At 37.2% G+C, this 67,373-nt stretch overlaps 1 protein-coding gene across 1 annotated transcript; it reads right to left on the bottom strand.

The window, feature by feature from the left end:
- Positions 1-37,889: 37,889 nt before the first annotated feature.
- Positions 37,890-42,595, bottom strand: SKIDA1 (SKI/DACH domain containing 1). The gene is made up of 2 exons (XM_044064572.1): positions 42,037-42,595; positions 37,890-41,904 (listed from the first exon to the last, which is right to left on the bottom strand). Exon 2 carries the CDS (start codon positions 41,834-41,836, stop codon positions 39,338-39,340), a length of 2,499 nt encoding a protein of 832 aa, XP_043920507.1. The 5' UTR covers positions 41,837-41,904; positions 42,037-42,595; the 3' UTR covers positions 37,890-39,337.
- Positions 42,596-67,373: the final 24,778 nt, after the last annotated feature.

The raw sequence follows: 67,373 nt of genomic DNA on the forward strand, positions 1-67,373 counted from the left end.
TAAACTAATTTACAAATAAGGACAACTTATATAATTTACAACAGGGCACGCCCGTATCCCCATGCTCTTGCCCGTAAACAACATTTTACCCTACACCAACGGGGCTTTCCAGCCCAAATGAAACCATAATGCATGGTTATAACGTTTCCAAGTAACAAAAGAAATACTAAACTGGGGGCGTACTCCAAAGTCCAAACATCAAATGAAGTGAGCTTCTGTAGAAACCTTAAAACATACAATCTCGTCTTATTTCACTCATGGCATTTTTCCATAGAACCTCAAACCTTTAGTAGAAACCCTTACCTCTGGGGAAACAGGTGGGGGCAGTATGGCACTGATTAAGGGCAGGCATTCCAATATTCTCACATTCAAAGCCAGTCCAAATACCTTTAAAATTCTATTTGGAACCAGTTTGCTCTACATATTGTTGGGTCTTGTAAAATTAGACTGTTAAAATTTCATATGTACTTTCATACGTGGTTATTATATATTCCCTTTCATTCTTAAGCCCAAACAATTGCATTTGAATTTGTTGCTTATGCGCAAATAGTTTGCAAATTAAAAAAAATGTCTTTCCAGCAAAGTCTTCAGCTGCCGAACAATATACGCAGCTTTGGATTTTTGCCACAGTCGTCTAAACGAAGTTAGTACTATAGGGTTAAAGCGGTCGTTTTAAACTAAAGTCGAATGCCGGGCAGTGGTGATCGTTGTCGCCTTATAACAAAAGATACGTCAGTTCGATTCTCCGCTGAGATGCTGAGTCTGCACGTCCTCCAAACGTTTGCTTTGTGTGTTTCGGTTTTCTCCCACATTCTAAAGGCATGCTTCTTCTGGAGCGTTTTTCCTCTAAAAATGGGTTTCGTTACAGTCTTGATTTCCCGAAATGTTAAATAAAAAGGCAGTATATATATATATATATATATATATATATATATATATATATATATATATATATATATATATATCCATAAAAAGATTGGTGTCTGCATACAGAGAAGGCATTCAAATACTATTTCCAAAAACGAGGATGCAATTTTTTATAAAATAAAAATAATATATCAAACGCTGTAAGAAAATGTACAAGAGTTTCTAGAAAAGTATGGAAAATCCAATTAAACTAATGCTTCCAGATGTTGTGATAAGCAATGGCCCTGCCCCCTTCTAAATATTTTACTTGTTTCTTGACCCGTCGTAGAATCGTTTTTCACTGAACCCCATCTTCTTGAAATTAACTCATCAAATCTACATTTCGCTACATCACAAAAGAAAGAAAGAATAGTCTAACACTCTTGTTGCATTTTTAAAAGGGCAAGCCCCTCTGCATCGCATTTGAGACCTAATCAGGTAACCTTAGTAAAGAGACACCATATTGGGAAAATGTGGTTTCCTTCTTTCTGAAAGTTCCAAGGCCTTGGCATGTTAATGTTTAAGTAAAGGTGGTGTGAGGAGGTGGGCAAAGCCCCATATGTTGTATGTTGGGGAGCGGTTTGTCCCCTGCAATACAGATTCATTCGTTCATAGGTTTATAGACTACTAGGCTAACGGCTTAAGAGTCTTTACAAGCCTAGCCAATATAATCCGATTTTACCCAATATATGGTCCCTATGGGCAAGGGGGTGACATGCGTTTGTTCCTATGTCTTGAATATGTTACATATTGCACTGTCCATAAGGGACATAGGCACTACCCTAGATGTGAATTTGCGATTCCCCATCCGTTGATCCGAATTGCGTTTGAAGAGGACTAGGGCAGGGCTCTGCTTAATGTGAATAGGAAGTCTGTTCCAAGGGGCAATCTCTGAGACACATATTTGCCGCTCCAGCATGGTTTGTTTGAGTCGTTGACTAAGTTTAGTCTGAAACAGTATTTGATTATTTGAAATGCAAACTCAGTGAGTTGTTTCATAAAGTTGTTTTTCAACAAAACTGATTCCACGATGATGTCGCCCTGGCTTTGTTACACTAGTGATTCGGAAAAGTTTGGTATGAGCTGTGAAAATGGTCTCTCTGCCTGTACTGGGGGGAACCCTCTTCATACACAAATGACAGAACAACACCTATCTGAGCCCATGCCAGAGCTGTAATTGTGCTTATCCTTACTCCTGTTCATCATACGTGTCAAATCTCCAGATTTTCACAGAATGTTCAGATTTTTTGCCTCATGTTTTTGGTCTGTTCATCATAAAATGCGTGTTAAATCAGAGCGGACTGAATTCGCTAAATGACAGACATTTGAGTTTTTGACTTCATATCGCTCAGAAAGTGTATGGTAACACAAAAACGTTTATCCTAGCAACTTTCTACGTTTAGGAGCAATTGTTAAAATGTGTCCCTATTTTGGGATCTTTGCCCCACCCCCATTATTTCTTGTGTTGAGAGGTTAAAAGATATGAGAGTCGGTTTTACGCCTCAGGCAGAACCACTTCAGTCTTCATTTTCCTTACAGTACTTTGGAAAGCATAGTTTTGTCCCTAATCTACTGTGTAATTCCCATGTAAATATTACATAATAAGATTCTGATTTCTTCATGTCTTGTCCTTATAAAGAATCATAAGTATTTAACTCTGCCATTGTGTTGCTACTTGTACTTAATAGGACGTTTTGTATGACTGAGATGGTGGTTACTTTTCTCACTGCGTCCTTTTCTTTTGGTGTGTTACTCTCTCACTTCCATCCATCCTCAATCCCTTTTCCCATTTTTACACATGGGGTCAGGGTGTCATTCCACAGAGACAATCATCTCGAGCCAAGGTTTACACTGCCGAGTGGCTAGCCCTGTCGCAGTACGCCATTTGCACCACCCACGCACACACTCTCACCTACGGCCAGTTTAGAATGTCCAATACACCTACTGCATGTCTTTGGAATATGGGGGGAAGTCAGAGCACCCGGAGGAAGCCCACGTAACCACGGGGAGGACATGCAGACTCCACCCAGCCGAGAATAAAACCAGAGAACCACCTGCTATGAGGCGACAACGCTAACCACTGCACCACCGTGGCACCACTTATCTTGATTATTATTCTGCCACCAAAGAAATTAATTTATAAAAAAACAGGAAATTATACATTCAACCAAATGCAGGGCTAATAGCAACCAGTTGCTGATACTCTAATAGCATAACAAAATGATGGCATTTGAAATGAAATGGCAGTCATAGCGACAGAAATTTGTTAGCTGCTTACTTTCTTAATATTCTTCTAAAATGAAAAAAAATCGTAACCATTTCTTGTTTCCTATGCACTTATGTCAGATGATTTATGTCAGAAGCTTTAGCGACGTGATGATCGGTTACTATTTCTATGGTACGTTGCTACTACTGAGATATTCATTTTTTTTTAAAAAGGAGATGTTAAATAATGGCTAATCATTAGTATTGTAATCTAATGGCTTTGTTAGTGGGTGAAAAAAAGGTTCAGCGGCCACCGCAAGAATGGCTCAACTGGTAGGTAGCTAATACACTTTTGGTGCAAGGAAGTTACAAAAGCTGGGAGTTCTAACTCGACACCAGCCGCTTGGGTTCATGTTCTTACAATGAAATGCAGCATAAATGGATTATGGCACTCCCCAGGAGGTCAACCTTTGGAGGAAACATTAAACATAGGTTACTTCTACCTAGGCTGGTGGTAGCTCCCACGACAGTGTAGCTCTCAACTGTCCAGATTTTCGCAGAATGTCCAGATGTTTGCCTCACTTTTTTGGCTTGTTCCAATAATTAATGCTATTGTTTGGTCGCTTTAGACATCATGGACTTGTGACCTTAACTCCGGTTTGTCTTTAATAGCCCGAGTCTGCTTTGATTTGTTTGCTGCCTCACCTAACTGTAACTGCATTTCCTTTTGCTTTTTTACATTTTATACATGTCAAGAGCCACACAAATCACCATCTCATCATGCTTCACCCCTTCCAACAGTCGCTGTCGGTGCTTTCTGACCTGTGGCATAGTTGACGTTGTGTGTTCAGAACAGAGTAACTGTGGATCCAAATCAGGGTAACCTGGGTAAAATATCGTTAGCGCTGTTGTTTGTAAGGCGAGTAAATGCCTAGCAGTTCATTTTTGTGTTTTTTTAATATTTAGTAATTTAACAAACCCACTAGACCTGGAGCCATGCCAAGAAAAGTTTCGACGTATATCAGAAATAAGACGAATGCGCTGCATCAGAGCCACTAAAAAGTAAATGAAATCTACGTTAGAGCACTGAAAGGGGTAACTCGCATCACTGTCACACTGACAAGAAGACAGAATGAAAACACGTATACACCTAGGTTTTAAATCTTACGGGTATATCCATTTAGCTATTTGCCTGTGGTGTACTAGAATAGGAAATGTTTCTCCAGGAAGGCACAAAATTGCGATCAGAATATCGCAGACATTTGCTTCAAATACAGGCATACACAATATAGTCAACTACAGACCCAAACACAGTATTCGCCTTCCTGGTCCGAATTCGGATTTGGAAAGTCTGCCATTTCTGAACTAAAGTTTGTTTCAAGATGAGAGAAAAGCAGGACAATCCCCATGGGTGCTGGGGTAACAGCTGCGCTGCCCCTAAGGGCAGCAGGAGCAGAGCTCTCTGAAGAATGTGAGGGGGCTTTTTCAAGTTTTGTCCTGGGAGTGAATTTGTTTAGATATGTCATTAAACACTGTCGTCGAAGATCTTTAGCTGGATCACAGTGTTTTAGCTTTTCTTCGTATAGTGCTAAGATTTCTGTAAGGTGGAGATGCAACATGTCAGATGGGAACGTATTGTTTGTCAGCGGCCAAATGACAGACACTCTAGAATGTCCTCACCAAGAGATTCACCAGTGTCTTATCAGCAGGGGTGTAGCCAAAAAAGGTTTTATTTTGTTCTCAGAATCATATTATTGCTCCAACTAATTTTCAAAATATGTACACTTCTCTAAATTCTTCTCCTTACACACACTGAAGAAATGAGGGCCCATTTTCAAATGTTAACCCACAGCAATTCAAATAAATTATAAAAAATAAGCAGACTTATCTAAGCTTATGTTCCCTCAGAATACCTACCCTGTAATGCAAGTCTATGTTTTCTTCTGAACAACTTCTTTGAATGCATAAAACATTACTCTTTTAACTTATTCTCCTGACATTTAATCCACATCAGATTGTGTTGTTTTGAATGCTTCTTGAATTTTTGAGCCTAAATGTGTTAAATGTTTTATATTTTAATCTGTATAAGTATTATTGTAATTTTTGCATGTACCTGTTTTTGTCTGTATTGGAGCTTTTCTCCCCAGGACTCCATTGAAAACGGGTTCTTTTGGCCCAATGGACTATCCTGGTAAACCAACTGCAAATAAATAAATAAATATATGTGTTAGATTACATTAAGCATTTTCTACACGTTTATTGTTTGTCTTTTCCCGGTTAGGGGTCACCACAGCGGAATGCCAGTCCGCTAATGATTGGCAGTAGATTTTTTATGGTGCCGAGTTGCCAGCCCGACACCCAATCTTCAGTGAAGGCACGCCCATTCACGCATGTCTTTCAGAGGCCAATCACCCACGGGGAGGACATGCAGACTCTACACAGAAGGCACTCCAGCCGTGATTCGAACAGGAGAACCTCTTGCTGTTAGGCAACAATGCTACCGCTCTACCACCACTGCTTCTGTCTGCACAAGTTTATTAAATTTCCTAAATCTAAAATAGACACACTATACACCCCCATGTTTTTAGTTTTGGAGAACAATTTATTTCATTTTAACCAAAATATATATAAACAGGTTAGAGGAGTGGCCATGGGCATGAAAATGGCCCCAGCATTTGTTAACATAGTTCTGAGCGAATGGGAGTTAGATACTGTAGTACATCTCCCAGGATTTGAACTCACAGAGCATTATTGCTGTTTTATTGACAACATTTTTTTGTGTGGAAAGGAACAGACAGACAACTGAATATTTTTGTTGGATCTTTGTCTAATAGTATTGGATGCCTCCAGTTTGTTATAGCAGGGAAAGGATCTTGGGTGTCATTTTTAGACACCACCTTATCCATTAACAAATCATCCGGTAACCTCTCCTCAAACATTTTCAGGAAAGAGACATACAGAAACAGTTTTTTTAGACTTCAACAGTCAGCACCCTTGGTTTATAAAAAGAAATGCGAAAGGCCAATTTGTTACATTGTCCAGACTGATTAGTAATGACAACACCTTTGAAATTGAATGTGATTTTTTTATCTAATCTATTTTTACAGAAGAATTATCCAGCCACGCTAGTTAATCAAGTTAGGAATGACATTATAATTAACAGATCCAGTAAGTTTAAACCTATTTTAAAATGTGGTTTTATTCTTGCCAAAAACTTGTCTGTTAATGATGACAATTGGTCTTTAAGTTTTTCTCTACCCATTAGCAGAGATATGAGATCTATTAGAGACATTGTTAAAAACAACTGGAGGATTTTGTCCAGTGACAACACCATTAAAGATCTAGTGGGACATTGTCCTAAGTTTTCTTTCAAGAAAACTAAAACTTTTAAATAATTTTTTGAAAGACTTGACCAGTAAAACATGCCATTATTAACAGTTCTAAAGGAATGTTCACATGTGGTAAATGTGTAGCGTGTAGTTTTATTTTGAAAGGTGACTATTATTGCTTTCCACATTGTAATGTGTCTGTTAATTTTAAGAAAAGCTTTAATCGTAAAAGTACAATGGTGGTGTATGCAGCTATTTGTGCAGCCTGTAAATGTTTTTACATTGGAAAAACTGCCAGGAAATGAAGTGACAGAATTAAAGAGCATAATGCTGCAATTTGATATAGGGATTTATCTAATGCCTTAGGAAAACACAATGTCTCGTGTCCTAATTATTCTGTTTTACAGTTCCTTGTTTTACAACAAGTAGAACATTTATTTGGAGACTCTGATGGTCTTTTGCAAGTTTTGGAACTGAAGTGGCAGTTACATTTAAAAGCAGACTGTCATCCTGGATTAAATGAAGCCATGAACATGAAATGTGTTTTAAAGTGGTTGCAATAATACTGATAGTGTAATTCATTAATTATTCATTATTTAGAATATGTTGTATTTAATGACTACATACATTCTTTTCTTATGGTCCCACCTGTTAAATATCCAGCTTTCAACATGTTGTTTATAGATTCTCATTGGTTGATCATTAATTATTCTATATCTAGAGAAGTTGTGCAGTAAGTGGACTGCATAATGTATTCTGAAGAAGTTCCTACACAATAAAGGACGAAAGATCGATCCACTATGAGGGTTTCCTTGTTTTTATTTTAAACCAATTCATAAGTTCTAAACAAGTTTGTTATAATATATTTATTATTTTACTTCTGATATTGTGCGGTTTTTATGTATATATATATATATATATATATATATATATATATATATATATATATATTGCAGACATTAGTTTAGAGAGTTGTAGACATAATTTTGGTCTCTATGAGCCAAGCCATAGTTTTCCCGAGATCTTCTTAGAAAGATGTCTATATACAGTGAGCATGCATAGCTGCACTTTTGTATAATGGCGGTTAGATTCTGAGAACAAGGACCATGTTCGGGGTGTGGTGTTTGTCTTCGTATGGGGATACAAACGTTCTTGCCTCCTCCGCAAAAAAAAAAAAAGAGTTTATGTCCGTGTGTTGGCGACGTTAGAAATGTCGCTGTTTTATAAGTGACGTCCCAAGGCTTCAATGTTTGAGGGTCAAATAAAGCAGAGCATATAAACATTGGAACGAGTTTCGTTTTGCTTAACATTGTCCAAAATGTTATAACATTAAAATGCATAACCCTTCACGGCACAGGTGCAGCCAGGAGTTTATATTTTGTACTCAAACCTCATGTTGCCGCCCCCACCTATCGTTTACAAATGCCGTCAAAATGTTGGCCCTATACACTGTGGAAAAGGACACGTAATTTTCACCTGTCGTCACTACAACAGTTTTAGAGATGCATTCATATGATGTAAGCATGTGTTATGTAGACTAAACCAGCAGACACTACTACAGTTTAAAACATTGTTAGGAAAAATGTGCCCATTTGAGTAGTCTGGGTCATACCTCACAACCGTATAGATTTTTACAGAATGTCCACATTTTTGCCTCATACTTTGACTGTTGCTCATTAAATATGAGGTTTTCAGACAAATTATAGAGGAATAAAGTTATACACAATGACATACATTTGACTTCCAGACTTTCTATCCTTCAATGCATGCCAACGCAAAACCTGTCATTCTAGCAACTTTCTAAATTTATAAGAACAATATATAGATGCTGTCCCTATTTTGAAGCTTTGTTCTCCTATTAGTTTTGGCTTTCTCCAAATTTCTTGCACTTGGAGATTGAGAGGTATTGTGAGTATGCCTGCCAGCACCCCTGCTTCACAAAGTTTGTCTACCATTAATAAAGTGCAATTTTTAAGAGTAATCGTGTAACAAACGATATGATTGTTCGTAGTAAGGTCACTGACTTTTCCAATGACAGCCACCCCGTTTCCTTCATGCAACTGTCTCTTTAAGAAGAGTGCTTTGCTTTATTTCGAACCGGTACCAAAATCAGACTCTGCATTCCCTGAGACTTATTTAATTTGAAGATGATAAACTTACAATTAAGAGAGACTATCAGGAAAGTCATCTCCACTTGAAACAGTACCAAGACATAGTAACAAACGTAAAGTCCATTCTGTGCCATGTACTCCACTGAAATACATTGTATAGTGTGTGTGTTGCGACGTTAGAAGTGTCGCTGTTTTATAAGCATAACATCGTTTTTTTCCTCCCTAGCGCTGAAGTGAAGTTGAGCAGCAGTAGTTTTATACATGAGTGCTGTCGCCTTCCCTGAACTACCATGGCAGAGGAAAATGAGTTTGTGGTTCAGGTGACTGCAGTGCCACAAGTACACATACGTTACATTACTGTTGGTGCAAGCCTCATTAATGTATAACGGATGTACCTCTGTCATTTTAGTGTCGTTGAGAACAGACAGGGGCTTTGCATTTGGCCTTGGGCAAAGCGTCAGTTCATGCTGTTGTAATAACTGGCAAGTGGACGCACCCCCCCCCCCCCCAGAAGATGCGCGTGTGCGATCTTATTCTGAGTATATATGGGGGGGGGGTGTCTTCCATGGAGTGCAGAGGAATTACATTTACCTTTATGATACATATCTAAATTCAGCATTACTAAATGAATCTGTTTAAAACACGTGTATAATATGTCCGCATAGTGTGTGTGTGGGGGGGGGGGCGGGGGTGTTAACCGGATAAACTGACTGGACACCGGTGCCCCTTTACAGGGGCGACCAGGAGCGATGTTAGGTTAAGCGACGTGCTCAGTGTCATACAGTAATATGCAAATTGGCACTAAGGGAACCAAGCCCTGCAATACAGGAAACAGCTTGTTAACAGTTCACAGCCTCAATCATCTGCACTAACTGCCAGACTATAAATAGACACGCATACACACACTCCAACAAGCCGATGAGAACAGAGGAAGTGCAACTACTGACTTATTCACTTGCTTGTTTGCTTATTTTAACTATATTAATCTTTAACTGTTATTTTATTTCATCAGGTAAATGGTGTGGTCCGCAGATCCATTTTCACCCAAGACTCAGAGGGTTCTCTAAAGTGCTGGAGAGCCTTCCTCTCTCTCCAACACAATAAAATAGTTTAGACGCTGGAGTCTTAAAGTTTAGTACATCTTCTTAACTGGCACACTGAAAGGGTGACGCAATTGCATCATTTCTTTATAAATTGATTTTTATTAAGCTACGTTTAAGTGAAATCATTTTACATAAACACAATACTGGTCTCTTCATGTGATACGTTTACCTGGCATATTTACCACTTGTATAAAACGCAGTATATGTATTATATGCAATTGATAAAATGCCTTAACTTCAAACTGCGATACTCCTCTCACCTCCCTACCCTGCTTACGTTTTTTATCGACGTACAAGGTTCATTGCTTTTCACCATTGTCCCGACCCATGTTTGTAGTATGTTTTAACTGACGTAACGGTATTTAACTTCTTCTCTTTCCTGCCCTTAGCAATTTCTTTCTTCAGCAACTAATAAAATGTCTCTTCTTCCTGTATAGAGTACAGTTCTGTCTCCATCCCATTCACACGTATATGTAAGGATCAATTATATTCCACCTCTTCTACGTTCACCCCTTTCCAGACCTGTCTTCTTTTTTAATAAACGTTTTTTTTTATTGAAGTTATATGTATTGCTACAAATTACTCCATATGAAGACATCAGCCTCTGCATCTTTACAACTCCCAACATGTTGTCTTTAACCGCTATCCTTTCGACTCGAAAATCTTGGGGGGGGGGGGGTCTAACACCGTCTGTACAACGATCTCCATTGCCAATCCTATATCACTTCTACATTTCTTAGATTTGTTCCTTTACTCTAAATCTCTTCCAGTATCACTACTCCATTATTGCTTTCATTATTTTTTTTTATTTCTATTTTGCATATTCTTTCCCCTAAATGTCTATAAATATTACTCATGCCAGTTTTTATTTCTTTACTCAGTTCTTATTTTAAATCACAATCACACTAGTTTCTCTTCCCTTCTCTTCTTGTCTTCTCATATCTCATAATTCACTGTTATATACAAACAACTCCCACATCAATTGTTTTTTTTTTTTTTTTTTGGCAATAACATTTGGGTCCCTCTTACAATTCCCCTTTCTCTATTTTCCATAATTTTTCTATATGTCTTAACCGACCTCCCCCAACACACACACACATGTCCTACTTATTTCTTCAAACACTCGTTTGTGTTCTTCGTCTTTTCCTCCCTAAAGTACCATTTTGGTGCATACCTCTCAATTGTACAGATTTTCGCAGAAAGTCCAGATTTTTGTCTCATATTTTTGGTCTGTTCCTCATAAAATCAGTGATTTTTTGGCAATTTTGTGACAAATCAGCGAGGGCTGAATTAACTATATAATGACAGTCACGTGAGTTTCAGACTTCATACTATTCAGAAAATGCACGTAACACAAGACCTTTTATTGTAGCAACTTTCTAAGTTTATAAGAACAATATTTAAAATGCGTCCCTATTTTTGGGGCTTTGCCGCCCCCATTACTTTTGGCTTTTGTCCAGATATGTTGTGCTAAGAGTTTGAGAACTATGCTTTTTTTACCTTTTCCATATATTTTATCTGTTGTCTTGCAGACATAACTACTTCCATAATTCCTTCATCAAGCACGCTACTTGACGCCCATCCATGCTAATAAGGGAATATCCTAAATTATGTGAAAAGAGTCAGAAAAGGCTTTGTTACCGACAGGTAAATATATACAGAAGACAGTGGAATTGCGTAATTTAGTCTGTAGTTATGAGACCCCAATAATGCCTTTTGCATCATTTAATATGAGCACAGGAACCTCTAAAATGCATGCTCCTCTGTATTTTTTAAAGCGACTCCATATAAGTATTTTCTAATTTAATATAAGTTTCATTGTTTATATTCCTATTATAGGATTTATGTTTTAAAACTGTTTTTTGTTCTTAATAGAATGCCCTTAATTATTATTGTTTGATTTCAGTATTTCATGTTGTATTTTTTCAATGGTATATTATTTAATAAACACGTGGATTAATCCATTTCTGATCCATCGATGTAATTTATGGTATGTCAATGATGCCCTGGAGTAATGCTGGTAAAAGGTTGACTGTTTATTTATATTGACAGAATTGGAGCATTACACTTTTGCTGAATAGAATTTCACAGAATATGGTGTTATTCTAATGTGTTAGTGTTACCGTTTTCTGTATTGTTATATGTTTCATTTTTCGTTTTACATCCAAATACTTTATTTTCATTAAAAATGACTGACAAACAATAGCACCACTGGCAAAATTAAGAATTATTGCAGGGATTTATAGTTGTGACATATCTCATGTTCTTTCTTGTGGTGTTACTTCGTTTTAATCTATAAAAGGTGTACGTGCGTACTGTGCGTCAGTTGCCCAAATCAGAGAACACCGGGTGTTGAGGCATGGGGTGCAGAGGGCTCCCATCTCATAAAAAATCTTGTATTTTGAGTTTTCACTCTTTTGGTACTTCGGACTTTCATATTTGACGAGGCAGTTCTTCGGCGTTCCGGTGGTGGTCTTCCATGTGCAGAGGTGCTTGCCCCCTGCTCCTGCAAATAAGTAAATAATAAAAAACTAACATTTTGAGTTTACAAAAATAAATGTAGCTATTTACATAAACAGTGAAGTATATAAACGATCACAATTTATTGCCCATCTCCATATTTAGCTTACAAGTGCTTCAATTTCAAATTCAAATCATAAGTGTCCATACTGTAGGCAGAATTTGGGGCGAAATATGGCCACAATCAATGGAAGTCTTGGCGTGTTGTACTAAATAACATTATATTACGGAAGCTGACACTCTGGAAAAGTTTAAAAAAGACAACTGTGCTGACAGTGAGAGGCATGACTTGTTCTGGCTCGCAATGCTCTTCGTTGTCAACTAATTACATAAGCAACTATGAAGTGACCCCGACTCCAAGTGCAAAATGTGAAAAAGGAGTTGTGGATTGATGGATGGAACTATCACATCTAAGTTTAAATGAACGGATATTTGTATGTAGAAAAAAAGCTAAACCTATTTATTGCAATGAATAAACTCGTGAAGCTACTGAAGAACATGAATGAACATGACTCATGCAAACACGGCTTAATACCACTGTTACAGCACTGTTGCAGATTAATAAAGCGAAGAAATCCTGTTTTGCTTCCTTCATCTACATGCTTTTCAAAAGCTACTCACATTCTCAAAAAGAAAAAAAAAACAGCGATTAGAATAGCAATTAAATAATGAGCCGTGATTTCTTCTTATTATTATTCAAAATAAATAAAAAGTGCATGTATTCATAATTGCTATAGCCTGATAAACAAAAGTGTGTGTGGGGGGGGGGGGGTGTCACGCCCGCCTAAAGTAGAGGGAGATCTGGTGCAAGACCCCCTACCGCCAGTGCTCAGATGATTTAAGTGTGGTGTTCAAATCTAGGTTTGATAAGATTCTAATTTACGTATTTTGAAAAGCTGGTTAAGCCTTGAGAATGCAGATGTTGTACTTTTGTCACTCATGCTATCGGAACATCAGTGTCACTCGCTAGCTGGACGGTTAAAACTACACCTGAATGTGAAACTGTCGTAACAAACCAGCAATTCTTACATAGCAAAGGTTGCGCTGAACAGCCACAAATGTGCTGAAAAGAACTACAGCTACTCGTTTCTTACTAAAGCATGTCATTTGTAGGACAATCCAGACCTCGTCCAATAAAATGAATAATTCCCATTCCCTTTCGATAGTTCCAGACTCGATTATGCGAATCCCTAAATAAAAAAAAATGTACTTGCAATTTCACAAAGTAACTGAATTTTGAAAGTCGCTGATACATATTTAAATCGTTTTTCCAGGTGCCTGCACCCCGGATGGGGTGTCTGGTTGCACACCCACCCCTCATCTACTTATTTACGATAAGGTAGATCGCTGTACCTCGGGAAAGAAGAAACACTCCGAGCTAAATCAATGTCTGAGTCTATCTATCTGTCTGAATATCCATCCATCTATATCGCATGTAAATTCTTGCAGTCCCGAGAATCACAGTTAGGGTCTTCGAACATATAACAGGAGCATATCTTTAAGTTGTCCCCAATATTACTGGACGTTCCAGAGTTTGTCTCACATTTTTTGCCCTGTCCCTCCGTTGTTTTCGTTTTATATCTTTATTATTATGATGACAGTGATGATGATTATTGTTGTTTTGAGGATTGCAAGTCAGTAATGTCAGGCTATTAGAGTTTCATACTTCTTCAGAAACACGTTTTTAATGCAAAACCGGTTGTTCTATTCAGTAATATTTTAAAACAATGTTACTGATTTGAAACATTTGTCCCATAGTAATTATTTTTGGCTTTGTCCAAGATTTTTGAGCAAAAAAGTTGAAAGTTATTGACATAATTTTTGCTTATTGTGAAAAATAGAGACACTCTCACCTTCTGTTACTAAGTGACAACAGAACTTTCTGTTTCATTATAATATCTAAATAAATAAGTATTGCTTATGAAACTGATGTGGCAGTTGTATCTGTGTTTCCTTCAATATTTAGAACAGATATATTTTAATACTAAAATATCGAGATCCTTGACATTTCATCCTTTTCGCAGGACGTGGTTACTCAAATCGGAACTGTCCTGCTGTTTTTTAGACCACTTCACAAAGTTTGTCTATTAAATGGACGAGCAGTAATCATCGCTCCAGCGTATATCATGCAGGCGTGCTTTTGTAATGTATATCATGCCTGTGCGTCTTTATAGTGCATTTCATTGTATTTTCTATCAGCATTTTATTATTTTTTGCAGGCATAGTTTTTAACGTTTTTTTTTCCACACCTTATAAACGGGCTTCGTCTCTGAAGCACAAAAGTGTGTGTGTGTGTGTGTGTGTGTGTGTGTGTGTGTGTCTGAGAGAGAGAGAGATAGATGTGTGTGTGTGTGTGTGTGAGAGAGAGAGAGAGAGAGAGAGAGAGAAACGATGTCTGGCTGTGCAGCACATAACGGAATTTTTCTAACAACAGAAAAAAGTTTCCAAATATTTATTTGCTGCAAACAGTATCTATTGTTTATTTTAGTACAGAAACGTTGACGAGAAAGTGTGTAGTTCTTTGGTGCAGACATCTCCGAATTTTTGTCATTGCGACAATGGCGCAACTAAAACGGTCACATTATAATTGTATAATGAATGTCGAGGGTTTGTTATGCAACAAAACAATCCGATTATAATCTTGGTATGCAAGTTGTTTTAACGACCTCATAAAAAAACTGCCATGGAGATGAGAAGGAAACCAAAGCAAGGTAGCAACGCTGAAAACATTATAGCTATCAACTGTCCAATGATTCGCTGTGTCCAGATTTTTGCATTTTATTTTTTGGTCTGCCCCTCATAAAATGTGTGCTTTTCTAGCAAATACTTAATTGAGAACTGGTGTCATTAAATGATGACATACATTTAAGTTTCAGACTTCATGTCCTTCAGAAAAAATGCTAATGCAAAACAGGTTATTATAGCAAAGTTCTTAGTTTATAAGAGCAATATTTAAAATATGTCCCTGATTTGGGGGCTTTGACCACCGATTATTTTTCGCTTTGTCCAAATTTCTTGTGTTCAGAGGTTGAGAGGTATGACGAACATATACAAACCAAAGTCAAAATAGTTCACTGTGACCTGGCATGAAGAAAAAAAAATAATAATCACGTTCTACGTTTATCAGAGAAATCCCTTGTGAGAAGGAGTTGTGTTAAAAGAAATGGGGAAAGAAATTACAACTTTTAAAAGGAAACGTGATGCTTTATAAAGAAAAGTCTAATCTTACATTAATTTACAGTGGAATTACAACTAGAAAGGTGTGTGATAATAATTATGACAGCGAGAGCAAAATGCTGTAATCATCTGTGCACATCTGTCCTTCAGTTATAATTCAATAGTAAACATTGTCGTTTTAACGACCTTTCTTTATGTTTTATTACAGTGTGCAATCCTAATGATTTTTTTAATGTGCTGCTACTTGTAGTTCGAGTATAGCACATGCTGTGGAGGGGCTACTTACTATAGCGAAGCTCTCCGACATAGTTCAAAATATTCCAGTTAAACGTGTGCATCTGTGGGCTCTGTGGAAGTGTAATAAACAAAAAGGAACGAAACAAAAAGGAAAGATACGTAAGGACACAGATAGGTAAATACTAGGCTAGTAGGCAGACTATTACAAACCTAACTAATAACTTAGAGGTCAGAACCAAACTTTGTACCTGTTAGTTAAGGACTTTGCCATTAAGCCAGTTGTTAAGGAACATATTAATTTGATAATACTCTGAGGGTTTCGCCTGTAACCAAAGAAACCCCGGTTTTCTTCGTTGCATTATGTATGTTACTCATAGGCACAGCTCCATGACTATATGACAATGAAAACGTGTTATATCTGCCGAGGGAAGAGTAACTCTCAACCAAGCAGGGACAAATCTCTAAAGAAACAAGGACAATCGGGGTCACTTTTAAAATATTGGTACTATTAACTTGAGGCACTGACCGAGCAAGATGATATGCATTAATATACATTTCTGAAGTAAAAGAAGTCTAGAACTCTTAATTATTGTCATTATTTGTCAAGTATAATTCCGAACCTTTTCTCCAAAGGTAACCAAATTTCATCTGGACAGAGCTAAAATTTGTGTGTAATCAGGGACATTCTTGAAAATCAGTTAAGAGGTATGGAGGGAAGCCACGGAATGGGCAGGAACTATATGGAACTTAGTCCCGCCTCTTCTGACCCCCTTCCTTTATTGACTTCTAGGAGAAAGAATCCCAGGCACCTCCAAAGGAAGATAGTTTCAAAGCACGAATTTACAGATTGCGGTTTCACCACATGAATAATTCAGTAGCTCTCCCCGTTCATTAGTGTGATGGACCTGTCATGATTACTAACCCATTCCTCTGCCTGCAGAAGATGGCTAAGGTGTAGTATGGTAGGACGTGAAGCGTCATCGACCATCTGAGATGCCCATGCGGCTTTTAGGGCATGCTATTAAAAGTGGGGGAAGGAGCAGGGAATCTAAACTACTCAAGCAACCGAGAGTAAAGTTAACAATACCGCAATATTCTCACTAATGTCTGATAGCAATTACAATTTCAAAAACAGGCGCATCCGCTGTATTTGTCAAACTTGTGTGTACGTACCCAAAAGTAAGTGTGTGGGAGGGGGTACGAGCGCGCACGCGCGCTCAATTCATACTAATAATATTAAATAATTGCTCTAAATTATTTAGTATCCTAAGCACAAAGGCTGTGAAAGCTGATACTATCTAGAGTTTAAAGTCTTAGTGTCGTCAGTGGAACTACAGTGGAAATACAAATTGGTTTAGGTAAGGGGGTCCGGATGAGTTTGAAGCTAACTTCCTTGAATGAACTGTATCTAATTTACGTTGAAATGAGACTTTAAACAGGGATCCAGATTTCTAATCCCGGTTGATGTTTTAGTGAATTCACAGCATTGAGTGTTATTCCCTGGGGTCGTGCAGATCCCACGTGTCAATCAAAGGCGCTGCTAAAGAAATGCCATTGTTCCGCTCCAACGTCACTCGCCTTTCTCTCGTTTATCTAACAATACCAAAATCCTCTGATCACTCATTCGGAATATGGGTTTTATGTAGGAGAAAACTTAGAAATGATCTGGATCTTTCACCGAAAGATACAGTTGGAGTCTTTCAGTAAAAGCCCTGTTTACCACCCACCCCTCCCCCACCATGGGAAGGCACTTACTTAAATTAATGTCCGTTTTTTTTTTCAGAATCGCAGACAAACTAGTGTCATTCGCGGTTTACCTAAACTTGTGGGGTTTCGCTCCATTTCACACCGGTCATATGTTATATTTCTGTTAACAGTAGTCATATTTTACATTTCAGTTAACAGATAAGTAGCCTGCTGTATTCTGTAAGTTTCAAATAAATTGAACGTAGTAATAATTTATTTATTTTATTTTACATTTGTTGACCGGGCTAGTCTAACTGGATACATATCCATTTTCAGTAGAGGCCCGGGGAGAAAATTACATTTTTCAACAGTTTACGATTCTGTTGAAAATATAAAATAAAATGTTCATCTGTTTCATTCTGCAAGGGAATGATATAGACGACCAGTCAGGAGTGTAATGACTTAAACCACGAGAGAAAACCTTTATTGATGCACTTTTTAATTTTTTGTAATTCGAAGCTTTTAAGGAATGTATATTATGTACATTAGATTTCATTAAAATAGAAACTGTTGAAAATTATTAAAAAAAACCAGTTAAAATAATTCTTTAAATTCACTGCAGCACGTGTCTGGTTTCCTCATAACAAAATGTGATAATGCTAAAAATATTCTTTTTGTTTTACATTTTACACTGCTTTACTTAAAACTACGTTCGATGTCAAATGTTGCTGCAGCCGTTGTACAGTACAGTTTAAGTTACACTGTATTTCTATCAAAGCAATATTGTAAAACCCTCTGATTCACTCAAAAACATAAATAAATAGGCATTACCTAGACGACGTTTACGGCAAATAAGTACAAGGTAGGAGATGAGTTGTTGGCGTTTATCGCCGGCGAACTACTAGTACGCGAGCACTTGCAGTAGACATAATAATAATAATAATAATAATAATAATAATAATAATAATGCATTATTGTATCACTAAATGGTGCAGCCCGTAATAGGTTTGCAAACCCTTTGCCTTGTTAAAGTTTTAATCTGCCGTTTAATTTAATTCCTGTAATGCATTGCTAATTAGCACTTTCCAGCGATTTGTAAAATTCAGAATAAAAGAAATTCCACTCATTGTAATATGAATATTTAAAGATAGTGTTTGGAATACTTTAGTGTAGTCATAATAACCTCGCTGGCCCACCAGAAGTCCGTGTGCTTTAAAAGCTGTTGCATAGCACTGAATTGTCACTTTGGTATGTGATAAGAACTGCTTCACTGAAGACATTTACAAAAAATACAGTCAGAACAAACTTCCGACAATTCCAAATTCAGGGCTTGCTGCAAATGCAAGGCCCGTCATTCTTTAACTTTAAAGACATATAATATGTCTGTTGCTGTCAGCTGCACTCTGAGCATTCGTGTCTTTATTTGCTTAACACAAAAGTGGGGAAAAACATCTATCTACTTTTCTATAGTTTTACTTGGAGAGGAGTTCTGTCATACCCTAGAAATAACTGTTTGTTTTGGTGCATGGTTGTGTTTTAGTACAAAAAACAACACTGCCATGTATTTAAGTAATCGTTTCTAATGTACTCTTGCCCTGTCCTGTTTATCGCAATGAGGCAAGCAGTTCAATTTTGGATTAATCATCTGGTCAGTAACAAATACTCTGTCCTCCTGCTGCAGAAGTTCACTTTAGATAACAATATTCCTTGCATTCAGTATAGAAAAGCATTTTAAGAGCACTGCTGTCTGTATCCGCAACTATGATTAATTTAGAAAACCTCGTAACTTTTGCTTTATATAAAGTCAAAATAGCAAGACAGCTACCGAGAAGTCTGTAAAGACCAGGTAGTCATGTTGTCTGGGTTTCCGTTTTTATATTTTATGCATTTTCTTAGGAAACAAAATGTGAGAGGCATTTGAATGGCCCTGTCAATGAATGGGAAAATGTACAACAGAAATGCAATGCTCTTAAGGCCGTACAGGAAGTGGGCACTTCGTGTATCAGTCTTGTTTAGAAAAAGTTGTACATAACAAGCAAACCATAGTTCAGGTTTGCTCATTATTTTAATTCACAGCTGCATAAATCATTGTCGTTGAAAATGACGCAAAGACAGTGAGCCAGAAACAAGATGAGCATAATTCTGTATTATATTTAACAATGATAGCTAGAACTAAACGTTTCACTGAAACATTCCCTGTTTGTTTATGTTTTGGTTTGATAAGATAGACTATAAGAAACGTTTACTGCCTCGTCAATTGGCTTCAAGATCAAGATTAGGAGCAACACACAACAAAAATACAAAAAGTTCTGTTAATTTATTGAAAAGCTCGCATTTTTTTTGCATATACTCTGCATGTAAAATTGTTTTTGTCATTTTTATATATGTCTACAGTCTAGCGTGACTTATTATCTGGAACCTGCACACTATGCTTTATGGATGTAGCTGAAATCAGACTCAGTCCACTACCCCGATTATTATCAAACGAAATAAATAAATATGTACACAAATATCTACACGCATGCATACATGCAATGCAATAAAATTATCCCACAAATAGAAGTATGCGTTAACAGAGCAATCACATTTGGAAGAGGAAAGTGATTATGTGATACCAAATGAAACCTAATATTTGACTTTTATGATTAAATATCATTTTATTCGCAAATAAAACATGTTATGGGTTATGCTTTGTGCATGGAGACTAGGTTTTGAACTACAGATTTCGGATCTGATGTTAGGAAATGCGTGTTTTTGCAGGTTAAGGATAGAGTGTAAATGAAGATGAGAAAGAGGAAAATAAGACCTTGATATGGGCTTTAAGGGAAAGCCTAAGTCCCAGTTGTGCCTCATAAAAATTGTGGTTTTACGATTACAATCACTTAATAATGGCATATATTTACATTTCAGACTTAATATCCTTCAGAAAATGCGTGCTAAGGCAAACCATACTATTCTAACAACTTGCTAAGTTTATAACAGCAATATTTAAAATTTGTCCCTACTTTTGGCCCATTATCCCCCATTATTTTAGGCTTTGTCCAGATTTCTAGAGCTAAGAGGTTGAGGGGTATGAAGCAAAGTCTATTACAAAGAGGAGGACAATAGTTAGATACAACAGCTGGTAGATAAGACTGTAAGTGAAAAGCTTGAAAGCAATGCAACTTTTCTAATGTAAGGGATTTTTTACTCTTACAGGAATAATTACACATAAATCAATATACTTTAATTAGTGCAGCCTGAAGTGTCTGTAAATCAGATACAGAAGGTTGTGCGTCAGGGCTGGCAACTCGGCACGTAAAAAATTACCGTCAATCATTAGCGGACCGGAGTTCCGCTGTGGCGACCCCTAACCGGGAAAAGCAGAAAGATACAACAACAACATGTATCAGCTACAGGAGGTAGTCTGTACTGCAGTGTAGAAATAAGAACTTCTTTACAAAATGGAACTCTTCCTCCCTTAGTAAAGGAATCGAATGTTTTACATGCATTTTATATAAACCTGGTTATACTTCCCAAACATGTCATGTAAACTTTGAGAGAAGGGTCGAGCCTATGTCTCTGAAGGGAGTAACCTGTTCAGTGATAACTCCAAATGGACCAGTTGCAGAAAAGTCATGAGCTGTTGGATGCCTAGATGTGCCATGAAACGCTGTTTTTTTTTTTTAAGTAGATCTTGACCTCTCATGACTAAACCAGTCAAATAAGAGATCTGTCAGCTTAATGGGTCTTAAGTAATCCCCGCAAGACTTGTTAATCTGCATATAACATCATGATGACTTTAAGCAAACTTGAGTGATTTGATGTTCTGAAAATGGTGAAAAGCAATAGTCCCAGAACACATCCTTAGAGAACTCCGGACTGGATGAGAAAAGACTATGACAGGACTTCACAACCTTAATCCTGAAGGTTCCATATGCAAAGGCAGTTTTTAAAGTATTGCATAACTGTCATGCAATTCTCTAAGCAGTCCTTTGCAAGAAACCATTTCTTGCCAACTTTAAATCAATACTTGTGTTGAAAGACTATCATCCATATCAATGAATTTGTAAATGGCATATATAAGCATGGAGGTGGTAGAGTCATGCTCGTGTTGGAATTCATAGACAGCTTTCTCGTGGAATTTGGTAGTAGTGAGAGCAGAGAGAGAGCGAGATTTGACCATGTTTGATTCAAGCACCTGCTGGAGCTTGGTCTTAGAAACTGGGATGAGAAAATGTCTTCCCAATATTTTAATGATTGTGCATAAATCAAATGTTTAAATAAGTGCCCCCAAATTATAGATAATACAGTACAGGTGTGTGTTATTACAGACCGAATGTATCAATGTTGCACAATAAATTTTGTATTTGAAAGTATTGCCAGTTGTTCTTCTATCCCGTATGCTATACTTGTAACAGCGTAACTGGTTGTAAATACTAATGCAAATGCACCAGTACTACATTATAGTCTTTTTTTTTACATTAAACGTGTGTCTAGTAATAACACCTAGTCTGGTTTAATAATGGTCAAATGGAATAAACACACTTCCCCACTTACCAAGTAAGTAAATGTTAGAAGTCAATAAAATCATTTAGAGGCAAAAGTAAGCAAACTAATACACACGATACTACATCTCTTAACCACTTGCCCACCCCTAACATGAACCCTGCATGCAGCCTACCGACTACTCCAAATGAATACCTCTTCAAATAGAAACACAACAATGAAATCGATGAATCTCACAAGATTTAGCCTTTGTTACCACTGTTTCAACTATGTACCTGAATGTGCAAAAACTCGTTTTGTACAGTGGTGCATTGCAGCTTATTAAGGTTATCTGCTGGTCTACATTAGTAAACTGACGAAAATTATTTCAAGAGTGCCCCATCCGTTACAGAATCTCTGGAAGAATCTTAGATGGCTTGTACTTACTAGCAGGGCTAATCTTCTCTTTTGAACGTTATTACTCAAAATAATGTAAAGCTAAGCTATTGCCCACATCTAAGAGGGACATTTCATCTTAAAAGAGCAACTGTACACTCTTATAAAACAGACAACATGAGAACCTCATATTAAATCGGTCTCCTTTCAAAACCGCTGTGGGAGCAAAACAAACTTTTCCAGGATAGGACCTGCCTATGGAACTACCTAAGAAAGTAGCAATCATTTGAACATCTTTAAAAACTATGAGAGAGCACCAGCACAAAGAAGGCACGTGGGCATGCTTTCCAGGTAATGGTTGATTATGAAAACCTCAGACGCCAATAAATATGTGTGTATGTGTGTAAATGTAATTTTGATATCTGTATATGAGCTTAAATGTGTACGCTTTTTGTAAAAACTGCATATAGTTGCACGTTTATTCCATTTTGTACTATTACTATCTTTCACATATTCTTCCTATAAATTGTGTACCTTCTCTTACAATACTGTTCCAACTTCTGCGTGCCATGTCATTTGCCGATATGTAGTTTGTTTCTTGCTATTGACTTTCTATGCTTGCTGAAAGGTTCAACAGATCTTCATTCCCACCCGATAAAAATAGGAAGTAAATAAATAAATGCACATAGAAATGAATAAAGTGAATGATTACTTCTTATATGGAAGTATTGTTAAGTACCGAGTACCTATAAAACAGCACCACAACTCAAATATGTTTCATTCAGCAAATCTTTTTTAAACCAGTCCAATAATAGTTCTTGTGTATTACTCTTTGCAAATTTTAATTTGCATATGGGCAACTCCATCATTAAATACAATATTTTTTACTTTGCAATCATTTGGTATCCTACACTGCCAAGCATGTTATGATGACCTCTTTATTAACAACACTTTCTTCCTTTGTTCACAGTTGTTCTAGATTCAGGAACGACTCCATGCCAAAATGCAGTTCACTAAGGTAGGCAAAAAAAAAAAAAGAATTAAATCAAGTTACTACAAAAAGATACATGTAGATAACCAGGAGATAGAAATACAGCATGCACCGTTTCTAAAAGATGCACTTTAAATTGTAATGACATAACCCAGAGGCACTTACACATTATTTGCAGTTTAAATAGCTCTTCGTGTTAAATGATTGATCTTTATACTCAACAGTTGTCACGCAGAGGCCGATCTTAAAGGGGAAAATATACATTCAGAAATCTGAAAAAATGTGCATAGTAGATTATCCTCTAACGTCAAGCTCCAAAATACGCAGTTGAATGCAGCCGAGAGCCCCACCAATTTTTTGAGACAATCATTATTTCAAACAGAACAGACCCTTAGACTACATGCACACTGCTTTACAAAGCTTCCATCTTGCACAAAATTCACAACATACTATTCCATGCATATGATAGCACTGTTGTAATATTTATGTGCTGTTAACTCGTGTAAATTACCTTTGCATACTGTTAATTTTTTTAAATAACTGCTGCCACAAGTCGTGCTACACCAAGCATTAACCTAATCCACTTAATTCAAGCAATATAATAAAAGTAAATTTAAAGTAGCGTGATACTGCTGGTTTGTCCTTCAAGATGTCAGTACTTGAGCATCAGTTTTATAACATTTGCCCCACACTGACTAGTGGTTGTTTATTTATGCAAATAGGTGTCCTGCAGCTGATGTGTTAACTATTTGCGAAAAATAAACATTTGTGATGGTTGTTAAACTTAAGAAAACCACCAGAGACAAAATATCAAAGCCACCAGCACACCGAGTTATTAAAAAACAGGGAGGAGGAGAAGACGAAAAAGAAATATGTCATGTATAGGCTTTAAAGGAAAATGCAGGTCGTTTATGATGCGTGCATTTCTGGAGGATTTTAAGAAATTATTTCCTGGCTTAAGGTTTGGACTCTATTGCCACTTGGAGAAGCTTATTCCTTTATAAGAAAACGTGTGCATATTAGAGTAGCCAAAAAACTTAAAATTTTCAGAAAAATGCAAAACAAATAAAAATATAACTGGCAAACTTCATTCTTCATGTCAGTGCATGCTTCCAGCAAATGTGATCTCTTGTTTCGCTGACTTTGTGAAAAGGGGGAATTGTGAAAATCATCTGTCCAGTCCCCGAGTCTGAACAAAGACCAAACTACCGGCTTGCAAGAGCTCTTTCCAACTGTAACCTTCCTCTCGGATTTTAGGGGGAAAGCTCCTGCGGGCGCGTTTTCAACCTATAATTGTGATTGATATTTAATCCCTTCTACTCATGACAAAGGGCTGTCTTTTCACTTCGTAAGACGACTTTGAGTTCTGGCTAACCTTTAGGGTTACGTCCCAAACTGAGAGCATCTAGCTTAAAAGATGATTACCCTGCCCTAGTCAAACCGGAACAACAAAAAAAGAACAGTAGAAAATCGCATTTTTCTCTGCGGTGCAGGAACTTTTCTAATCGCCTCAACTCGCTGTTGATTTTTACTTGTATTGTTAGTAAAAGAAGTATAACAATTTTACGATGGAAATGGCTGTTTTTCACTGCTTCCGTGTCAGGAAAACGTTACATTTTCTCCCCACATAAAATGCTCTAAAATCTAGCAAAAATATTAGAGTTCATAAAGTCATTGGACGAGTCGGCTACTGACTGAACAGCTAAGCATGAAATGTTCATTCACCGACGCTGAAAGACTTTTTTAAAAGTATAAACGTAAACAGAGAGTGTGTGTACAGTTTCCAGTGTTCACCCAGTGCTTGCCTAAAGCCTGGCCTGTAACTTTGTAATCCACTGTGGGGTATTTTTCGTTCTCGTCTTCCCTTTTGTTTTGACCCCTCCCCCGCACCATTGTTCTGCAGCTTTTGTGGGCCACTTGAATCCAAATATTAGCGTACTTTCTATTGGAACAGCAAGCTTCGGTGAGAAAGGTGCGGTGGGCTCACTATGGCTGCTCCCTAAGTTTCTTGCAGTTATTCACAGACCTTAGTCTCCAAGGCCGCGAGGCTCACAATGCCGACATTTAAACACAAAATTTAGACGCAAGAAATTTACGTTAATTACCTGAATTAACACTGCGACTTCCTGTTGCTCTGCTTCAACTTCCAGATTATATTTTAAGGAAAGCGGTAATGTTTATGATGATCCGAGGCAGTGGATTAATATGTGAAAACCGCATGCGGTAAAGCATGGCTCAGTAATGGTGGTAACGCAGAAAAATAAAGCAGGAATTAAGGAAGGCCCCACGAAGTAATTTCATTACCAGTTATTCCTTCAGCCGAATAGTATAAAATAGATAACGTGAAAACCAGAAGTCTACCTCAAATTTCTGCCTTTCTGTTTTGAGTAACTTTTTAACAAGATGGTCTATGTACTATCAGTCATAAACCAAAAACAGAAATATGTGCATATTCTGTTGTATGCTTATGTAGTAGTATTCGTGTATGGCTAGAGTTTTAGAAGACCGAAATCATTTTATTTAATATGATGCGCTACATATTTGTTGTCTTGCAAAAAAGTATGACAGAACGTGTGCTTTGTCCGATCGTTTAAGTGCATTCAGATGTGGGAGTTGTATTTAAGCAGTGTATGACCAGATCATCACCCGATTGCAACGGTGTTTTACAGATTTTAGGAGTGCCGTTTAAGTAGTGTAAGGACCACTGTTTCTCTTTTCTCATTAACAAACTTCATATGTCTGAAAGAAGGTATCTTCAGTACGTGCAGTGGTATAACAGTACTAAAGAGTTCTAAATCTCTATTAGCTTCTTTATAACTAACCGTGTGACGTAGTTTCCGCAATCTTGCAAAGAATTTTGAGGTTAAATGCAACGCATATTTGCAGTACACTGCTGCTGTTTAGTGGTTATACTACAAAGAAAACAATCACAAAACACACACGTGCAGAAACACACCTCGCTTGTAGAAGCACAGATTACAAGCATGTTTCACTTCGAGAGCACTTGATGTTTCAGAACACTGCTGTTCATTGTAGTTTGAATAAGTTAAGTTACAACTGTAGGCATTATTTCAAATAAGGTGTTTAATATTTACTAATTTATTTTTTCTGCTCCCTTAGCCCAAACTGTTTAATGGGGGGGGGGGGGGTATATTTCCAAATATGTCACATTCAAGCAGGGAAAGAGAGACTGCCCGTGTGTGTCACACATCCTAACCTCTTAGCACAACAAATCGGGACAAAGCTCAAAATAATGGGGGGACAAAGGCCTAAAAAGGGACACATTTTACATATTGCTCCTATAAACTTAGAACTTTGCTGGAATAACAGGTCTTGTGTTGGCATGCATTTTTATGAAGGATTTGACGTGAGAAACTCAAATGTGTGTGTGTGCGCGCGCGCGTGTTTGTGCATGCGTATTAGCAATGCTTTATTTCAAGGGCTTTTAACTGTTTTGTTAATAAATATATGAAAACGTTCGTTGTCTTTTGAGGACCGTAAAGAACCACGCATCACTATTCACGATTCCAAGAGCTAGTTATCAATTCAGAAAGTAAAGAAAATGTGCATTTATTTATAGGATGCATTATATGCCCAAAGACTAATTTCGATATTACTGTCATCATTTCTGGTGTGCGTTTCTGCCCTTCTTATAATATATTCAGATTTATTTCTTATTTGGCCTACAGAAAATAAACAGATGTTCGTCTACAGGCGTCACTTCTATATGACTGATTCAGAGCAGAAGTGACTTGCACAAGATTCCTCATAAACTTAGCCACATTTAGTCCAAAATGTTTTTAAAACATATATGTTGAAGTCCGCAGGCCTCAACTTCTTTTTCTTCAGAGTCAGGAATCAAGTCGAAATAAAGATAATTATGGTGATGACGACGACAACAACAATTACAGCAATGTGCAGGGGACCCACATATCAGGCACGCTTTAAGAATTCACATTTCACTTAAAAAAGTGAAATAATACTATTTGGCGTTACTAAATGGTTTTGAGTGTCACCATTCTGTAATAAAATCACAGTTATGAGTAGCAGAACAGAAGCTGTAAAATCACTAGCATCTCTGAAAATCAGAGACAGTGAGACGTGTGCTGAAGTCTGACACCAGCTTACAATGTAAATGCTTATAATAGGATGGATGAGGTTCACAACTGAATTGGAACATGATTGTTGCCAGTAGCCTCATACTGCATTATCTGGTAGAAATTACACTAAGGAAGGCTTAAATATGCTGTATTGATATTGTGGTATAACTAGTCAAATGGTCAGGTAAGTTATGTTGTCTCGTGCAACTTTTTGATGTAAATCTTACATTAGTTTTAAATTAGAATTGTTTGTATCCCTATTACATCACGGAATTTATTTTGTACTTCTTACACAAATGTTCCTAATAAAAAAAAAATCACATTTCACATCATCAAAATAAAAGTAAGTATGTTTCCAAACCACACACACACACACTTTCAGTGTGTTGCTTCTTTTGCTCACAAAGCTGTTCTTTTATTCTTATCCACTGGCTTGAAAACCTTCCCACGTCATATCACCGTTCATCCAAGTGCAGAAACTCATTGTTCTTGTTTGTATCTATTTTTAAGTCCCTTTTCTGTAGAACGTTGGATTTGGATGTACCTGTGCATGAAGGGTTGAACTAACAAACAGTGATGACAGTGCTTAAGACTAGGAGATAAGATCACTTCCTGATAGAAGACTTGTAGTGAGTATAACAAATGGCCAGCAGTCTTAACTGTGGTAAGGTAGAGGGAAATGCATTAAAAAGCAAATCTTTCAAAGCTAAATTAATGATTTTAAAATTACTTAATATATACCTTAGACGCTTGGTCAAAGTGATGGTTGAGACGTGTCAGCAACGTCAAATTTTGACTTATAAAATTTAACTTCACTGTTATCATCACGTGTTGAAGGAACTGGTCTTAAAATGGCCAGCTGGCAGCTACTCAGATAAAGTCCAGTGGTCTAACACTGTTTGACTTTCACAGTATGATGCAGAACTGAACACACACACACATGTATAAATGTGTGCATACTTTTCTATACATGTGAGTAACTTGCGTTATAGAACGGATGAAACAAGAAGTGGTGCATAAGAAAGTGGATTCATTTGGAGCAGTTTTGGTAAATGCTTTAAGTCAGTTTCTAGGTAAACCCTAGCTATTATTTACTAAAGTTGATAACAGGGCTCTTACACAATAAAGCAATCGGACATTATCTTTTTCCAAGACCGAAACGCTGCATTAACCTCGTAAACATGGACTGAATAGGAGGAATAACACGTTAACAAATATAGCTTTCAGTCTAATGACAACAGCCCAGTTTACAATATATATGTAAAGTGTACAGTGTTTTGATTGTATTTTCTTTATTTATAAGCTAAAGGAGCTTTTTTTATCTCGTCTGTGGCAGTAGCACACATTAGGTAATGTGCTCATTCACATACAACAAAATAATGTCCACGATCAGTTATGTTGTAGTCATTCTCACTGTAAGTGACGTAAGGTGTGGTAACTCAGTTCTTGGGAATATTAGTTGGTTCTGGATTTGTTTTTATGGATATTATGGATTGATTCTGCAGCAACATCTAAGAACATTTCTTGGCATAAAGTGGCTCAGCCAGGTGACAACAAAAGATTGGCATAAAACTGTGTGTGTGTGTGTGTGTGTGTGTGTGTGTGTGTGTGTGTGTGTGTGTGTGTGTGTGTGTAAAAGAGAGAGGGAGCTCTAATCTGTGATCTAGTCCAGCCAACCTGATGTATTTTTAACATAGTTTTAAACAACTTAATCCTCTTGCTTACGTATCGAGTCAGCGTAATCTCAAACAAAGTGAGGGGAAATATTTCTCCACTTCTCCATTTCTGGCTGTACAATATGCTCTAATGGGTGGTATCTGCACAGGAAATCATACCGGAAACGGTAATAAGTTGCATTTACTAAGTTAAAGCAATTTGCTATGATGATTCCCACCTGTACATCCTGGTCGTTTTCAGTGGTTTGTCTACCATGCCATTTGGTTTTGAATGAGGCATTGTGTTTTTTTTTTTTCTGGGCACACACACACTGTCACACACACACACACCAGTCCATAGTTCTCAACCTCTCACCACCAGGGACATAGCCTAAAATATTCAAGGACGCTTTGTAAATATTAGTACAACTGAGACAGAAAACTGACAAAATAGTACAAAAAATAAGACGCATTTCATGCAGTAAACTAAGTCTGTAGCTATGATGAGCATTATTATTTTATTGTAATACTCATTTTTTTTCTCAAATGAGCATTGATTTCAGGAGTTGAAGGACAAAGTTGTGAGCCTAAAAAGGAGGTCCTCGAAAATTTTAAAATTGTCGAAAAGTGTGACTCCTGCACACCCTCACAAAAAACTCTGAAAACCGTCTACAGGACAGTTGCAGAGGTTACAAAACAATTTTGTACTTGTCGAGAAAGAGTGCAACTATATGAAACTATACAGTTTCCTCAGAAGAGTACACAAAATCACATCGCTGTTTACATTTACAGCACTTCACCTTCCAGTATACCATTTGGCAGTTGGCCTGTCTGCCATCTTATTGTTCAAGCTAATATTCACTGTCTAGCTTTTATTTTAACTTCTGTCCCTCTAAAATGTTCCTTGGTGTCATAAGGTTTCTTTTCTGGTTTTGGAATGATGTTAGTTTCTGTATGTCACCAATATGCTTTAATAAGTTAGAAATGCTGCTCATGAAGTTTGATAGAAAGTGAAAATTAGTTTACCTGTTCCACTAGTCACTTTTAATGTTCAACATAATCATTACTGGAAATTATTTTTTGCTTGTTTAATGCCTTATAATGGAATGTGTTGTTAGAATAACATTATACTTGAAAATGTTTATGTAAACTACCTCTCAGTGTTGATTGGTCTTAATGATGTGTTGATGTTAAAAAAGAAAGAACAACTGGTATTCACGCGCCCATGTCATAAGGCTATGGTATGGCCTATTTTTGTCATAACCAGGAAGTAATTACACGTTAACTATTTAAATTAGCTGAATGAACTTGTCTCCAAAGTGCACCGTGCAGTCTGAAATCACAAGTATTGCTTATTAGTGACCAAGTAGTCGAGCTGTTGCGTTGCAGGACTTCCTTTTGAAATGAGAGGGCTAGAAACGGATCACTTCAAAAGTCAAAACAGTGGACGTTTTTCGGTTTTTCGTTATTTCAGCAAAGATGTGAAAAATAACCTCCAAGGTAAATATACAGTCATGCTGTATACTTTACGAATGCTTGGAATAAGGCTACGCTCATCCACATTAAAGTGATTATTAAGTTAGACCGAGGAATGAGACGGCACACAACCAGTCTCACAGAGTCCTTTGATCACTTGTTTGTACTTTATAAAGAATCTTAACAAACTCAGCCGCAATGCACACAATACACATGTTTAAAGGTTGGTGAGATGGCAGGGAAGTCCATCTTGCTGTCCAGAAACTATAGCTACTGCTATTCTCACACACCCGAATAAAGTCTGTAATGTGTATACCTCTCAACCTCTTAGCACAAGAAATATGGACAAAGCCTGAAATAATAGGATGACAAAGGCCCAAAAATAGGGACAGATTTTAAATATTGCTCTTAACAAACCTGGAAAGTTGATAAAATAACAGGATTTGTGTTGGTATGCATTTTCTAAAGGATACGAGTCTGAAAATCAAATGTATGTCATTACTTACTGACTTCAATCTGCGGTGACTTACTGGAAAACAACAAATTTTAAGAGGAGAAGACCAAAAACATGAGGCAAAACTCTTGACATTCTGCGAAAATCTGGATAGTTGAGAGGTATGTCCCTTATTCCCTTGCTTTTTACTTTTCGCTGGGTTTAATCCCAAGCCCAATGGAATTATCAAAGATTAATAGCTGCCCCATCCAAATGTGATTGTAGTTACATGGACCCATCCATTTCTTTGAGTAACTACTCTCTTTGTGATGGATAACTACCATTCATGTAAATCCCATTTTGGACACATAACCTTGCAGTGCTGCTCCCAGTACCTCACTGCACTGACAAAAATATAAATTTATTCAAATATTGTCCCACATAGTTAAAAAGCTCATGGAATTTCAGCTGCTACCACCTAGTATCATATGAAGGTTGTTTTCAAATGAACCGCCCTACCTCTAAAATGCTATGTACATATCTATATTAAAAGCATTGTTTTATCCATTTATATACATTATCTGGAGTCAGAGAAATTTCGACGAAATAAAGAAAATGCATTCAGTCTGGTACACAAAGTAGAATTACACTTCTGTGTGTACATCTGTGACAAGCAGGCAGTAAAACGATGTCATCGACTTCTAAATTGTGCACTTTTATTTAGACGTAGTTTGTACTTCCTACATTTTTCACAGTGACAGCTTACCACAAAAGACAACATAATGAAATATGCCTGATATTCCTTTTATGACCTGCCATTCCTGATCTTTCTGCCCCAGGACGCAGGCCTATTATTTTATTTTATGTTCCTTTGTCAGCGAGGGTAGAACGCTGACCATCACCGCTGACCACATTTAGTCTCGTCTCAGAAACAAAATAGCGTCCGTTTGTAAAAAGAAAAATACCAGTAAAACACCACACCACAACTAATACACATACTATATATATATATATATATATATATATATATATATATATATATATATATATGTAGATGGTTGTTGTCATATGAGTGGCCTCTGGATGCTTCCTGAAAACTCAAGGGATGCAACCAGAATGTTTCATTTTCATGCACTCATAGACTCATATTGTTGCTCCCCCATTGCTCCTCTGATTTTTTAATTAGTATATCTTTCCAAATGCTGTTTAATTTTCAGCTGTTACCTCCTATCCACAAAATAATATTAAAATAAGTAATCATATATCTAAGCAAGCTATGTACGTATTCTTGCTGTGGGTATTAGTTTAGAGACCTTTACATGTATTCTCTAGCATAATGTTACTGAAAGATGCTCAACACAAAATGTACTCAGGTAAGTAAGTGCAAAGAGTCTGTCTGCCAACACCCTCAATGAATATTTTGTGCAAATGTGTGCAAGAACTGCATTCTGCAATTTCTTTGACCCTGACAGCAGAATCGTTTGCTACCCCTCGATAACTACTGCTATATGATTTACTACACTAAATGTGACAGATAAGAACATTGCTGACAATAGTGACAGGATCTCTCCATCCTGCCATCTTTTGCACTAAAGTACAATGCAGTGCACATGTAAACAAGGTTTCACGTATTGCCCACTTTTTGTGCTAATAGGACCCCTCCCTGTTATTTTTAAATACAGAAGATTTTCGGCACCCCGGCTGTGTAATATAGTTTTGTAATGCTTATTATCCATACAATTTCCATTTTACCGCCGCCAATCCCATCAACAAATCTTCGCAGTCGTCTCCAACTCAAAATGTCAATATTATTCAGTTTCAGCCAGCTTTCTGATATACACATAGGTGGGACACGTTATTCTCTGCACTCTTTGGTATATCCACTGTCTGCCTTGCACATTTTCTCAGGGACACGCTGAAACACGTAAGTGTGTTTTGTGAAACACGATCCCCCAACAACTTAACTTTTTTGGTGCCCCTTTATTTACAGCAGTGATTTGTCTACTTTCCATTTGCTTATCATGCATGGCACTGACATAATAAAATGCAAAGCAGCTTGCGGTTTCCAGATCCTACGTATCACACTTTTGTGAAATACAGACACCCACAGTGTCCCCTATTATTATTATTATGTTCCCAAGCAGACACGTGAAACAGGTAAATAAGCACTGTATGACTTGTGTTCTGACAAACAGTTATTTTTAAAGATGCACAATACAATTTTATCAGAAACGTCAGTTTTCATGTTGATTTATGTAGGGTAGAACCAATGCCACAGTTCAGTTGTACAGCTAGTGAATAGAAAACCTTTGACTACAAAGCGATTTTAATCTTCTGCATGCAATTTCTACGTAACTCCTACTAGGAATATTGCTATAGTGCTCTCGGGTGTGTTTACAGATGTATTTGCTCGAGCTTTATCGAGCTGAACTGCAGATTGCATTTGCAAGTAAATTCTCATATGTTTTTTTGTAGCCTGATAATTATACATTTTCGTTGTGATATCAGAATTGACTGTGTGGTGGGGGACATTCCAATATTAAAGGACTCTACTCATTTAAAACAAGTCGGCAACCAACAATAAGAACTAAGGAAGAAGGAAGGAAAACACATTTCTGGCACTGCGGGCATCAGAATTTCAGGCAGTATTTTGTTCTGTAAATAGGAATACACACATGTGTAAGTGAATCTAATGAAAGGTAAGCATCCCGTTAAGTAGATCAGCCTCTAATCATCATTTTTAAGTACGCCGAGATGTGCTTTTTTAAAGAATTGCGGGACCGGGCCAAATATCTCATGCTTTTTTCCCTTGGAATCGACTCTTGCACAGGGCTACAAAAGCAGCTCGAGCAGCCATGAACTGCCCACTTGATTGCTCCAGTGACCAGGTTAGCTCATAAAGCCATTCACACTTAACAATGAAGATTTTCTTGACAATTAACAAGAAACAACATAATAAAGTCGTTTACAATGACCTAGCTATTTACGAGAAATTATCCAGTCTTTAGGAGCCCAGTGTGTAATTTTACACGCTTTCCAACTGCGCGCACAATGGAGTGGATATCTGTGTAAATAGGCTTGGTTTGCTCTCTGCTATTCTAAACTCGGCTTCCACTGGTTTGCTGCGATTTTCACCCACTAGCTTGTTTTCTTCCTGCACTGTAAATTAATGCCCTCTGCAATTTGCAATTGCTGATTACTTATGTCGTCTATGGGAGTTCTTTTGCAGAGCACATATCAGACAGACTAACATTCTTTTGTCTGGGGCACATATTCATGCAGCAGACATTTCAAGCAAGATATCTGAAAATAGGATTCGTCATTGAAGCTTTAGGTGTAGCATTTTCAGTCAGTAGACTCATGCTTTCATTTCCGATCACTGACCTTGCAACGAGATGTTCAAGAGTTACAATAAACAGAGGGCAACGAACAGTGCAATTCTAGCTTAGTTTGCAGTTTTCCACTTCCACGTGGGACTACAATTAGCAGTGTTTCGGAGTTTGTTCCTTCTAAATCCAGATGTGCACTACTAGAGCTTAACCAGTTGCTTTCTAACACATAAACCGATTTCTCAGCTGCAACAAAGACTTCTTCTAGCCCCACCATGCAATATGGCGACCCTCTAGCTCAGGTAAAATACATTCTGAGTGTAACTTGGGTGGGTGTTCGTCAGAAACGTTGACACCAACCTGCGTTTTTAACAACCGCATAATGCAGTTCACTTAATTTTATTCACTAAGCTCAACTTTCATTGTTTTTGCACTGTCACAACACTGGACTGCAGTGTGGAGCTCGTTCATAAATCTTGTTATGAAAGTTGAAACCTTCGTCTTTTGGATTTAAAGCAGCAATTTTAAGTATCATGACTAGCAACTCAAGGTGGTGGTGGTGGGGGGGGGGGGTATTTCCATGCAGGATATTTTTTGCACGTATTTTCTACGTACGAAACTAACTGCCAGAGTGACCAAAGGAATTGTGCGGGGAAGGTAGTTGTATCTAAAGGAAACAGCAAGCCTGAGATGGAATCTGCCACTTCTCTCAGCTCCCATTGTGCAGGCTTCATGCAAAACTTAACAGGCCTTTTAAGACCGTGTGTGGAGGGGGAGGGGGGAAGCAGCGAATGAAAAGCAGGACGTACAGACTGTTGCATTTCTATATTAAAACCAAGTTCAGTGATAGTGAAAACTGCTGCTGTGATCTGCACTTATTTCCCAAGTGGTAACGTTTTTAACAACGAAGTATATTGTACCACAATAGGACCGGTAAGGTTTATATTTGCGTCTGGGTGCGTCTGGGTGCCTAATTAGCCATCAGCTTTCTAAAATTTTCTGAAAAGAAAACAAATAATAATTTCAATCAATATGCGTATACTTCCATTACTTTGCCACGTTTTACGTTTTGCTGAGCATTATTGTATCCTTCAGTACTGACAGTGACAGATAACGAAGACTAGTGTGTATTTCCCAGCGATGTCCTCATAACCTATTGCCGTATTGCAAATTGTTCACTAAGAGAAATGTTACGTTGCATTACAGATGCAATGCAAATAACATTCTGTACTGCGTCTGAAAACCAATATCAGCTTTTCAAACTGGTTGATAGCTGTACAGTCTTCTATCCAATCGCTATCTGGCCATTTGCACTATGGCATTTATAAAAAACAAAGATAAGCAGGTCCATAAAATTTGCATAGGTACCAAAATATTTAACATATTGTAAATGTACCCCTCAACTGTTTAGAGCAAGAAATGTGGACAAAGCTTTAAAACAATAGGGGATAAAGCCCCCAAACTAGGGGAAATTTTAAATATTTCTCTTGCAAACTTAAAAAGTTGTTAGAATGACTAGCATGCATTTTCTGAAGGATATGAAGTCTGAAACTTAAAGCATGTCAATGTTTAGTGAATTCGGTCCTCAGAAATTTCCCAGAAAACCACACATTTTATAATGAACAGACCAAAAACACGAGGCAGAAATCTAGACAGTTGAGAAGTATGACTGGAGATAGTACTGGGAAAGAAGCATTTCTCAGAAACTGCTTTGAAATGCCAAATAACTTTTTGAAAAGTGATAAACATAATGCACAGCTAAAGAAAACACGTACTTCACACAGCATGCACTAGTCATACACAATGCACTAAATCTATGCGCCACATTGACTTATTATCCTGAGGTTTAGACTGATATTTAGAAAAAGAAATGTTAAACTGAATTAAAGGAAATCGACTCGTTATCTGGTGTAACATCTATAATTTTGAGTGCATAGTTGCAAAGTAGAACTTAAGTCACACTTTAGGGTGCTGTAGTGCCCTTTTTGTTGAGCATTATTTCCCTATAATTGGAATTTCAGTGGAGTTTAAAACACTCGTGGAGGTCCACTTTCCTTGGAGAATCGTGCTTATACAGCTGGCACATTTAGAAATAGCACTGCATATAAGCATATCTCTCAAACTCTTAGCCCAAGAAATGCGGACAAAGCCCGACACAACGGGGGACAGAGGCCCAAAATAGGACATATTGTAAATATTGTACACACGCTAGAAAAAAAATAAGATTTGTGTTTGCATGCATTTTTTGAATGATATAAAGTCTAAAACTCAAATGTGTGGCATTATTTAGTGACTTTAATACATAATCCCAGTGATTTGCCAGAAAAAAAAAATCTTACCAGGAGCAGACCAAAATATGATGCAAAAATCTGGACAGTCGAGAGTAAGATTTACATTTATTTGGATAGCCGAATTAACTATCGGTTAGACATAAATGTTGCTTTTATACAGCTGTTTGAGGTTTCAGATGCACGTTTCCTTGTTAACACATAAAATATGGTGAACAAGAGCACTTATGTTGGGCAACACTCTTTAAGGACAACTTATTTTTACAAACGGAATGCATATTAACAAGTCTCTATAGCCGACCTTGCAACTCACCGCTTCAGTTTCCAGTTTACATATTAAAGTTTGATCAACAATCTCAAACACCACAAAAGGAAGCTGAACAACAGAGAGAATGACGAATACTTTACGAGCTATCCGATCTTTGTACACAAACAAACAAATACACACGTTTAAAACAATAGCAAAAAGCTGTGCCCAAGAAACGACCGACTCTGCTTCCTCCGGAACTACAGAACATCAGTTCCGGTTTGAATTGCAGCTTGGAACAAAATGATGGGGAGAATGTCTCCAACACTCAGTGTATGGTGCATGTCCTGGCAAAAGCTCACAACAGCAACAAGTCTTGCTGCACCGACGCGCGCGCGTACACACACACACACACAGACACACACACTCTCTCTCTCTCTTTTCCACACGTAGGCAAACACACCAAGGGTGTATCCAAGCATACTCTTTGTACTCTACCCAACACACTTTTCAGAGCATCACTTGAAACATTAGGATTTTCTGGGGCCTTATTATGGTCACAACAGTCAAAATGCCTCCAATAAAATGTACACAGATTGTTATTAAGAGGACTGCTAAAATAAAAATGTATTTAATAGAGGGAACAGCTAAAACCGCTACATACTTTTAAGTGCCGGGGGGCAATATTTTGAGAGATATGTCCGTTTTTATAATGCAAGATGTTGGGGGGGGGGGGGCAACAGTAAGACCTTATGAATGCAAAACAGAATTTTCTGGCTGCACCCCTGACACACGCACACACATCCATTCAGACAGAGAGAAGGAAAGAGTCAGCTGAAATATTCAAGCCAGATAAGTACATCTTCTTTAAACATGTGAGGGACATTATGGGGGTAAATTTATGCTTGCAGCATAACAGAGTTTAGCAGTGCACACCTTCACCAACACATATATGTAGTTCATCACAATTCACAGCATAAGCGGGGCAGTACTATATGTTAATTCCTTGAGTGAGGAAGGGATATAAAGGTTTTCCTCTTCTAAAAATACAGGAAATTGTACAAGAGTTTACTGCGATATAGCCCCCTTAAAGGTGTATGCACACCAAGCTTGATACTATTTATTTGATGTACCCAGTGTTACACACATATATGTCGAGTTAAGCATTGTTTTCCCAACATACATTTCGTTTGACTTATTTTTATTACAGCATATAAAACGTTCAGTGTACTGCTACAACTAGATTATCAAACTTAAATAATACGTTGACCCGTGTTTTGCATTTTACCTGTAGAAGGAAAAACACTACCACAAAAACTTACACAACATTATAGTACCTATCACAACACAATATTCAATATGTAGAAAAAGGGAACAACATTTGCAAACATCTGCATCTTTAATTTAAAAATAAAGCTAAACCAGTTTTTAACAGTGCAATATTTTCATATTTCAGATTTACTGTTTCATCCCACCAGCATATTACATAATACGCTGTACCCATGTATAGACTAAAACAGTTTTGTAATTTGTTCTGGTTGTCGACTTTCAAGTGCAAAGGTAAATAATTCCATATGATTGTCACCTGCATTGTTCATGATCCTGATAAACGTTATCTGGGAAAAATAAACTCTTCCCAAGTTTGCGATGTAAAACAATGGCATATTGCCTGAGCAGTATCTTCAGTAAATAACAATTGTCTCCCAATAATTATTGTGCAACGACTTTTACCTATATTTGTGCCAATAATAATCCCCTTTAAATGTTATTCGTTGTACAGTACAGTGGTAAAGTCCTTGTCCTTTGCCTTGTGGATGGAACAAACTGGGCCATAAAAATTGTAATGCACGTGTGTAACACATCTCAGCTAGTTGTGAAACTTGTTGGAGAAACAGTACCCTTCTTAGTTAAGACCTTCAAGTGCAATGCAAGACAATTTTAAATAGAAAGAAAGAGAAACGGTTCCAACATAAAAACAAATGATCTTAACCAAAATAAATACCGATATATTTTACTAGGTTTAGATATGGCAGTGTTTAAAATAACGCAATACTGTTACTCTAATTGTATTTAAAATAAAATAATTTTGCATTAACTTAAAAGTGAAGTGCAACAGCTCCGAACTAGAAACAGCCTTTCTTCCGTAGTACCATAATCTCAAAATACAGAGAATGTGGAGATCGTGCGTGTGTGCGTACAGACACACACACACACACACGCACACATACACACACACACACATTTCGGCACTGCCACATATAACCATAGTAAAACATTCATCTTGTGTGCAATCTTGTACTTTGAAAACGGTCAATGAATTCATAAGTAAACTTCAGTTTGGACTGTAGTGCATACATTTAATGGCTCATTTGTGTTCTGTTCATCTCCCTTTGAATGTATCTGCATGTGAGGTACACAATACACGTTTATTATTATAAACAAAACAATAGAGTTCCAGCTCCACGTTTGACTTCAGAGAACCATCTTCAAGGTAGTTTGTGGAATGTTATAAAAAATGTCTTAGTAAACAAACCATTAATCCAATTGGGAACTTCTTTTACAGTATTCCAGGGTAAAAAAATCAGCACCGTCATGTATATCGAAGGTTCAGTTTAAGACAATAAAAAAGGTAACGAGCGTTTGGAGACGCAGGCTAAGTGGCATTCCACGTTCAAGTTTTGTTATAAATTAAATTTCCTGAATTTGTGGCTTGGTGGAAGAGGTATTGCAGAGCCACCCAACTGCCATTTCCAAACAGGATGGGCCTTGGGGGGTGGCTGTGAATTCTTAGTAGTGTTTAATGAATAAGCTGGAACCAGATCGCCGTCACTGCCAATAATTAGTGACGGTGGAGAAGGAAAATTTGCCATGAAATTAAAAGGCCTTTTTATTGTTGATGCTACATTATTGGCTAACCTTTTGCGTCGGTTTGTAACCGTTTGATCTTCTAGTGTGCCTTCCTGTATCTCAGTTTTACCTGCAGGACGGGGACCCCGGTCGGATTTCAGATTTGGTTTCGTCAGTGTGTCCTGCAATGCAGGTCGTTTGCCAAGCACTAGCCTCCTGTAATTTTTCCTTACCCTTGCACCATACTTATACTCTCCAGCCTCCGCTCTTCTGGAGTCTAAAGTGCATGGAAGTTTCCTACTTGGTGTCAATACATTGGGCAAAAGAGTTTGTTTTTCAGGGCCTTTTGAGTCCTCTGTTACCTCAGAGGCTGTATCCCGAGGCGTGACCTCTGTCACAGTCCCAAATTCCTCCTGGCATGCATTGCACTCTGACTTCAGCTTAGCATCTGCAGTTGGGATTCTAGGCTCATACTCGTCCTCGCTGTTCTCCTCGACTTTGATTTTAACCGTGGGCAGAAAACTTATCTTTCTTTCCTCTTGGTTGCACCGATCTGTAGGTAAAACCTCCTGTTCCAGGTCGGATTTTAAAAGTTGTAACTCTGCAGATAATGGGACACAGTTACTATTTGTTCTCAAGTCTTTTGCTGCTTGCTCTGTTGCTAAAGACTCATTGACAGACCGCGTAAAGTCCAGTGTATTTTGTTCTTCACATTGTACCGTACTTTCTGGAGAACACGTCTTTTCTTCTTTAAACGTGTTTTGTTCTTGCAGTTCTCTAAATTTCTTTGGCCTAGGCGAAGAGGCATCTTCTTTTACGCAGCTAATGGTTTGGGCGATTCCTGGTGTATCATTTGGAAATTCAGAGCTGGGAAAGGAAAGTTCATCTAGTATGTCCTTCTTTATCTCCGGTAAGCAGCCCCCAGGATTGGAAGAGCAGCATCCATTTCGGAGTTTAGGAGTCCAACTTGTACTGCTTCTTTTCTCGCTGGGGTCTGGTTTGAAGTCACACAGTGCAGCTTTGTTGTCTGCCGACTCGTCCCGTCGTGTGGTCTCCAAACCGTTGTTTTTGGTCTGAAACTGATACAGAAAGTTAGCCTGTGCTAAGACTGGGGGTTTGGTATGGAGGCTGGAAAAACTGGTGCGCCTGAAGCGGATGCTCTGCAGTGAGACCTGACTGGAGACGGAGCTGGAATCTGTATCAGAAGTGGTGTCCTCCTCAGATGTGGCATCAGAGGACTCCGACACTGTGCGTTCTTCCTCTTCTTCTTCTGAAGAGGCAGAGTTGCTGGTGCTGGACAAGCTAGATCCAACGTCTGAATCATTGTCAGCAAAGTCCGAGTATGAGCTTGATTCCGAGTCGCTGCTGTAGCTCTCTTGAAAAGTTCCCTGGTGATGACTCTGATACAATCCATTTAAAAATTGGAATGGGTCTGGACAGCTGCTGCCGTCACCAAGACTACTACTGCTGGAGACTTTGGATCTGCAGGACTTAGGAAGCAGTAGGACTCGTTTGGTGTTATTATTAAAACCGAAGTTTGTTATTTCCACATTGTTTTTGCGTGATCTTTTTCGTTTATATTTGCAAATCAATCCAGTGGTATCACAGCTATTAAACTTGGGCTGTGCAATGGCGGATTGGTAGAAGGCTGGATGTACCTTACTGCTGCAAACCTGCACACTTCGAAAATAGGGTCCAGATGGGTGAAATGCTACATAGTTGCTGGCGATTGGAGTAGTTTCATAGTTCAGTGGAGTTTTACAAGTTGATCGTGTTTTTTCAGGATAACATTGACCAGTGTATTTACTAAAAATGTGAGGTAGATTAGAAGCCGGTAGAAAGCCGGCTGTCCCCAGACTGCACGACTTCCTTTTAATCGATAAAGGTTGATGCCCTTCTTTTATGTCAAACCATATTTGATTTTCTTTCCACAATCTAGGACATGGGTCATTTGTAGCCTGATCATAGCCCCCACACTCCTTAGCTGTGGGGCTATGACCAATTTTTCTCGTTTTCCGTCGCAGAACCCGTTCAGTTTTGCATGAAGTGTACAGAGCCTCCACATCTTCACGGGATATTAGAGTGCATTTGGCTGCATGGAACGCTATGGAATTTATTGCCTTTAGCTTCCTTAGTTCTTCCAAATCACAGTGATGTTTCTTCACTTTTAGATAATCCATTCGTTTATGTACGGTAGTCCTTGGGATGTTTTTGAGCAGGTCAGTGAAAACTTGGGACAGCGCAAACATTTGCTTCCCCTTAATTCTGAGATACCCCAGCCTGACGCCGTCCACCTCTTCATAACCCGACTCCAGGTCCCCCATCTCGCGCATTCAGCATCCCTGGCATCTGCTGCAAACAATAAGAGGTCCAGTGTGTAGTAGGGTTTCAAGGCATCCTGCTAATAAAGTGACAAAGACTGTTATTCCTGCTTGAACGACAAAATATAAACACACACTCAGTTACAAAAAAATGTTAATCTTTTTTATACGTGTTCGTGTAGGCTTGCAGAAGTTTCTTAAATGTGTTATACCTGAGCATTTTTTCTGTCGCAGTCTTGATTGTTATATCCAGAACAGTGAAAGGTGAACGGAGACAGAGAACAGCACTACAGCTGCTATTCCCGCCGCTGCTTTGGCTACAAATAAAATGACAGAGTGAAGTGAGCTCGTCCGGAGACACCTTCATCAATTAATTCCCCGAAAGCCAACGCTGATTGGACACTCCTGACAGGTGATGCAATAAAAATTGATATTCCACCCCTTCCTCCAAAAACCTCGAGCTAATTAGCATACCCTTATACTGCCACCTCCCATCCTAAAGTAAATAATGCAGTTACTGTATATAAATCTTTCTATATTCATAGTGAAACACTGTGGTGCCAAGGCCTTATGCTTCGGCAGTCGTATGTACTTATACCTGACATAAGTGGACAGACAAGATTTCTGACAATGCCGAAAATAGAATTTTTACCTTTCTTCTTTTCCCCATTTTCTCCCAGAATTTCACCGTATTATAAACTGGGGCCGTTTCCTATGCTAGCAAAATGCATTGCAGTGTGACAAAGAAAATACGTACAACTTGCATTATTTTGGTGATTAAAAGGCTAGTAACTGGTATCCATTTTGCAAGTTATGTAAATCTTACTTTGCTTGATGATATTTTTTAAACTATGAAATATAATTTGCATAAACATTCCCTTATGGAATGCGAGTCCATTCATTATACGAGATGAGCGCCATTCAACAACTTTAATCCACAGCTGTGACTAAATGGAAACAAATACAACATGGATTTGCATTGCACATTGCAAATTGCGATATATCTACACCTATATTTCTATCTATCCTATACACGAGAGAGAGATGCGACTCTGGTGTTAACTTGAGCTGCCGATTACAGCGGCTTGTAAACCTTAGTGTGTGATATATATGTGTGTGTGTGGAGGGGGGGGGGGGGCAACATGTCTGTAATACTTCCCGCATTTGTGTTAATGTACATATATGTTATACTTTTCAGATTATGCAGTTACTTTCTTCCATTTATTTTTTCTGGGGGTTGTGCTTTTGTTCAGTATACTGTTGCATACCTGCATGTAGGTGAGGCAATGGCAACGTTACGCCAACTCTTTGATATATGCAAATAACAATAATGAATAAAAACAAATTATGCACTATTTTTGCTTATTTATTGAGTTTGCTGGAATATGATCTGCTGAGCAGTCAACAAAAAGAAATAAACCTCTAAAGGCAGAAGCAAACAGTATGCGTTGACAACAAGTACATAACTTACCATATCAGTGAATTAAATAAAGACAAAACAAGTATTTTTCATCTTCGTGCATGAGCTGGGGATTTGTTTCCCTTGTGTATTGTACGTTAAAGTGGGAAACACCAATAACTCCTCTTATCTTTCCTGCATAACAAGCTTTCGTGTCTATATAGACAGGTATGAATCTGTGGAATAAGAGGGTTCTTGCACTGCCTTGGAGCAAATGATACAGAAGACACAAACAGGAGACAGACGGTGGACAGAAACAGAGCAGAGGTGTGTAAGAGTCTGATGTCGGGGTAGTCAGACTTCTTTGTATAACTGTGTTCTTTTACATATACTGAACGAGTGCAAAGAATGGCCTCTAGCCACCCCCCACCCCCACCCCCGCCAAGCATTTTCTTAGAAGCAAATGCACAAACAAAGCGTTTCTACTTGCAATTGTAGATGTGCTGTAAACTAGACATATGGTACTACTGTTTTGCTGTATTTTCACTGTTAAGTTTTGTCCATCATAAGCGTTTTACTTCAGTGACAAAGAACCACGGCGTTTAATACAGGATTTCTTTCTGAGCTGCTAAGGAGGAAGATTGATGCAATCTCGTGATACTTCAGTATATAAATGAAAATGAAGAACAGCAGCTCACTGAACAATGCTGCACTAACAGGGTCACACATACAAATACACACGTGCTAATTCACACATTTGGAATTAGTGTTCCCCTTAAAATTCTGTTAGGCATACCTTAACAAAAATACCATACCTTCTCTCCACCGCTTCCTCGATACAATAACCGTTATTACACAAGCACTTTCTGATTTTCACAGTAACCGTACCCCCTGGGACTTAAACAGATAAAGACTATTCTAAATGTAGATTATGATTTAAAAAACAAACTGCCTAAGCACTCTACTTTTAGATAATGTAGGGTTCAGTTCATGAAACGGCAGCATACTGGGTTGCAGTACCAGGGTGACTTATCCTTGTTACTATTCCCGGTGTTCGTGATAGGCAATGACTTAAGTCTGTGAAATTGTACTGTGAAACAGAATCCTAAAATCAGCAGAATTTTATATAAAGGTACAAAGCAAAATGGCACAGCTGGTTCAATTAAAACTGTGAAGAATAGCAACAGACACTTGAAAAATATAATGGATAGGGGAATAACTGAAGGACATAGCTGAAAATACAACATTTTTAAATGCACTTACTTCTGAATAATACAAATTATTTTCTTTTGCTATATAGCTGTTGTGAACCTAGTTGTTACTATACAACTATTGATAACATTCCTTTTGTTACACAAGCGCATGTTCTAGGTATCTGTGCAGTGGCTTTTAAACAAACATACTAAAGTAGGTTGTTAGTATCAGTCATTGCACGTTTCTTTTGAAGTAAAATTACACACGCGCACACACACACACACACACACACACACACACACACTTTCTGTGTTAATAGAAAGAGATCCACGTATATCGTCAACAGCAAAGTGTTGCACTGCAGAGACATTCAGCTCTTCCGGAGAGCTGGGAAAACTTCATGAAACATGGAGGGATTTCTGCAGAACAAAGCTGAAATGAATAACCGAGCAGGTATCAAAAGTCTGACACTTTACTAAACTAGAATGGATGACTGCCCTGTATGTGTGCTCTTAAAAATGTTCTGATTCCTGAAATTATATTGAAGGATTTTTTTCCTGTGTGTGTGTGTCTGTGTGCGCACTGGAAGCATGAACGCAGTAGCATTTTCGTGAACACAACTTGTCAGAAGAAAGTAATTGTTTGCTTGTTAGCCAGGCTGATGCGTTGATCCAAAGCAAATACTGACTTCCACACGGCAGAGGCATGACAAGAACATGTTTTAAAATGCACCATTGCTGCACTGAACAATGTCAATTTCAGCACACAGTACTTTATGGCAAAATATGGCCATTAAGAACCCCAATGGCAAAGCAGTAGGCAAACTGCAGTTCCCAGTTTGAAATGTGCTATCGTCTGAGGCAGTACTCCATGTATTTCGACTTCAGTTTTGCTTCCAAGAAAACGGTTACTTACGTCGTTGTAAAGCTATCCAGCTTAATATGCCCGAGTTGGTAGCAGTTTACATGGTTGTTAAAGATCTCTTGGCACTTACCGCCGTGATCCTGGCCATAACACGTGCCACTTCTCACCTGACTAGAGGCTATAGGCCATAGTCCCCTAATCTCATATTCCCCGGATCAGGGGCAATTTTAGAAATAATTAGAGACAATAAGGGGGACTTAAAAATAACACTGTTAACACGGGAAGTTGACAAAATATGGTAATATAAATGAACGTGCATTTTCTGAAGTAAAACAAGTCCATGACTCTAATTATTATCATTATTTATGAAGTATAATCCACTATCTTTTCTCCTCAGATCGCCACTTTTAGGAACAAGCTACATTTTGAGAAACTCAGAGGCTTCCCTGAAAATCAGGGACAGATGATACTTTAGATACAGACCTAGTAACACTAATTTTGTAACCTGATAAAAAATAAATAAATAAAATAAGCTCGTAAGCAATAAGGAAGAGAAAAGAAAAGAAGCGACGAACAATAAGTTAATGAACTCAATATACTTAACACATTTTCGAAGTGGATTACCTGGCAAATAATCAAGTCTAGCAGCTGTTTGATGCACTTATTTGTGTATGTTTACTGTAAGTCATGCTGTATCCCCTTTCAGTTTTCCTTAGTATGTGTATGTAAGTGTGTGTGTGTGGTTGGGGGGGGGGCACACTGCAAGTAAATTTTCGTGAGTATACTAACTGTAAAGCAGCTAAAAATGTGACGGCAAACGTCAATAGATCTCCCCCGACTAATCAGCAAGATAACTCAATAAAAATTGTTGACTGATACTATGCCGAAGCTGTTACATATATTCAGATCACAGTTGTCAACTTGTCTGATCAAGGACAAAACCAAAAATAATGATGGCAAAAGTACAAAATCAGGAACAAGTTATAAATACTACTTTAATTCACCCAGAAAGTTAATAAAACAGCATATTTTGCATCGTTGTGTACTTTCTGCTATAGTCACATAAATTAACGTGCACTTTCTGAATAATAATAAGAATGAAACACCAGTGTCTGTAATTATTAACAGACTGTAATCCTCAGTAATTTATCAAAAAACAATTTATTTATTTACTACTTGTTTTTGTTTTTTTTTTTTTACTTTTTGAAGGACAGGACAAAACATGAGGCAAAATCATGGTTGTTCTGTATAATCAAGGACAGCTCAGCTCAGGAACTGATGTACAAGCTTGAAGTGGAATACGTCGATGGAGCGGCTGAGCTAATTGCTTTCACAACGGGAACTAGGTATACCATTTCCTTGAATTTTATAAAGCGATAAATCATATATGCTGAACATTTCACTTCAGAATATAAAATTATTATTTTTTGTCTAAGGAAACGGAATGGATACAAATTCCACATTTCCATTCATATAAATAATATACATAATGGCTTTGTTGCCTACTGACCCATGAGCAGACTGGGGTGACCTTTTGGCCTCTGACCTTGCAAGGATTCTGCGCAACCTTTATAAACGCGAGATTCACGAATGTGGGGGTGGGGAATTTGCCCTATGATGACTTAAGGGTGTGCATTCTGACAACCAGTAGTAAAACTACAAGCTAAGGGACAATTTTTGCAAATGCAGGTAAGACTGGAATACAAAACCATGCAACCCGGCACACTGTACAGATACAGTAAAAGAGTAAGATGACTTGTTTGCATACCAACAGAAATTGTGTGGGTTGTCCAGAGAATCACTAACTTTTTGTGATCTCATGGATGGAAACAGTTGTATTCCTCCAATAAACATGTGCTAAATCATTTTCTAATGCTATGTTAAGTAGCTCAGCCACATAGAGACAGCCATCTATCTACCCTAACATGACGTATCAAATTTTAAGAATACTAATATTGTATTTTGAGACTTTCAATGAATAGGAAATTAGAAAAATAAAATTACCAGGCATAGCGTGATTTGAGTTAGTGGTATGTTATTACTTACATATACATAACCGTCCTTCAAAGATCACTTGCATTTATTGTGCTATGTTATGATGCTTTATGTTTTGTTACTGTAAACATAAAGCTACAGCGAGGTTCATTGTTTACACACTTTCACACAATAGGATAACTGTTTTGGACGCAGATAGTTACTAAGAAATATAAAAACGTATTGATTGTTTAAACCAAAACCTCTTCACAATGGCATGCATAAACAGTTCGGTTTTCATGTACAGCCATAAATGCAGTTAAGTGACTATGAAACTCTTAACTTTCTAAGAGCAACACATTCCCCGTTTTCTTCAATGTCTTCCATCACTGTTCAGTTTAATAAACATATTGAATACATTACTTAAGGATATCACAGCAACAATGCATGGGTAATCTAAAGTAAAAAGCTTCCTTTAAAGCTGCCGCAGGTACAAGGAGTGTTGATCTCAAACTCATTTTTATATTATGTTGCATGATGCGGACGGTAGTTATGGTATACTATAAACTGCAAAAACCTGTAACACTTCTATTTCAAATTTAAAGTAAGCCGTCTGGTTGTATGTGTGTGAACAGGTATGTGTTTACATGCATAGCTGCATATACATAGTTTGGAGACTACAGTGCTGTGTGCGTTACACTTCTATTGTACTTCTTAAAAGGTTATACGTTACATGTTTTATTTGGTGCACAAGAAGCCCCAAATAATACACTAACTAAAGTATTTAGTAAACTTACATTTTTTGCATAAAACATGGTTTACTAAAAAACATAGAAGTACTGATGGAATACTGAAGATGTTTGAAAAGGAACACTGCTGTTCAAATCTTTACTCAAAGACGACTTTACATTTTCTCTGTAAGCTGAGGTCTCCTTTAACCTTTTTTTGTGTGTGCCCTGTGTTGACAAGTTAAGCTGTTTTCTTTGTCAGTACATATTTTAAGGAAGTGGAGGGTAAGTATGGCAGGGCTCTCGAAACTGGGCAAACTAGCTAGCCATTTATAAAGTTTGCTGTGCTGAAGCACTACAGGTTAGTGCTGTTGCAAAGTTGAGTGCTGTTAATGCCGCAGTTGCACCCCCGCCTGCCAAAGATGAGTGGCGGCAGTTCGCAGGACTCGCCTCGTCCTAACTAACGTGACAAGACGGGGGGCTACAACTAGCAACAACGTGCTCGCCAACGAAGGCTTCCGAAAAGAATCGGTGGTTCCGCACCTAAAAATCAAAGCTTCTTCGTACACTCGCTGGATTTAATGTTTACATTTTAATGAGGATTTACGTTTTTTTTTTTTAAGAAAAGAAGGGGCGAAAGGTAAGAGCGTGCTCTTTTTATATGAATGTGAGGGGAAACAATGAAAGAACAAAGGAAAAACACTGCACAGGTTTCAAAGTTCAGATTTGATAGTGCTAAGCTTGCTGGAAACCGAACAGCGGATTTCTTTACTGAAATAGAAAATGATAGGTCATTTACAAAAACAGTTGGTTACCAAAGGTTAATTTTGCCGTGTGTAATAATGATGCTGCTACTGAGCCTTGACTGCTAACTTAGCGAAAACGATTTCGGAGTAAGGCACGGTTTAAAAAAATAAACGTGATTTCTAAATTACTTAAAGTTACTGTTTGTTCGCAGTTTTTCGTTGCTGATCTTCAACGCTGAAACTGTCTGAGGCGGGTGAAAAAAAATCTACGACGTTTACATAGCGTTTTGGTTCATTACTTACACGTTGTTTGCAATTAAACACGACTTTGTACATCTAGTAAGGAATTCGTTAAATACTTCGAAATTCTGGTTTGTGCTTTGTTAGGAATTGGGGATATTTTTGCTAAGAACAGGAAAATGAACACACACATTCTGTGTTTTTTTGTAACTTAACTCCAGGATATACCTACTCACACAATGAGACGGTGATATGACCCCCTCCCCCCAAATGTATACATTATGCAATGCCAATAGATTGAAATAACACAAATGCACGTGAATGAATGTGTATACTACCTGCCACTTTTGCGAACAGGCATCTATTTATGTGACTTTCCCAGTAAGAGTTACAACCGGCGGCTATGAATTCACCGGCAGTCAAGACAAGGACAAATACTGGTAGAGAAAGGGATGTGAAAGCACTAAGCATCGGTGCTTCTCTCCCCCTCCTCTGGTACAGAAAAGCTTTTAAACTGCTTCTCCTTTTTCATGTGCACGCAGCAGGGCCTGGAGACTGACCTCTGACCCTTGAGCGCACATTCCGAGTGGAGTACTGCTTTACCCACAATGCCCTGCAGCACTAGCCAAGCTCGTGCCCCGAGCGAGCTTTTCGTAAACCAGCCTTCTTCTGCACCTTTGATTTACCGAAAATAGTGAACTGCACGACAAATCTCGTAGAATAGTTTATGAATTCAGTATAGCTACACATGTAGTTAAACTTTTTCTAGGTAACAGAAACTAATTAAAGAGTGACTGCTGAGGAAGTACGCGGGGCTAAGTTGCTTGATAAATGTAAACAACTTTTAAAGATCCGCATTATCTTGAAACACATTTTTAAGTACCCCTTCACGCGTAGAATAAGTTTGAAAAACTGGTGCTGACTGTAATAAAAGCTATTAGGCTGAGGTGGTGTAAGGGATTTCCAGTATAGGTGAAAGGCACATAACGTATGAAGGTATTATTACTCTCAGCAATGGAATTAGTTGAAACCTGTGCAACATTGATAGACTGACGTGCAGATTTCATTCTAGAAACCTACAGTTGTCATTCTCTTTGGTAAACAGTTTGTAAAATTTGTCTATTTTGTGTTGATTTTTTTAAACGTTCAAAATTATAGAAAATGGAAGCACAGTGGGTTATTAAATGGTTTGTGTTTTTGTATGCTATCAGGTCACACACTATAATTATAGTTGATTTAAAAATCAACGGCGAGATAAAATAAACTGTGAGTTAAATTGCCAAAACTTTATAAACATAAAACGAAATAGACAATGTCTGACTTGATCGCACATAAATGTAAGAGTGGAAATCTGCATGTTTTAATTTGTGAGTTAAATTGCCCAAACTTTATGAACATTAAAAATAAGTAGGCCATGTCCGATCTAATGGCACATAAATGTAAGAATGTAAATCCGCATGTTGTTCGTGTGGCATACCTCTCAGCTGTCCATTTTTTTCCTTCATATTTTTGGTCTGTTCCTCATAAGATTTGTGATTTTCTGGATTTTTGTGGCAAATCAGTGAGGACTGAATTCACTAAATAATGATAGGCATTTGAGTTTCAAACTTCATATCCTTTAGAAAATGCATGGTGAGACAAGGCATTTCATTCTAACAGCTTTCTAAGTTTATAAGAGCAATATTTAAAATCTGTCCCTAATTTGGAGGCTTTGTTCCCCCATTATTTTTGGCTTTGTCCAGGCATTTTGTGCTAAGAGGTTGAGAGCTATGGGTGAAGTGATTTTAAACATCTGAGAACCAGCTTCAAAATTTGGAAAATGTAAAATACAGTCAAGTTACAGGAATGCAAGTTGCAGTAACCCGAAGGAGTTGGAATCGAATGTTTACTTTAAAATATTTATTCAGAATCCTTTTATGTGTTACTGCATTTAAGCAAGATAGCACTGCCATTATGCAAAAACTGTATTTAACAAATTACTAGTGATATGGATAGTGCTTAACGCATGAAATATCTATGAACTAATTATTTAATCGTCACTCAGTGTTGTCCAGCTTTCTTTCACCAGTCCCCTAATACTTTACATGATTCTGTAAAACGTGTGGGCAATGCCATGGAGCGCAAGTGGAGTAGCATTTTGACCAACTTTAAGAATTTAATACATGAGGGATCCAGAGGTGAGGTAAGGTTAAATACCCTCTCAGTTTGTAATAGGCTGCTTCTTGGCCTGTTGAGGTCCCCCCAGCATACACAATCGACACGTAAATTAAATGATGGGAGGTAGCCAGCAAAAAGGGTGCTTGTGTACAAAATGTGTTTATTGTTTTACTTGCCTTAAGTTCAAGATTTACAGTAGGAATTAGTGTAAGTGCTCTAATTGGTATTATTTTTATTAGCATGTGTACCATACGAACATGGCAGTTATACGAGAGTGGGATAGCAGTACAGGAGGAAATTTCTGGCTGCAGTGTTGTGTGTTTGTGTTTTCTCATACATACATATATATTTCCATTGAGCTTTTGTATAATTCATGTTGTTTAAGAAGGTTTAGAGCAGTAATAGCACCGACTGTTAGTTCATCAGTGTCTGCTGTTTTGTAATGGTAGAGCTAGCAATTCTATGTCTGTCGGCACGTGCGTTCTTCAGTTCTGCAGCCATGTAGTAGCTACTGCCTTTGTCAGAAAGATATCATGGTCAGGCAAAACTGCTGGGTGAACTTATCAGCACAATTTTGTTTTACTTTTGGGAAACTCATTATTTAGGCACGCAGGTTTCTGCTTCGTCAAACAGTCTATGCGGCACATGAATAAATTACAGAATTTAAGGTTGCTATATGTAAATATCGCCCAGTTGCTGGTGTATTAAAAGTAATAAGCAGTTAATTATTTAATACTGGTTTTGGCGAAGAAACGGTCTGCATCTTACTTTCATGTTTTGATTTTAAGGACGCATTATTATGGGATTTTAACAAGCGGAGTGCAAGTACTGTTGATAGGAGGGCACTATGTTGCGCTGGTATGGTGGTGGAGAGGGTTTTTTACGTTTTTCACGGCGTACCACGGGATAACAATAAACCACAAAGCAGGCTAAAGTTATTATTAAAGTTTATCGTGCTGTGCCTTTTCCCCGATTCTTGTATGTCAGTAGAAAAGCCAGTGCTTCAAACTCCGTAGTTTAATTTAACATTTGCTGCGCTCAAAACAACTTAATATTATTTATGACTTGAGTTAGACATGTTATGGAACTTGGAGTGTTAGGGATATGTGCAGGAGGAAGGCTGGTAAAACATCAGCAGATGAGTTCAGCAAATGATTAATAAACTCAAGACAGGGGCTTCGTGTTTGTGTGTGTGTGTGTGGGGGGGGGGGGGGTGCTGAGGGGGTTGTTGCCTGGATTTGTGAATTTACATACCAATTTCCAAACTGTTGCCCCGCCTCATGGAGTTAAAAGTTGGATATGTGCAACCATCTCTTGTACTGCTACTTCCCACAAATACATATCTTATTTCCTATTGTATATGTCCTAATGTAAAACATGTACTGTGATTACAAGCCTTTACCTGGATACATCTGGGTACCTTCTACTCCATAACTCAGTATATTGACTGCAATTAAATTGTTAAAAAAAAAAAAAAAAACATTCTCTCCCTTCAACCCAAATCTCCTTCCCAAGATGTTAAAATAATTGGGGGATTTTCCCCTTTCGTCTTCTTTAGTTTTCTCCTTCCTGAGGTGTTCCTGGTGTATATAACTCAAGTCTCAGAAGAATCTTTTCTCAAATATAAAGTGCTGTATATTGTATAATGATCACTTTTCTCAAATGAACACCCTTAATTAATGTGGATTATTATACACAATAAGCTATTGTTGTGCTTCTGTTATGTTGTATATGCTGTATATAACCATTTTCCCTCATTTCAGCAACTTTTATGCTATTTTACACATTTTGATTGTACCCCAGAGCTGAGTTTATCGGTATGAAGCGAATTAACAAAGTGACATGCAATATTTACTGGGCTTTAAGGGAAAAATAGCCCAATATAAATACCATTGTCATATGTCTGATTTGGGTTAAAAAAAAAGCAAAACAAATGTAATATCAGTAAGAGTGCCTACTGATCGATATGGTCAGTGACAGCATTGTTGATAGCTAAGAAAAAAACAAAAACCCTGAAAGGGTGTGATTGGCTGAGCACTTTAAAAGAATGGTATGTGAAACTTTTGAAATTATGAATTTAAAAGAATAGAATAATTGCAGGAACATTTCTTTTTGTTTGTATAATACTTCATGATGTGTGTTAGAATGATGCTGTAACTTGAAAGTATATGTGAACCACATTTCAGTCTTGTTTAACCTTAATAAAGAGTTTGTTAAAAAAGTAATTTTTGGATCAGTGCTTTACTCAGATTAATAAATGCAGTAGGCATGTGTCACTCTAGACTTATACCTTCCTTGCTGGCTCACTTGTACCCTTTTAACTTCATTGTGATGTGACTGAAACTGAGATATTTGGTGCTGTTGTACTGAGCAGAATGCTTCCCCATTCAGTTAATTGGCACACCCTGGCTTATGCTGTGTAAGGTCAGCTGTTACAGAGTGTGTGTGTGTTATCCAGATTTTATACAACTCCAGATTTTTGACTCCTATTTTAAGTCTGCTCCCCGTAAAATTTGTGATTTTTATTGCAAAACACTGAGCATTGAAATCATTAAATGATGACAAACATTTAAGTTTCAGAAACTGCATGCTAGCACAAATCCAGTTATTCTAACAACTTTCTATGTTTACAAGAGCAATATTGAAAATCCAAGCTTATTTTTGAGCCTTTTAAGTTTTGTCCAGATTTCTTGCTGTAAGAGGTCGTGTGTGTCTGTCTGTGCCCATCTAACTAGCTAGTTGTACACACACACACACACACACACACACACACACACACACACACACACACACACACACTCAGCAAGCAGGGAGGTGGGAGACACGTGGTGCAAATAAATGATAGATTAACTACAGTAACAGACATACATACATATATATGTGAATCCATAAACATTTTTGACTAAATATTATACCTGTCTGCTGCTCTGTATTTTTTCAAATATAGGAATGTTTTGTATTACTTTATTAGTAGATATCATGTTTCCCCATTCCTCTCCCCACGAGAGCAGAGAAATGCAGATGTCTACCATATTACTCTTACTCTGCTACAGAGGGATGGGGGACAGTCCAAATAATCAGAGATTAAGGCTAGAAATCAATGACCCCTTTTCAAATTGCTATCCTTTTCAGTTAGAATGTTGAGAAAACAACAGCAGCTGCATTGGATTTATTTTATTAGGAATATAACATCTTTATAATTGTAATGTCTACAACAAATTCCTTCATGCTATCCTAGTCAGCAAGTCAGAAATTTTAGGAGAGACAGAAGAAATTAAATCAAAATCTAAGACAGTTGAGAGCTATGACATTACTATTTAAAAAGGCTGAAGTGTAGTAAAAAAATAAACTTTTATGTGTCCCTTGCATTTTATGTTCGCCTATTTAAACACAATGTAGGCTGCAGTTAACTCAAAACTATTTACAAAGGACAGTGGATTGTTTATAAATGCAGGATATATCGACCGTATCAACATTGCAACAGTAATTTATTGGTGATACAGAAGATTTTCTGCACAATTCTAAACCAGTGACCATGTTTTAGTGTCTAATTGTCTGTCCGACTTATAAACAGATCTGGTTCTATAACTTAGCAGTTGAAAATCAGGAAGAAATGGCACACACATGCACACACACACACACACACACACACACACACACACATATATATATATATATATATATATATATATATATATATATATACAGACATAAGTATGGAAGAAGTTTATTACTGTCTATATGTATATCAGTGTTGGCAAGATGTACTGAAACTGACATATATATTTATATATTAAAATACATTTATGATATCACACTGTATACATACATTGTTGGTGTACAACACAATGCTGACTGCCTTCTTTCTCCATTTAATGAATAATCTGCCCTGTAATCGTCCTGTGTCTGAATCACACAGCATACACACCTTTCCTTTAACTAACTTTAAATAATGCATAAACATTCGCGCACACACTACAACATGTTAACAAAGATCACTGGTGTTATGCAGTATATAATACAAGTTAGTGCTTTTAGTGTTTTCCTTGTTTCATTACTTTTGAATGCTCTTGTTCTCAGTAGCAGCAAATCTTAATGCTTAATTGTTTTCATTAGTTCTTCCTACATGCCATTTTTGAAATGTTCAAGTCCCATCAGTCACTGAGCAGCATTCCCTTTGAAATGCAACTCTGATTAGATAATCCTTTGGGACACATCAGGGTAGAAACTCATATATGTGTGTGAAGTCAGTGGAGTAAAGGATGATGGGAAGTAACAGCAAGGGGGAATAGTATGTGTGTGTGTGTGTGTGTGTTGGGGGGGGGGGGGTGAAAGCAACTACTTACTTTATTTATCAAGAGATAGTCCCGGAAGAAACAGAAATGGAGACAGTAGAGGCTCTTAATTTTGTCACGCTTTTATTTCTAGGTGTACTTTATTCTTTCATAGTATGTTTTAAAGATTTGTACAGAATCAGCATTACAGATAATTTGTTAAAAGGTAAATAAGTAAAAACATACATGCATACACATATACATACATTAAAAATATGCTTTTGTCCTTTGTTAGTATCTTGCAGTTCTCAAGCTATTATAAACATGAGGAGACTGCACAGAAAACTGTAAAAAGTTCATTGTTATCTCTGTTGTCTAGGATATGTGATAGAGAGTAGGTAGATAGACAGATGGACAGGCACATACACAGTTACAGCAAATAGACAGATATATTTGTTTTAGTAAACTAAATAGGAACCTGTAATGACACACTCAGCATTTTTATTCAGTAAAAAAAGCTTCACTTTCTCACACTGCTTTCACATGTCCCTGATTTTATAAAACATTTTTGATTTTGCCTCAGATCTTTACTCTGTCCCTTATAACATTAGTGATTTTCTGGTAAATCATTGAAAATTACAGTCACTAACTAATGACAGGTATTAAAGTTTCAAACTAATTATTCTCCAGAAAATACCTGATGGTGCAAATCCTGTTGTTCTCTCAACACAATAGAAATATTAAAAAAAAAACTCTCGTTGATTTTGAAAATTTGCATGGTACCTGATTTTTGACAGGTTGGGATCTATGTCTTCTTCCCTTAAAATGCACTGTGGATATAGATAATAGCTATAGAACTGTACACAGCATTTTACAAGTAGTTTGCAGGTACAGGATTATCAAAGTACATCAAAACAGGAAGTAGAAAAAAAATTAGAATGAGGCATTATTTGGGGCAGATGCTGTCACTTTCATAGTTCAGTGAAAATTTATTTTATTATTATATATTCCCTCTGTCTGCTGTTCTTTGGGCTGAAGATTTTCATCATATGTGGGCTGGTCGTAGACCTTTTTGCTAACTTAAGTAAAGATATTACTAAAGTACAGTTCTCACTTTTAAAACTCAGTGTTTTGCCTCCTCATGAACAGTAAGCATTAGGTAGGTTGGTAAGGCATCCACATGTGTTATTTGCTTAGCTCGTACATAAGCATCTGCACTTCAACCATTGAGTAAACCAATTGACTTTACTCTGGTATGTCAGTCAGGAGTCTGTGGAGACACATGAGATGTGTGCACAGTTAACCAGCTGGTGATGATGTCATACTGAGTCATGCATTCAGCATTGCAGGAACATGGCCCGTCATGTATCAATTGTAAATTACTTCAGCAAGTCATCCTGTAAATCAACATCTTCTAAAATATATATTGCATGCATATAAAATAGGTCTAGATTTTTGTGCATGCACAATACACGCAGACACACGCACACTCACGCAGATACACACAAGTAACACTCACACATATAGAAACCTTTTTGTCAACATAATATTTTTAAGGTTTTATAAACAAAAAGAACACAATAACAGCATAGTCATTATAAAAATACTTTAAGGTGCTGATACAAGGTAGCAAAATGGTAAGTTAAAATATAGCAACTAATGTATGCTTGCAGTAATTTTCTGTTTATTTATTTCACTGATGCATTTAAGTAGCATGTTGTAATAAATTAATGTCAATTTATTTTATGGGGATGAATAATGGATAATGCCTGCATGGTTACGGTGCAGGAAAAGCATTAAACAGGACCACTATACCATGCATATTTATATAGGCTAGTCCTTAAAAAAAGATACATAGGCTGTCATCTGTAATAGTTCATATTTTTGCTTCTAGTTCTCAGAAGTGTTTCTTTTTATTGAAGCTCAAGGTCATGCATTTAAAATAAACAGTTGCACGTCACCATATGCGCTGGTATCTGACCTGTGTTGCATGTAGTGATTCTTCGTTACCACAGGCCATGCTGTAATGCAGCTCATTTTACTGCTTATGTGAACATTTTATTTACTATATTAATAGGAAAACAATACATAATGAACATTCAGAAATGCATTAGATTCAGATTAAACATGAATGAGTGGATTCATTTTGTATATTCATCATTAAAACAGTGTAACAATCATACTGAATTCTGTGGCTGTTTTTCCACGAAGCCAGACTAAATTTTAATTCACAAAGCTGGCTATAAGTTTACAGTCTTGTAATAATTTTACCTCTGAATGTTTTTTCTTTTTCATTAACTCTCCAGCTTTGTTTGTGAGCATATGTTTATATGTGTATGAAACAAACACACACACACACACACACACATACACACACACACACACACACACACACATACACACACACACACACACACACACACACACACACACACACACACACACACACACACACACACACACAAACACACACACACTCACACACCTGTTGCAGGCATCATTATGCTGATTCACACATGAGTTAGGCTGCTGGCAAGTCAAATGTTTTCTCTGTTTTTGTTTTATGTGGTTTATGACTTAGAAAATTTGCCATTCACACACTTGTTCAAGCAAAAATTATATAAATATAGTAAATAGTATTGCACAAATTGTAAAGAAAAATGTTTATTGCAGTGTGATTTTCCATGCAGAAAAGAAAAGTGGCTTGCAGCTGTTTAATCAACTAGCTTTGAGAACATCATCATTTGATTCAAGAACTTCAGGAACGTACATGATACACAGCCCCAACTATATTTTGTCTTCTCAAATATTGAAATTGCGTAAGAAGCATGCATGAGACCAAGATTTTAATGTCATATTTGTTATATGGAATTAATAGTATAACAAAGAGGCATTGCACAAATCAAATCAGCTGCTTCCTTTTTGTTTGCTTTTTTATTCATTTATATTGCATGCGAAATATCACCAGTAATCCTCAACTAGGGCAGTAGGTGTTATTAGCTTTTTAGTTGTTACAGACACAGCTAAATCACATTCAAAACTCACACAGATTAACGTGTGTATTTTTTAGTGACGTTTCTTAATTTTGCCAGTTTTGTTTCAGTCTGCGGCAATGCTAAACATGTTTATTAAACTCTGGAAATGCTAATTAACAAAGCTGTTTTTTCCAATTCCTGAATGGCATTACTACCTGCTTTGACAAAACAATATAAAATATGCAATTATTTTAAGTAACAATTTAAAACTGTTTTCGATACTTGTTCTTCTCTGTTTATCTCTGTGCTTTGATAGAATTGGTAGCCTGATGTCCCGGAGGCTGAGACTGCATTTTTGTTTTTTTATATGGAGAGTTTTTCTTATACTGTCTAACTATAGAGGTATTACTGCTGTGCAAAGCAGTCCCAGCTGTAAAATAGTTACATAATACACTTTACAGGCATTGTTAAGCATTCTATTGTTGGCAGTATGCATTCATTCACTGCAGAGTGGTAAAATTAAAAGAATTTGGGACTGACAGCTAAAATTCTTCTTTGTATATACACTGCAGATACAGGCATCTTGAAGGCATGTGAGGTAGTATCAGACAGTAAAAATATTTAATGCATCTGAGTATAGCCACTACATTTTATGACCCTATGCTGCGTGTCCTGGTAAATAGCAAATACATTGTTTGGTAGGAGACAGAAGTATTGAAAAAGGTGTAATAGTGCCCTGAATTCTTTTGATTCAACCAGTGATGCACCATGTTTGGTTTATTATTCACAACCTTTTGCTGCACAATCAATAAAACAAGTACATATAATTATGGATAGTTTTTTTTTTTTCAAACAATTTATTGATTTTCAAAAACACAAAATATAATTTCTACTAGAATACAAATGAAACAAATGGTAGACTATATACAATATGTACATATGGCCTATATGAAAAAATAAGACTATCTTTGGTTAGAGAGAGTTAGTTACAGATTACAAAAATATCAGTGTATTTTCTATGGAGCTGGTTTTGATTAATAGCAATGCAGTTAAAACTGAGAAGTGGGTCAAATAGTAGTTAGTCTGTTAGCTACCAATTCTTTAACAGTGGTATGTGATGTGTTGGTCTTTGATAATTACCCATACCTGGAAGAATAAATGAAAGCAGAATTAATTCCAACCTTGAAACTTTATCAATATATGAGATAGCTCATACACAGGGTCATGCTTCTCTTCATGCCTTCATTATATTTGTATAAATTCACATATGCTTTGCACAACAAGGAACTGAGTGCAAATGTTTATTTTCCTGTGCCCTGACAACCTGACATAGCTGAAAAAGACTTTGAGTGTCTTGCCCTCTATATGAGCAAGTAAAACAGGAACCAAAGATTAGGTATATGGATAGTTACAGGCAGACATAACTTTAAATGCACATTTGCTCTGTTACTGCACATGTAGTGCATCTTTGTACTAAAACAAAGTTCAGTCAGCAAAGCCTTTTAAAACTTTTAATTGCTGCTAGGAGAATTAGTCTCTGTCTACCTTGCCTCTTTGTCTTTCACCTTATGTAGTTATCCCTATTTTTCCACACACACACACACATATATATATATATATATATATATATATATATATATATATATATATATATATATAATGTAATCACTGATATATATATGCAGCTTTAGTAGCTCTTACGTATTTCACTTTTTACTCAATTTTAGAACTTTTATCATTGTAATGTTATAGTTTAAGCATGTGACAATGCTTTTGATTTCGGTATCTCTGTATGAAGGAGGAAAGTATTCTACTACGTCTTGCCTTAACAACATGACCCTCTTTCTCTATCTATATACAAACACTTGCACACATGCATAATAGCTTTATTTTTTAACTAATTCCCTTTTTAAATGCCTTGTACATCATACATATCTTTTTATCTTTGTTAATGTTAATATTTACTTTATCTTCATAGTTGTAATTCTTAGCTGACAAATCGTACTAGAATACTTAAGCGCATACATATATATATTTATATGTGTGTAATATATATATGTATATATATATATATATATATATATATATATATATATATATATATATATATATATATATATATATGGATCTAGGACTATTGAACGAAAGATCAAGAGTCCAAATCCACAATAACCGAACGCACTTCAATGAAAGCGCTTTCACCGAAAAAGTGCTTTCGTTAAAGTGCATTCGAAAAAAATAAAACAATAAATCTTCTTTTATGCAGGGGGGTAAGCCCCCCTGCACAACCCCCCACACACCCCCTACTTTTATATTCTCACTCCAAGGTCGCACTACAGTGGGGAAAAGGGAATTCTCCCTTAACCGCACCGTAGGGTGACCGGCACAACCAATATACATAACCGAAAGTGCTGCTTCAGTGAACAGCACTTTCGGTTATGTATGTTCAGTGATTTCTGCTTCGGCAGGAAGTGCCGTTGGGGGTCTGTACAGATCCTATATATATATATATATATATATATATATATATATATATATATGTGTGTGTGTGTGTGTGTGTGTGTGTGTGTGTATGTGTGTATTCTACAGATAATTGTTGCTTGGTCACTAACTGATGCTTCAACATGCACTATTGGTCAAGTGAAGTGTTTCATGTTATACATTCACTATGTGTACCTAAAATTAAATTTGTTTGCACAATGTAATATTTTTTTGTAACATAAAGCAGTGTATCTTTAGAAACAGCAAAGAGGTCTAGGGTATGGTAGATGATTCATTGCACTTCACATATTAGCTGTTGTGGAATTTCTGAGTGCCGTGCATCATGTTTATTTTGTTAGACCTATTGTTATGCATGCTGCAGTGAGTAAAATGACCAATCTATTGAACGTATCGCAAACATTTTTATTTTTAACTCCAATAAATGTTTCAGTAGCACAGCTCACACGCTACAAAATGGTTGATGTCATCATTGCCTTTCATTAAGCTTTAAAACCTTTATCTGCATTCTGAGCAGAGCTTACATTTTCATGCTGTAGCTGTCAGTATGTGACAGTATTTATGTGAGTTCATTCTTTTTCTTAAATTATATCTGAACACCAGTGTTTCATATCATTTTTTTCCATTTACATTACAAGAGGTACAGGTCTAGATTCAGAAACAGTTGGGATTTTTTGGTTTCCCTTACATAAACTTAAAGAATTAAGTAGACAATTGACTGTAATATGTCCCTCAATGGTAACCTAAAGAACATATATTTAGAGGTAGACTTTTTAATCATTTTTGAAATTCATATGCTGACAATCACGGTGAGTTGTATGTTTACAAGTAAACATCTTTTTAAGTTGTATTAAGCTCAAGAGCCAGGAAATAATCCCGAATCTTCCTGCAGCATTTCTCCTCAATGCTCATCCCCAGTGGCTCGATGCGTGTGCCTTCACAGTTCAGTCCCATGAATGCTGCACTGATATTTTGAGTGCTGTGGCAGGACATTGATATGCAAAGTGCAGCAACCGATTTATGTATGGCTTCCTGTGCCTGAGGGGATAAGGAGTAACTTACTGTGGAGGATAGAAATGATATGCAAACCTTGGGGCCACTCACTGTCACTGTGGTCAAGATCCAATATGCTAGCATATAACCGTCCGCAGCACAAGACAGACAGACACACACACACACACACACACACACACACACACACACACACACACACACACACACACACACACCTTAAGGACAGGGATGACAGACACATCAGTTTTATTTAACTGTATATTTTAGTTTCATTTTTTCTCATGCTGCATATATAAAATTTGTTGCAGTTTGAAATATTCTGACTGTAGTTTTGCATGTAATTCTGGATGTTGTTTTTGATTAATAGCAATGCAGTTAAAACTGAATTCTTTAATAGTGGTATCTGATGTGTTGGTCTCATACATTGTAGATATTAACTGAGTGACTGTATATATCAAAGCTTGTTTTTAATCTACTGTGATTAAAGCCTATTCAACTCTATGTGTTGCAGTAACATGAATTTGCTTTACTGGGAATTTCTTAGTACCTTAGGAAGAAAGAAAAAAAAATAGATTGCTTACAGTCACTTGTTCTGTAGCGATATCTGCAGAGGAAACTATTAAACTACCACCTAAACAACATAACTACTAAGTTATGTAGTCTGTTTTTGTTTGTATTAGAGTAGCAAGCCAGGAAAGATACCCTGAACTCAAAAGTTGTTTCAAGTCAGTGAGGAAGACAGAATTAAAAAGTCAGGATTAAATGATTTACCTCAGACCTTGTTATATTTAAATGAGACCTGTCAAATGCTGTCTTTTTTAGTGTATTTATGTTATTCCTACTGTGTATCTATTATTTTGTACTGTGCTCTTCTAGAACTATATTACACTTCTATAATTACATTTCGTATTGTTCAAGAAAATGCTAATGCTTGAAAATGTAGCACAAGGAGAGATGTGAATTCACTCAGGTCTGTACACTGTCTTATTAAAACATCTGTCAGACTCTTGTAGTTCAATGATTTTCAAATATAAAAAACCCATTGCAAATTTTTGTGATGTAAGTACAGCTCTGTTTGAAATTTCTCACTAATTTATAAACTTTTTTAATTGAATCAGTATATCAGACAGCACTATATGTCTTGTTTTGAAAGCTACAGTGCAAGGATTATAAAGAAGCTATATTAGTGCCAAATGTAAAATATAAACACAGTCATTTTAAAATATATATTGAACAGAAAGACAAGTGACAAAGAAGGGGTTCTTTATGAATACTTGATAAAGCAAACAACATCAATTTCTTATATTATGCATTTTGTGTAGTTAATTTCATAGTTTGTCAGCAAATTTCCTACTCTTTTTAAGTCCTTTGGTACATTTTATTACAAGTGCAGTAACAGTGGCAAACTTGGGATGACTGATGTGTTAGCAGAGCAGTTAATGAAAGAAATGCCATTTTCATAATGCCAGTTGCATATAGCAACTACACAGACACACTCCTCTCATTAAACAGATTCTTCAGCGTTAAGGGATCCCTAACAATTACCAGTACAGCCTTTAGTAGCCTGGTATCTGTCATAAAGTAATTCTCAACTATCACTGCCTGAAAAATCAGCGAGCAACCGTGCTTATTTTAATTCTCTTCCAGTCTTTCTCCAGGTCGTTTGGATTAAAAAAAAAATCAATGGCTGTGATTCTTTGATGACCTACAGCTTGGTAGGAAATAGCATGTTAAATAACAGCTAAAGCTCCGGCAGTCCCACTTAGGACTATTGCAATTGTTCCAGTACATTCTTTTTCTGCAGCTACAGCAGGAAAAGATCAGAATGCATTGTCTGAAGGTCTGAATGCAGTGGCTCGGTGCTTGTCATTCCTTGCTGCCCTTGTAGTCTTCAGGATAAGTCTCTTTCTACGTCTCACTGCTTTACTGTTGCAGTAGTGACACGTACAGATCATCACCTATAGCCGTACAACGGCGTATTATATGGTAATATACTGAGCAGGAAGCCTCACTTGGTCCAAAGAATGCACCAGTTCTGACAAACCTCATCATGACAGCTATTCAGGCGTCTGATGTTGACTGTGTCAGGATTGTTGAAGCCCCCCACCCCCACCCTCAGCAGACTGATGCTCTAAATTCTAATTGCCATCAGTTGGTCTTCTGCATGCTGCTATGTGGGTGGTCTTGCAATAAGCTGCTTTCTGAGCAAAGCTACTAGTGGTGGTCAGAGATGTACATTAGTTCCACTGGCACGTTCCATGGTCATTTTTTCATTTGTCTGTCTGTAGCTGAGTATTCTGTAAATCAAAGCTTATTTTATCTTGAACAGTCCAGCAACACATAGTGAATATTTCCAACTGTCATGTAAGAGCAAAGGGTTTACAGGGGAATCCCCAAAGCCCACTTTCATGCTGACTTGTAGCCAAGTATTAAGGGGAAGTAACAAATTCAGCTTTGGGGCTTGAATGCAACAAGCTCTGCTGAGCTCTACAGAGTTGCATCTGCAACAGCCATTAATGCACATGATCTGTTTGCTCAAAATGCTAAACCATTGTTGATTTACAGAAATCAGATGCATCAACATGCCTCTTCTGCATTAAATCCACTAAGGGCATAGCTAAGCATGCTCTCTGTACTCCAGCTTTTTCATTCTTGTCTCAAATTTAAATGCATTTTGTAATTGTCATCAACCCAGTCTTTTACATTAGTCTAGCTGCAAGTGAACATGCAACACCTTTAATTTCTTTTATTTTATTTTTTTGAACTGGATAACTAAACTGGTGCTTCTTTGATCCATCTTAGGCACAGTCAGCCCACAAGGGTAAGAGTATATGTAATGTTTGTATCACCAATCAACCAGCACATTTTTAATTTTCAGAGGAGGGAAGTGGGAATAAAATACAACACCTAGAGGAAACTCGCATAAACATTTCAAGAATATTTAAACTCCACATGGACATTGGCCAGAGGTCAGAATTAAACCCCTTACCCTGAATCTGTGAAGCAGAAACCTTAGCAGTAAACCACCACACTGAGCTCTGAATCAGCAGTTTTAATGCAAATCAGTATTCAGCCTGTTTACAGATAGGTTTTATCATCTGGAAAATTATGTTCCATTTTTCAGAGGGACAATAGATTAGTCTGATGGGTGTCTCTTAGCAGTGTTTATGTGGCAGATAGCAGATGGATATACTGTGTATTTTCTAACCTGGGCAAGAGACAATGCTCAGAGAGCATGGGTACAAAATATACATTCTGCATATATCCCCTAACATCCACATATGTTTCAATATTTACTGTCAGTGGTTTATATTTTTAGAAAAAAATACCCTGTAAATCTACTAAAAATGTACTTTGTCCCCTTCACCATGAATATCAGATTGCATCACAAATATATTACAGCAGTAGACCTAGAATGTGTTCCAGTGAAAATTTATAACAAAATTTCAAAAGTGCTAGTTTACTGTCTGTGACTTACCAAAGGAATCTATTTCACCCAGTATAATGATGTAATCAATCTCTGATTTACATTTTAGCATTTTACATGTCTTCAGATTTCTTTTAATTTCTGAAAGACTACAAAAAGTTGACAGTACTATCTCTGACATGCTGCTTTTCCACCAGGAAGATAATTTGTTTCTGAGCTCTGTTATTAAGTCTTACAATTATGTGCACGTAATGTCATAGCATACTGCTGAATGCATTTTCCTGAGCTGTGTGTGTGTGTGTGTGTGTGTGTGCATCAGTTTCTCTAGTTTATACACCTGCTTAAAAGAAGCAAACAAGTATAAAAAGAATGTTTTGTGCTTAACCCATTTTTTTGAGCACCCCTTACTACGTCACTTCAGTTATGCTGCAGTCGGAATGCAAAATGGTGTTTGGATACAGCTTACCATTTCATATTTTTTGTTATTAGCATGAGAAGGAAAAAAAAAAGAAAGAAAAAAAATGCATGCGCTCCCTTTGGATGTGCAGTTAAACAGGCATTTATGTGCCTGCAAAGTCTTTCTGTTTAGTATCAATTCATTCTGGAGCTGGTGCTACAAATACTTTGGACAAAAAAGTGAGAAATGAAATTTAGGAATGTTCCATATATGTAGTCTGGAAGTTGGAGGTATGAAACCAAAACCCTGTATATGTCTGTCAAACTGTGTCACCTTTGTTTATTGAATATGGAAATTGTGACAGACTAAACTGTAGGGCAATGGAGGCGGGAACCAAGAACTATATTCTAGTTCATGTTTTGTTATCAAGTATCCCTGTTGCAGAATTCCAGACTTCAATGAAAACCACTATTAAGTGCTTGAAAAGGAAGACATGGTACAATCTTTCAAGTGTATCTTAAAGATATACATGGCCAGGCATATTATTGTCCTTGTAATTGCTTGCCTAGTGTTGTTCCTATTATTCCTATAAGCACTTTCTAGTTACCGTGCTGATGTGCTTAACAGAAACAAACAAGTAATGTATAAATCCAAAATATTATACAGATATGTAGGGGTTGAAGATGTGAGGAACAGAATGGATGAAAGGCCTTGTGCCACATTTACCATAGCATCCATCTCTGAGCAAGTCACTTAAGCAGACAGTTTTCCTGGGCAGTTCCTGAAAACAGAGACTTGTACCTACTGGAGTTACCCAGTTAACAGAAAAAAAACATGGAAAACATTGTCACAAGATAATTAGGAAGCAAAAAAGTACAGAGTTGGTGCAGGGGTACAGACAATGAGATACATCAGCTAACTGGGCACTGACTGCACTTTAAGACACATTTTATAATTTTGGTGTCTGTGTTTGATGAAGAGCTAAGCACTGAGATTTAAAAAAGCTGCCAGCTTCTAATGCAGCACTAAAGTTATTCAGGCAAGATGCTGTGGGTATCATAACATGTGTATAATGTAGAACAAAAGGAGAGACAAATGAATGCATTTGCACCGTAACCAATGTGCAAAGGAATGGTCGGTAATATGCAGTGCACAGTAACATAAATATCTCCGGACATTTAGCGTCAATAGTAGAAAGATGAATAGTTTAAAGAAGGATACCAGGAAATGCTTTTTATTCTACATAGAGAATATGTCAGATTAAAGTGGGAATCGGACATAATGTAGCCAAGAGATTTAAAATGGATAGAGCAGGCATGTAGTCATTACAAAGTAAGCATTTTGAATGGGAAGAGAATGAATGGAAAATAATACTGGCACTTGGATAGACTAAATACAGCTTCTGATATCAGGTAGTCTTTTATGTGTCTTTGTTTACTACAGTTATTCCCTGACAGAAATAACTATATCCATTAAAAATTTTCTCATTCACTATACCCACTCTGTAATTGAAATAATTATATCTCTTTTGAAAACATATTTTTGTTAATAAATATTGAACTATAAACAATGGCATAAATAAGGAATCCATAATGGAAATGCAAATAACATTTGACTGTTGTATACTGAAAAAAAAAAAAAAGGCCTGCGGTGGTGGTGCT

The sequence above is a fragment of the Protopterus annectens genome, chromosome 3.part0 (assembly GCF_019279795.1).
Source record: "Protopterus annectens isolate FY-2018-M chromosome 3.part0, PAN1.0, whole genome shotgun sequence".
NCBI lineage: Eukaryota > Metazoa > Chordata > Ceratodontiformes > Protopteridae > Protopterus > Protopterus annectens.

Excerpts from the sequence above, each read along its gene's own strand:
- SKIDA1 (XM_044064572.1), bottom strand. The coding sequence starts at position 41,836 with ATGCGCGAGATGGGGGACCTGGAGTCGGGTTATGAAGAGGTGGACGGC.